This window comes from Taudactylus pleione, unplaced genomic scaffold, assembly GCF_031769625.1.
Source record: "Taudactylus pleione unplaced genomic scaffold, aTauple2 ptg000539l, whole genome shotgun sequence".
Lineage (NCBI taxonomy): Eukaryota > Metazoa > Chordata > Amphibia > Anura > Myobatrachidae > Taudactylus > Taudactylus pleione.
Window position 1 is genome coordinate 59635 of NW_028284941.1, and position 72089 is coordinate 131723.

At 43.0% G+C, this 72089-nt stretch overlaps 1 protein-coding gene across 1 annotated transcript; it reads right to left on the bottom strand.

Moving 5' to 3' along the window:
* Positions 1–12808: 12808 nt before the first annotated feature.
* Positions 12809–45449, bottom strand: LOC148500919 (lysosomal-associated transmembrane protein 5-like). Its single transcript, XM_088451173.1, has 8 exons — positions 45363–45449; positions 35958–36042; positions 32069–32145; positions 31464–31592; positions 31256–31384; positions 27765–27857; positions 16412–16510; positions 12809–14038 (listed from the first exon to the last, which is right to left on the bottom strand). The coding sequence occupies exons 1-8, from the start codon at positions 45447–45449 to the stop codon at positions 13964–13966; spliced, it is 774 nt and encodes a 257-aa protein (XP_088307299.1). The 3' UTR covers positions 12809–13963.
* Between the last annotated feature and the right edge of the window lie 26640 nt (positions 45450–72089).

Below are 72089 nucleotides of genomic sequence, written 5' to 3' on the forward strand. Positions count from 1 at the left end.
GAGAGATAGCAAAAACATTAGATGTGGCCAAATCAACTGTTTGGAACATTCTTAAAAAGAAAGAACGCACCGGAGAGCTCAGCGACACCAAAAGACCCGGAAGACCACGGAAAACAACTGTGGTGGATGACAAAAGGATTATTTCCCTGGTGAAGAAAAACCCCTTCACAACATTTGGCCAAATCAAGAACACTCTCCAGGAGGTAGATGTATATGTGTCAAAGTCAACAATCAAGAGAAGACTTCACAAGAGTGAATATAGAGGGTTCACCACAAGATGCAAACCATTGGTGAGCCACAAAAACAGGAAGACCAGATTAGAGTTTGCCAAACAACATCTAAAAAAGCCATTACAGTTCTGGAACAACATCCTATGGACAGATGAGACAAAGATCAACTTGTACCAGAGTGATGGGAAGAGAAGAGAAGGAAAGGAACTGCTCATGATCCAAAACATACCACCTCATCAGTGAAGCATAGTGGTGGTAGTGTCATGGTGTGAGCATGTATGGCTGCCAATGGAACAGGTTCCCTTGTATTTATTGATGATGTGACTGCTGACAAAAGCAGCAGAATGAATTCTGAAGTGTTTCGGGCAATATTATATGCTCATATTCAGTCAAATGCTTCAGAACTCATTGGACGGCGCTTCACAGTGCAGATGGACGATGACCCGAAGCAAACTGCAAAAGCAACCAAAGAGCTTTTTAAGGCTAAAAAGTGGAATGTTATGCAATGGCCAAGTCAAACCCTGATTTGAATCCGATTGAGCATGCATTTCACTTGATGAAGACAAAACTGAAGGGAAAATGCCCCAAGAACAAGCAGGAACTGAAGACATTTGCAGTAGAGGCCTGGCAGAGCATCACCAGGGATGAAACCCAGCGTCTGGTGATGTCTATGCATTCCAGACTTCAGTCTGTAATTGCCTGCAAAGGATTTGCAACAAAGTTTTAAAAAGTGAAAGTTAGATTTAGGATTGTTTAGTTTGTACCATTACTTTTGGCCCCTTAAAAAGGTACATATAGAAACCGTTGTAATTCCTACACCGTTCACCTGATTTGGATGTAATTACCCTAAAAATAAATCTGAAAGTCTTCAGTTAAATCACATCTTATTTGTATCATTTCAAAGCCATTGTGGTGGTGAATAGAGGCCAAAATAAGAAAATTCTGTCAATGTCCCAATATTTATGGACCTGACTGTATGTATATATATATATATATATATATATATATATATATATATATATATATATACAGTATATATAAATATATTTTTCTATATATATCTATATATATTTCTCTCTCTCTCTCTCTCTCTCTATATATATATACATGAGGCAAACGAAGGTGGCACTCAGGAGCACAAGCCACAACACCTGTGTAGACCACACCCCCACAACACTGGTCACACCGCTGCAACGACACACATTAGGCCCTTTATAAATTTCAGCTCCAGGCCCATGTGGACATTAATCTGGCACTGGCAGGAGGCAGGGAGGACCACTAAAGAGACTGGGTGACTTTGTGAAAGTCAGGCCAGGAGGCTGGCTCTATACCTGTAAGAGACAGGATTGAGACTTTTGAGAGACTGTGTTACATTTGCAGACTAGCTGCCCATTATAGTCATAACTCAAGAAGTGAGGTAGTGCCCTGAATGTGGCACTATGTATATATAATATGTTATGAATGTAGCTCAACTTTCAACAGGAACATCTTCTCAGCTCTGTCAGCTCCCATGGATCTCTTGTGCTCCCCAATGTTGCCACACTGTCTGCACATTGTCATTTTTGCGATGACAGCTTTTCAGGAAATAGATACTTGTCACTGCCTATACATACCTAATCGCAGCTCTAATCAGTGATGCGCATGCGCCATTCCGTTCACAAAAGCGGCGCATGCACAGCACTGATTACACCTGCGATAATTCTGTGTCCACCCCCCCTCTCCCCCCCTTCACTTACCTTGCTGGCGGTAGCCGCGGATCCCGACCTTCCTCCCGGCCCCCGTCTGCAGCAGACAGCACGGACAGGCAGAGGGGGCTGAAGATTTATTTATTTTTTTAAACTTTATTTTGTTCTCACAGCCGCAATGCTGTGAGAACACAGAGCAGCAGCCAGAGCCTAGGAAGGGACTAAAGCGACGGAGGGAGCTGGCGTAGGACTTGCCCAGCTGACAACAGGTATGTGTAACCCGCTGTATGCCACCTGAGAGTGGCGTATTGTAACATCATTAAATTCCGAAAATACATAATTTTCGGAATTTGATGAATAGCATAATTCCATATCCCCATACTAATGTATTGGGCGGGTGGAAATTAACGCTGGCAGACTTAACCAGGAGATATCAGTGATATCTCCTGTGTTAAGTGTCTTCATGAATACTAAAATAACGGTAATTAAGGAAAATGTCCTTAAAAACGTTATTTTAGTGTTGATGAATAGGCCCCTAAGGTTCAGTACATCTGCTCCTTATTTACATAAGGAAAATATTGTCTGACGTTTCTTCAAGAAGAACAAATTCACTTTATCTCTCTCCAAGGCTTAGTACATACACCCTTTGGAGAGAGAGAGTGGAGAGTGATAAAGTACCAACCAATCAGCAACTATCTGCCATTTTATAGACTGTGTTTGAAAATTGACAGTTAAGAGCTGATTGGTTGGTCTTCACTGTATCTCTCTCTAAGGCTTAGTACATCTACCCCTTATTCACTTAAGGAAAATATTGTCCGATGCTTCTTCAACAAGAACAAGTTGCAGTCATTCACTTGGTAAAAACATTGGAACATCTTGTAGATGACAAAATATGAACTGGCCCCCTCACAACAGAGGGTGTCCTTAGGAGCCCGATTGAATGTGAAAAATGCTGTAGTTTTCCTTCCCAAAATGAAGGTGAATAAATTAGTTCTTAAAATAAAGATGACATCTCAGAAGGGAATACTAAGGATAATCGGATAAATGATGTGTAAGGCCTCAATGGTTTAATGATGCGACCTGGAATTTGAGAAACTTTCAGAAAAACTCTATGAACCAGTGGAACAGATAGGAAGAGAAAATAGAATACTGACATTCCAGAAATCATGAGGCAGAGCTTAATATAGTGATTACAAATATACAACCTGAGTTGAAGGTGAAGTTCTGTATTTTAAAATATTTCAGACACCGTCTTCCTTGGTTAAAAAAATCAGGGATTACTTATAATATCAATTCTGACATTTTGATTTTGGTCGTATTTCTTTTGGCAGCTGAGACTCTGTTAGTCCAATAAGAACACTTTCATTGGCAGACGTACTTGTTGGACACTGTGTCCATGGTAGCAGTAAGTGGTGTCTCTGTTACCAGTTGTAAACAACTTTTTTTTCTGTAATAATCCTTACTGTCATATGTCAAAATACAGATCCAAACAAAATGGTTAATTTTTTTAAGCATGTCGAGATTTTTTTTTATGTTATAATTTTCTCATTGCAAATTTTTGCAATCCATGGGCCAAATGTAATAGAATGAGAGTTTAGAAAATATGAGAGTTTAGCAGTAAGCTCTCACATTGGTTGTTTTATCTTCAAAATGGGAAAACATCTGAATGAGAGTTTAAGTCATTAAAGTTTTCTTAATCTAAAAACATGCGAGTTTGCATGTTCTCGGACTCTATTACATTGGGCAGGTTTAAATATTGTGAGAGTTACTGCTAAACTCTCCCATTTTCTAAACTCTCACTCTATTACATTTGGCCCCAAGTTCTTTCTCAGATTCTAACATGACTTGATAATAGAGATGTGTACTCACTGCTGACCCCAGTGTTCTGATATTGGTTTTGGCTCTGAAACCATTTTCGTGTTTGGCTTTGGTTTTCGCTTGTCCAAAATGCCTTGTGTATCTTGGTTTTGCTATTGATTTTGGATTTCATTAAAAATTGTCAAAAACAGGTAAAATCATGCAATGTGTAGTTTGTTTTAATTCGGAAATTACTATTAATATCATTAGTGTTCATTTATAGTCATTTACAGTCAATTTTATAAATGAACACCTTTCAATATTTAAATTTTTCACCAATATTGTCGATTAGAGCTGCAGGGAGATGGCTATTTAAACTATATGACCCTCCATACCACACCGTCAAGCTCCTTGGTTTGACAACAGTGCTAGTGAGATCAACAAAAGGGGTCATAGACTTGAAATACGATGGAGGAAGACTAATCTGACAGAGTATAAGCTAAAATTAATCAAGCATATTGAAGAATATCAATCCACAATCACCTATTAGAAAACAGAATTCCTGTGAAGTGAGGTCATGGCAGTAAACAATAGGCCAGTTCAGCGTATCTGTACAGTGGAGATGCTTTGCAAACCAGCATGCCCGCAGTCTAATTAATTCCTCTCCCAGTAAAGATGCAATGTGCAACCGTGCTGGAGTCCACACCATGTCATTAAATGAGTGCCAAGTTTAAAAAATTACAAATGTAAGCCACATGTCTTCTTGGACCAGCTTTGACCCAATTGATGTAAACGACAATGTTGAAATTAACCAAATGTTATGTCTGACCACCTGTAATCTGGACCCTGACTAAACAAAGCTTCCAATAGAGTGTATGGAAAGAGTTTGCCCTGTATTTGAAAATATTGTACAATGCTTTTTGCAGACAGGCATTTTCCCTGAACCACTAAATAAAGCAATTGTTAAACCTGTTCTTAAAAACCTACAGTAATTTAAATCCCGACTGCATGACCAACTACAGACTGGTATCAAACTTTCCTTTTCTAGGAAAGGCTTTTAAGAAAGTGGTTGCAATTCATCTGTCAACCCAAGATATTTATGATCCATTCCAGTCAGGATTCAGGAGAAGACATAGCACTGAAACAGTCCTGGTACAGTATGTGTCTTTAATGGTCTTCTGATGGCAAGAGACAGAGGTGATTGTTCAATCTTAATCCTTATGGAACTCTCTGCAACATTTGACACTGTGGACCATAGGATTCTAATTGAGCCTGAAAAATTTCTGTGACGGGATGGCACAGTCCTTAGCTGGTTCAATTACTTCTCACAGGCAGGTCACAGAGAGTTTCATCTGGACTATGCTCATCATCATCAGTGCCACTGACATATGGTGTTCCTCAAAGTACCATACTATCTCCTATGCATTATGCAACATACATTCTACCACTGGTTGAAACAATCAGGTGTCATGGCCTGGTCTACTATTGCTATGCAGATGATACACAACTGTACCTTTCCCAATAACAACCCTAAACGGCTGTCTAACTGAATCCTGATAAAACAAAGGTCTTTATAATAGAAGCTCACCATCAAAGGACAAGACTGCAGCTTAGCCAACCAACTGGACTTAAACTAGGGGGTTCATATTTTACAAAACACTGAACACGTGTGGAATCTTTGTGATGTCTTGGATGGTGGTTTGACACGTAAACATCAGGTATTAGCCACAATCAAAACCTCATTCTTTCAACTGAGGAACATAGCCAGATTCAAGCACTTTATTCCCATCAGAAGATCAGCCTAAAGTCATACATGCATTTGTATCATCACACTTTCCCTCTACTTGGGTCTCCCAGCAAGAGAATTGCACCACATGCAGCTGGTACAAAATGCAGTTGCCAGATTGTTAAGTAGCCATCTTAGTTCCAGCCACATAATATTCATTATTTACACATCATTTTTTTTTTTATTACACATTCATTTTTTAAAACAATGCATCATTGGATCTCACTGATACGTCCATGCATCTGTGTCTTAGTGATTTGATTTTCTCAGATGCATGCCTAGCACCAGTGAGTCCCTCTGTGGCCCGCTGATGCTTCTGTGCATGCCACTGCTCCATACCCCCGCTGCTGCCACTGCCCCATACACTTGAAGACTGCCCCCATAGCCATCTCTCCCTCTGCACCCTTAAAACACCTCCTGTGTGCTGTCTGCTCCTCCACCTGTGTTAGTGTATCTATATATTGACCTTCTGCCCTGAAGGTGGCCAGGTTTGCTCATCAAAACCATGATGGTTAATAAAGTTTAAAAAGCTATGAAATTCCATAGCCAAAAAAACCTTACGGTTTCACATGTCCCATTAAGACTGCTTAGACAAGATCTGAAAATTCACAAAACCTATTGAATTTCTGTCACTCAAACTCGAGAAACCTATGAAATTACGATCATTAAGGCTGACGCCTTAATGGACATGTTTCTTGCATAATACAGATATGACACCATGTGGTTAACTGCAGCTTCAGCACTCTCACAGAGTGAGATTGCTGTCACTCACAAAATGGTGGAGCTGCTTTATCACAGAATTGTGTGCTCATTGGAATACACACATGCAGTCTATGCAACTGAGGTCTGAGCAGAACATAGAGCTGTGCAGATGAGATCAGAGTATGGTGGATGGGGGTAGAAGGCAGAGCGGTGTGGATGGGGCAGACAGGAAGGCGTGCTGAGGGGAAGATTAAGCAGTACAGACAGGGGTGAGCGAAAGTGATGCAGATGGGTTGAAAACAGTGGTGCACATGGGGGGGAGACAGAGTGGCACGGTTTGGGGGAACAGAGCAACATGAATGGGGAATACAGAGTGGCATGAATGCAGAAACATAGAGCAGCTCAGATGGGTAAAAACAGATTGGTGTGGATGAGGAATACAGACTAGCACAATGGTAGAACACACAAAAATATGGATTGGGGAAGACAGAGTGGTGCAGGTGGAAGGGGAAAGACAGAGTGGCATGGTTGGGGGGACAGAGTGGTGCAGAAGGAGGAAGAAAGAGTGGCAGAGATGAGGTGAAAGACAGAGTGGCATGGTTGAGGGGGACAGAGTGGTGCAGATGGAGGAAGAAAGAGTGGCAGAGATGAGGGGAAGACAGAGTGGTGCGGGTGGAAGGGGAAAGAAAGAGTGGCACAGTTGGGGGGACAGAGTGGTGCAGATGGAGGAAGAAAGAGTGGCCGAGATGAGGGGAAGACAGAGTGGTGCGGGTGGGAGGTGAAAGACAGAGTGGCATGGTTGGGGGGAGACAGACTAGTAAAGATGGAGGAAGAAAGAGTGGCAGAGATAAGGGGAAGATAGAGTGACGTGGCTGGGAACAAGGCAGTGGTGCAGATGGAAGGAAACATAGAGGCACGGATGCAGGAAGACAGGGTGATGCACATGGGGAAAGACAAATTGGTGTGGATCAGGGCATGCAGACTAGTACAGTTGTGAAAATACACAGCTGTAGGCATTGGGGAAGTTATAGCAGCATGGAAGCGAAGTTAGTGTACATGCATAGACAGAGTATGATAGTTTTGGCAATTAGGAAGCTGAAAGTGTATAATAAATTATATAGATGTATTGAGTTAGAAGGATGTTGGAACCCAGTGGGATTATTGTGGTGACTGAATGAGATGTGTGTGCCACATATCTGCTCAGACCTCAGTTGCATAGACTGCATGTGTGTATTTCAATGTGCACACAATTCTGTGAATTAGCAGCTCCACCATTTTATGAGTGACAGCAATCTCACTCTGTGAGAATTCTGAATCTGCAGTTAACCACATGGTGTCCTGGCATACCATATCTGCATTACGCAAGGAACACATCCATTAAGGCGTCAGCCTTAATGATTGTAATTTCATGGCTTTTTGGAGTTTGAGTGGCAGAAATTCAATAGGTTTTGTGAATTTTCAGATTATGTCTAAGCAGCCTTGATGGGACATGTGAAGCATAAGGTAAATGTCTATGGAATATAACTATATATATATATATATATATATATATAGTTATAGAAGCACTGGTAAAGAGGTCAATGGCAGGTACGTTTGTCCTAGGTTTTTGGCCTATGTGTTCTAAAAAACCCCAGGAGAAGTCTGTTTTGTAAACAGACCAGAGTTTTGGAAAAGCCGGTTTGTGTCCTGGGGGTGTGGATGTGAGGAGTGGGAGGGCTCCATCCACAGGCCACTCCAGGTTTTGGGCCTTTCAGCCTGGTAGCAGGCTCATTAGGGCTTACACCTGGAACTGGCTGATTTAAGCTGTGTTCAGTTATAGCTGAACGTCTCATACCTGGGAGAGCAGGCCGTAAGTTACCTTGCTCTGAGACACTCTTGGCTGTAAACCAGAAGGTACTGTGGATGGGGATTTTGTTTAGTGTTCTGATAGTGAGGGAACTTACTGTCTAGTTAGAACCCAGACGAGTTAGGATCTTGTTTATGTATTGTTTTATTTATGTACCTGGCACAATAAAGACTGGCTCCGACCAGCTTGTATGAGAACCCCAGAAATGTGTCCTGTTTTTCCGGCTGCGGTGTGTGTAAAGAGGGAGTCCGTCTACCCCAGGAGGGGGACCCCTATCCCGACTGTGTACCTACTTACAGTAGACTGGTGTATTTGGTATTGTTAGAAGCACACATGAATTTTACCAGTGTCTAGTCATTTGTTTCTACATTTCCCACATGCCATGTTATTACTCATTATAGTTTCCAACTTCCCGCTTCCACAAGAAAGGACTGTTACAGGACTGTTACATGACTGTCACATGAAGATCCTACCTTACTTCTACTTTCCCCTTGTTTGGACCTCAAGTTGTGGTCAGTACATTCCTGCTGAGTCATATCAATTTCATACATTACACTTAATCTACTAAATCTATGATATGAGCGATATCTCTTGGTGGTAGTCTGTCTTGCCTCATTTCGGGTCTCATTATCTGAGTTATATCCAAAATACGTACAAATGAGTCATTGTGCAGTATATTCTCTGATGAGCTTACTGGAATATCTTGTCTTAATCAGCATGAATCACTACAGTATGTTGCATAACCTTTCATTAAATATATTATAGTGATGATTTATGTATTGATGTTCAGACCTAGCTGGACTAATGTTCTTAAGTGAAATATCCATCTGCTTTTTGCCTTATCTATTTTACCCAGGAAATGCTCTCCTCTACTGCTGGATTCAATGTTGTCATTCCTGATGACTCTCACCTCTACTGGATTGCTATCATGTGTTATTTTAAAATGCTCACACAGGGTGTTAAAACCCTTCCTAACATTCCATATATGTTCCCCTATCCTGATTTTTAGCTTACTTTTTCTGTATTGCTAGTTGTGGGTAGTACTTTTATGTTATACTTTTTTCTTTGAATTGTTATTATAGAGTTTCCTCTCGAAATATTGTTACATTTCTGTGAAATTCTTGGTCTAGTAGTACACTAGTGGAAATAATTCTGGACACTTTTAGGAAATGTAAAACATTTTGCGTTTATTCATTATTTTTACATTATAATCACATATAATTTATATCCCAGTCAAAGTATATGTGAGTATAATCATTACTATTTATTTTTAAGTTGTCATTTGTCAAATTTCCAGTGAAAAATTTTACATGTATGCTTTTATTATGGAAAAAAAATATGCAATTTCAGCAATACACAAAATTAATATTTCATTGGATATACTGTGTTTTTAAGAACAGCTTTGATTAATTAAGACATCGAGTGATCCAGATGTCCCAGATCTAAAGGTGAAATTATGTGGTACCAGGCTTGGATTATGGCTTTGATCAGCTTTCTCTTGTTACTTGGATTTTTTCGTGATACCATCACTTTAAGCCTTGACCAAAAATTTTCCATCGGATTTAAATCTGGACTATTTCCTGGCCAAGGCAAGACAGTGATTTGGTGATCACCAAACCACTTCATGGAACTGTTGGCGGTGTGGCATGGTGCTCCATCCTGCTGAAAGATACATTTGAATTTCGAATAAATCCTCAATTGTTGGCAACAGTTTTGCCTCCAGCACTGCTTCTTGATACTTTTTGGCATTGATATTGCCGTCAACAACAGCCAAACATCCTACACCATGGCTGGCCATGCTGCCCCACACCATCACACTCAATGGGTGCTTCTTAGTTGCCATGGTGCACTTGATCTTCCCCAGGCCGAAAACCGAACAAATTTCACTCCATCACTCCTGAAGAGGCTGATTTTGGTCTCCAAATATTCTTGTCCCAGTCTTTTTCTGTCCACTCCTTGTGTGCCAGAGCCCAATCTATACAATTCTGCCTCTGTTTCTGGTTTAGATATGGCTTCTTTCTCCTAGCTCGCAAACCATTGTCACAAAGTTATTTTTGTATTGTTCGGTCACAAACTTGGACACCAGGTGTTTTCATTATGTTGTTGATGGTCCTGCAGAGCCAGACGATAGATTCTGTGCTCATCTTGTTTTGTAAGCATGGGCTTTCTCCCAGTTCTTGCGGCTGATTTAGTCGATCCACTGCTCGAAACCCTTATGCAGAGTTTCCTTACACCTGACTTTGTTGCCTCACCGCCCAACTTATTCGCAATTTCTTTGTAGGTATACCCTTCCTCACGAAGCGTCATGGCTTTGCTTCTCTTCCCAGGCAACCAGTCAACATGTTTTGAGGTAGTCAGAGCCATTTTAGTCATTATTCACACTTTGACCAGAGCTGCAACTAGCTTTGAGAATTGATTGTAAAGGCTGCCACAGTCTGGATGAATTGAGTGCTGAACAAAGCACATGAGCCTGCATGGATGCTGTGTGGGACCTGCTCCCAGATCCTGTCAGCATGCTGCCTGCTGTGACTGGTGACAGCCTGCATCTTCACCACTGACAGTGGCTGGTAAGTGTATTTCAAAACCTTCTCTCTCTCGCTTTTCTTTCTCCCACTCTATCTCTCCATCCCCTTCACTCTGTTTCCTCTCTCTCTCTGACAAATCATGTTAAAAAATAAAGTAGAAACATCATAGATTAAAATAAAAACATTAAAGTATTGATTTGGTATAGCAGAATATGGTTTTTCTGCATAAATATCAAATAAAACATGTTTTTATTAAAAGTGTCCAGAATTAATTCCACTACTGTATACTTGATAACTAATTGGAATGGTGTAGCTTCTGGCAAGGATATAATTACATCCACCTTCTTATTCTAGATTTTTTATATAGATGTCCACATTGAGGAATTCTACTTGAGTTTCAGTGTCTTTTGTAGTGAAATGTAAATTTAGATTGCCTGCTTTAAGTTATTTTAGGAATTGGCATAGTGATGCGTTTTCTCCCTTCCAGATGAAGAGCGCATCATTGTTATACTGTACCTCTTCCAGAGAATCAAGTAATTGTTTTTCCAGATGTTACAATCCTCCCAATCACTCATAAAGATATTGGCATAACTTAAGACAAACTTGGTTCCCATTGCTATCCCTTGTCTCTGCAAATAAAATGTTCATCAAACCACACATTTATTGTTATTCAGTGTAAATTTAATTCCTTTCAGGATAAATGTTGCCTGTGTCAAGTCCAGTATGGTGCCTTTGCCCAAAAAATCCCCCCTTCCCTGTGTCAAGTTTATTCAGATCTCTTAGTACAGTTTGTTAAAATATCTGTATAACGTTATATTTACGGTGACTTGGGTTAAATTTATGCATTTTGTGGCATTGGTATTTCTCCTTGTACTCATGTTGTCTCTCCAATTGTAAGTTTTAGTTTTTGTACTGCACTGTACACAAGTCTAATTAAAAAAAATCTCCTTCCCCCCTACACTCAGCATTTTAGCTGTTTCTTTTTGTATGCTGTAGGCTAGTGATTATTTTCCAGGTATGGTCTCTCTCTGCTCTATGAGTGCTTGTGTTGTTTGAAAGTTTCTCCCATTAGATCTATGCCATTTTTCAAATGATTCTCTCATGTCACTTGTATAATGGTCCCTAGCCTTTTTTGTATATTGTATACAGAGAATGTGTAAAAAGTGGGAGGCACATATAGAAACCGTTTTTTTTCCTACACTGTTCACCTGATTTGAATGTAATTACCCTCAAATTAAATCTGAAAGTCTGCAGTTAAAGCAATGTCCCAATATTTATGCACCTGACATATATATATATATATATATATATATATATATATAAAAATGCTGAGTTTGAGGTGTGAGGTCAATATGAGGAGTAGGAGATGGGAGAACATAAACAGTGGAATTCTTCTCAATAAAATAGATTATTGTCAATTGGAATAACTCTTCAAGTATAATATTGGGATCTATTATGAAGCCAAATTTCAACCACAATGGAATATTTGTTTCAACTCTTTTTTGAACTTCAGATTTTGTTTTTATTTTCTGTTTTTTTTTAATGGTTCCTGTTTGTTTGCTTTTGATTTAATTAAAAAAAATGTATTTTCCTTTATTTTATTTAATATATTTTCTCTGTGATTTTTTATTTGTGTATTTTTTTTCTGTTTTGTGATTACCTACCTTCATTTAGCCATATCCTCTATATGTGATTTGAGTGGTTTGGTTCACTGATGCCACAAAGATTATTATATATTTGTCTATAAAATCACGTATAATACCACTTTGGGCAGAATGAATTAGCCTGAGAATTATGGCCTGCAAATCACTAGGAATATTGCCCTCCATATCACCAGACATAATATGAAAGCTGCTGGCAATATTCACTGGGTTTCAATCCCACACATTGCGTGCTTATAAAACAAAAAAAAAACTGTGTTGCCCACCCTTCTCTAGTAGGCTGATGCTATTCAGTATCAGGTCCAGTCTTGTATACAAATGTGTGCCTTCCCCCATCTTAGAGTTAATTGGCCCAACATTGAATGGATTTCATGGTAATAATGTTACCAAGGCCCACTTATCAAATTAGTTTGTATCCTTATAATATTATTAATAATCAACAAATACTCTTTAAATATAAATATGAGTAGTGCCCCCTTTTAAAATTATTAATAACATGTTGCCACCTTATAATAACATAAAATATAAAACAAATTGCTTCCTTCTCCTTATTGATAATAATAATTTTATTGGTCCAAAAAAAAAACATGTTGCCACCATAAAGAAAAAGAAAAAAAATCTCATTCTTAATACTTCCACCTGATCCCATATAGTTCAATGAGATTTAAAAATTAGAAATAATGATCATCTGCTGGTGTGTACATGTGACCCACCGATTGCCCATACACATGCTGTGGGACCCGGCAGTGATTGACAGCTCAACTGGACAGGCAAATTTAAATGAGGCACATTATGGTCTTCAGTGTTGGCTGTATTTTATTTTGAAGATAAGAATGTCTCACTGCACTGTTGTGTTTCTTTACAGAAAGTCACATTTAGGCTATGTGGGTTTGTTTTTTGTTTAAAAAAATCTTATTGTACTACATTGCATCAATAACATGGTAACAAGCATGATTTATTATAGGGAATTTTTTTTTTTTCAATGACAGCAATTTTATTTAATTTTATTTTTTTTGGGGTGGTGGACCCCAAAAAAGAGGGCACTACTTTTTTACATTATCAATATAGTGGCAGTGATATTTAAATTTTATTATAAGAGGGGAATGTTTTATTTTAATTTTTTTTAAATGGAGCATAATTTAGTTTTTTATTTTATGGAGAAATACTTTATTATTTATAATTTAAAAGGGCACTAGTTGATTAATATTATAAGGCCTCAATAAAAATAAATTAATTTTATAAGAGGGCAAAATGAACATTATTTTTACCCTGGTACCCAGGATTTGCCCAAAGCTATTCACTTTGTTATCTATATTTCTGGGTTGGAGGGTCTGCACGGTCATATTGTATGACCCACTGCCAGAGGTCCAGACCTAACGGTGAATATTATGGCTGGAATAATTAGAAAAGATGTGAGGGTGGGGCTACTTTTTTCTATAATTGTTTTTTTCACAGCTGCTACAACGAAATTTATTGTTTTCCAACAGTTTTGCCTCTATTGCATTTAACAGTTTTCAAATCAATGGAAATCACCAGAAACCTTCCGCTTTCCAGAATTTTAGGCTCATACATTTCTCCCATTGTCTTCACATTATTTAGATCTATAGATGGATATATACCACTTTGCACAACTATTTTTGTCTGTATCAATTAAATGATAAAGAGATGTCATTATACCTAAAATGTTTGTTCTGGCCAGAAGGTCTAACTTTTGCAGCTTAGTATTGTAGGTTAAACAGTAGAATAGGGAGGTGGGCAATCTTTGGATTCTATTTTAACAGCCTCTTCATATGACGGCAGTGTTACCTGTAACACAAAAAATATCAACAAACAGGATGGTAAGAGCCAATAATATGTGGAATTATTACAGAAGAATCAACAAGCAATGTTGTCATGTTTCACATGAAATTAAGTGTTCACTGCTACTCAATGTTTTTGGCAATTTTTATTTTATCATGCAGAATGTTTGTTTTTAATAAATCTTCACTGTAGCTTTTACAAAGCAACATAACCAGAAATCATAAGGCTGTCCCTGCTCTAAAGAACTTGAAATATTTTTAGTTATAAGTCAAGTGAAACAAATATAGATAAGAATATTGGGGTATACTGACTAAAATAATTGATCAACATTAGAGAGTTAAATGCTGTTTGAAAGGTATTGTGAGAGAAGTGGGGAGAAGTGATACAGTGGGTTCAATCCCATTAGTCATGAGTTCACTCACAATGTAAGTAAGTGAAGCTGTGACTCGTACATTTTTAAGGTTTTGAACAAACATCTGCGGGTCTTGGATGAGATTGGGCAACAAAGGGGTCGACTTTTGGTACCCATAGTGTTTGGGGCATACTTTTCTGAGATGAAAACTGCTAATAAGTGTCATTCATCACACCTCTAATAACATTCCAACTCTATAATGTGCCTGTGGTGAATACATCATGATCCAGCATTCAGCATTCTGATTGCCCATCCCCCTGTTAAAACACTGTGTGTCCAAATCTGTACTGTGTCTCTGTACCTATACCATCGGGTCACATGCACAGCATGTGTCAGGTGCATGCACATATGAAAAACATTGATTCAATTCGTGCTGCATCTGAATCAGAACCAAAATGTGTACAATCTCTTTTTGACAAATATTACAGCTTTAATAGCTGCCTAGGTGAATAAAGGCTAATACATTTTTAGGGGGTCTATTAATGAAAAGGTAGATGAAGACAGGTGTTTTCTTTTTTTGCAAGATTTAAGGATTCTCTCTATTTGTCAAGCCTCACAGGATGGTATGGCCAATGCTGGGTATTGCCGCTGGTGGCCATTGCAATGGCTGTCATGCAATAGCTTCCCCAATGAAAGCATGGAATGCTAATTAGTGTAAATTTAGGAAGGTCAGCTGTGGTATCAGTTCCACGAAATGTTATTCTATTCTATATCTCCCCCTCAGAATGGCCAAAGCAGGTTAAAAAAATATATCTGCTTTTTTTAATAAAAATAAAGCATATTTCATGATTGCATTATATTAGGATAATTTCCTTTTTTCCTATTTTTTATTAATGTTTTTTTCTTATTATTATTTTGAACAAATCTGCAAATGGAAGCTGAGAGTGTGCTTCCTGGTGCAGTGCTTTTGTGGCAATACCAGGTAGCTCATGAGCAGTAGGAACCCCTGTAAGTCTATGTATTGTCAGGGAGATGAGCATCGCTCAGCTGCTTTGGGAATTTTATTTTGATAAATAGCCGTGAAACAGATTTAGACAGTTTTAACATTGCTGCCAAACTTTGCATATATCAGAATACCATACTCTGGGACAGTGTTTCCCAAACTCATTTCTGCTGGTGTATCATGTGGAGAAATCACAGTCAATACACATCCAATATGGGCCAGGAGATTAGGAAAGTGTGCTGTGTCCTTCCTCTCTGCACTGATTTCAGCAGCAATGGTGAGTGTTGCTGATCATCATATATAAAGGGCATGGGGAAATCTGATGATATTTTAGAAGAGGTCAGATGGCATATAGAGGGCATGTGGGAGGATATTATAGACAGGTAAAGGGCATGCAGAAGAGTCTAATAGCATATAAAGGGCATGTGGGGGAATCTGTTGGCATATAACGGGCATATGGGAGATGTGTGATGGCATGTAAATGGCAAGTGGGGAATAGGAAGCCAAGGATGGTGGGGCCCAGAAATTACCCTGACCTAGGCCTGTCTGGGGGCCCGGGAGTGCAGAAGAAAAGTCCCCATGATGTCATGACCATTTCCCCCTCTGTGCGTGGCACAGCATTGTCAAATGCTTCATGACAGGAGTTAGCCATACCCTCTTTGGTGGCAAAGATCCCCAGTACCTGGGTCCACAGCAGATGTCGCAGCAGCTTTGAGTTGGCATATAAGGGACCTGTGTGATGGCATGTAGAGGGCAAGGTGGTGTGTATGTAAAAGTCATATGTGAGATACTGTATGTGATTGCTTGTACAGTAAGGGGCATTTGGGGGATGTGTAATGACATGTAAGGGGAAGGGAATGTGTGGCATGTAAGGAGCATTTGGGAAATGTGTGATGGTATATATAAGGGGCATGTGGGGGATGTGTGATGCAGCAGGTCAGAGGCTCTGTTATGGTGCTAATGATGTAATCCTGACCCCCCAGCAAGTGTTTCCTTGATGTGCCATGTTAAAGTCTTTTATCACCTTTGAGAAGTCCTTCAACTGAGGTGCACCTTTTGATTTATTCTCTTTTGATGCATTTAATGACTTGAAGACTCTCCACATGCAGCAGATCATAAGTACCTATAGACAATGAATGAAGTGGTTTATTTATTTACATAAATTGCATACACTCTGCACAAAATAAACAAAATATCCACTTGAACATGTAAATTAAGATAAAGATAAAAATAAAAACAAATGTTTCTTTAAAACTATAAATATTTCCCTTTCAAAGACTGTTATCAACACAATCTATTTCCCAATCAGTGTCCTAGGGACCTATTTGGTATCAATTGCGACCATATAAACGATCATTTCTTATTGCCACATATCGCAGATGTAAGAAATTATATTTAGTGCCAATTTATCAAAATCCTCCTGCTGGGACAGTGGCTCCAATAAGAGCTCATCCCGGCAAAGAGTGAAAAGCAGTATACAGTAGCAAGATCCATCTCAGGTGAGAAGTTAGTCTATAGGCTACAAAGTCATTAGCTATCAGGCAAAGCTTTTAAAGGCTATGGTGTCTCTCAAAGGGAGATGTTTTGGATATACTCCTTAAATACTATGTGTCCATACGGACTGAACGAATCATATGAAATTACACCCTTTTTATAATTATTACTTTGTTTTCCCTTTGTCTCGGATCTTGATCTCTAGATTAATTTTTTAATTTTTAAATTGATATTTTATATAGCTTCTATTTAAATGAATTTTATGCATTGTGTTGGACTTATTAATTATAAGTCTTTTTTATATTGTGCATTTTATTTAGGTTTTATTATGTAATCTATCTGGTCTTTATCTCTATTTATTGTAAATGAAGAACTTACATGGATTATTTACCAACTGCACTGCTATTAATGTCATTATCGGAATAATACATGAATTTCAGTATGTATTTATCTAGAAGAAAATGGCGCTGCCCATATAGGTTGCTGGGCTACAAGAAAATAGCCGCCGACATTAGGTGTATCTTAATACAGTGTTGGAATACACAACAACCGCCTTTGTGTTTCGATGGCATAATTAGCCCGTTTGGACATAGGAATGGAAGCGCTTGCTCACTGTGTCCACTGGTTACACAGGAGTTCAGCGCATAACTAGTTCCAAGTGTCCCCTTGGTTATTGCGAGATTTGCAGATCTCGCGCATGCGCAGTGACATCCAAGATGGCGCTGCCCGGCGTTTGTTGCCGGAAACACCATAGATGCTCCTGTCATTAAGTTCCACACTATAAAAGGGGCTCATAGTGAGCATTCTGACGAAGTCTAACCCAGTGAGCTGGGTTTAAGTGATGAAATGCGTTGAGGTGCTGTGCGGTTATCTCATGCTTATTGTCTCTCCAGAGACCCACCTACCTTTAATGTAAGAATTTTGTTGTCTTCTTGTTTGTTTCTTGTGTCACATTAAAATCTCAAAAAATTCTGCATTTTGAGAGCGCAATTCCTTCTGTATACCTACATGTTCCACTATTGAATATACGGGGAGGAGCAAGCGGGGACCAAGCGATTGTTCAGAATTCTAAGGCGTACCTTGATAAAGTTATCTGCTGATATTGGAATTCATATTGAGAACGAATAACACGTTGGCTCCCTAAAAAGACCCCCCTGATGTGCCTTTTTTAAAAATTGATGAAGGTACACTTAACACTTATCTTCTACATTCAAATATTTCTAAAATACTACACCAGAGAGTGCCTTTTCTCACCTCCCTTTTAGATATATATATATGTATAATATATATAAATGTATAATATATATATATTAGGGATGAGCGGGTTCGGTTCCCTGAGAACCGAACCCACCCGAACTTCGGGGATCCGGGGCGATCCGAGCCCAAGCTCGGATCTCCCTGTCTGCCCCGGATCCCTCTCCCGAGGCAAAACCTCGAGATCTGCTGTCGGATCTCGAGGTTTTGCCTCGAGCGGCCATTTTAAAAAAAATGCCTTTGCCTTTAATGGGCAAAGTGCTGATTGGCTGACAGAGCCGTCTGTCACGGCTCTCAGCCAATCAGCATTATGGTGCTCATTTGCATGTAGCACGGACTCGTGAGATCCGTGCTACATGCATCTGTGTGATTGACAGTGACACAGAGCACAGATGGGTCAGTGAGACCCGTCTGTGCTGCTGTGTATTTCAATGACACAGATGCACGCACGGACCAGGAGATCCGTGCTACTTGCATCTGTGTCATTGACACAGAGCACTAACGGGTCCGTGAGACCCGTCTGTGCTGCTGTGGTAAAAAAAAAAAAAAAAACCTGTGTAAAAAGAGAAAAAAATGGCGTGCCCCCCCCAAAAAAAAGAGCAACCAGCCCCGGGCATTAGTGACCCAGTGCTGGGTGTGCTTAAATACAGGGGACAAACGACATAGGGGTCCCCTGTACTTAAACACAACCGGCACCGGGCTAGTCAGAACCAGAGCTGGTTGCCAAAATACGGGGGACAAACGACGTAGGGGTCCCCCGTATTCTGCGCAACCAGCTCTGGGCTCTGATCCGGTCCTGGTTCTGGAAATACAGGGGAAAAAAATGAGTAGGGTTCCCCTGTATGTTCCAGAACCAGCACTGGACTTTTTCTAGCGGGGGGCTGATGCCACAGCCAGGGGAGCCCTTTCACCGGGCCCCCCAGCCGCAGCATCAGCCCTGACCGCTAGTCAGCCCAGGCCGGGGATCCCTGGAGAGCTGGGGACCCCCCCAATAAAGGGGTCACCCTCTCCAGGGCTCCCCAGGCCCATGCTGATAGCCCGGGGCTATCCCCGCCACCCCTGGTGGCGGTGGGTGGCGGGTTGATTGTGTGGTGTGGTGTAAATAAAGAATATCAAACATTGTCTTTACAAGTAGAACTGCAAGTCCCAGCAAGCCTGCCCCGCATGCTGGTACTTGGAGAACCACAAGTACCAGCATGCAGGGCATTAAGGGCCCACTAGTACCTGTAGTTCACCTGTAAAAAAATGTTTAAAAAAAACACAGGACACACACACCGTGACAGTATAAGTTTATTAAACATACATACACACACACACATGTACACATACTCACCTATGTAACCCTGTAGCATCGGTCCACTTGTCCGGTAAAGTATCCATAGGGGACCTGTGAAAAAAAACATACTCACCATCTCCTATGCGAGGTTCTGTCCTCTTCGTTCCAAAGTAGGCATCCCCGGACTTGGCAAAAAAAAAAAAACGAAAACGCGATCCACGAACTTAGTATCGTTCTATAGAACGGTACTTCCCGAATGAGAGCTTAGCGGCGGGGTATCACCATGGAAACCCCGCTGCTAAGCGTTCATTGGCTGAGAGAGGTCATCTCCCGTCTCTCAGCCAATGAACGGCTCCCTCCATTGTAGTCAATGGTGGGAACCGCAGGGTAAACTTTAATAACCTTGCGGCTCCCAGCATTGACTACAATGGAGGGAGCCGTTCATTGGCTGAGAGAGACGGGAGATGGCCTCTCTCAGCCAATGAACGCTTAGCAGCGGGGTTTCCATGGTGATACCCCGCCGCTAAGCTCTCATTCGGGAAGTACCGTTCTATAGAAAGATACTAAGTTCGTGGATCGCGTTTTCGTTTTTTTTTTTTTGCCAAGTCCGGGGATGCCTACTTTGGAACGAAGAGGACAGAACCTCGCATAGGAGATGGTGAGTATGTTTTTTTTCACAGGTCCCCTATGGATACTTTACCGGACAAGTGGACCGATGCTACAGGTTACATAGGTGAGTATGTGTACATGTGTGTGTGTGTGTGTGTATGTTTAATAAACTTATACTGTCACGGTGTGTGTGTCCTGTGTTTTTTTAAACATTTTTTTTACAGGTGAACTACAGGTACTAGTGGGCCCTTAATGCCCTGCATGCTGGTACTTGTGGTTCTCCAAGTACCAGCATGCGGGGCAGGCTAGCTGGGACTTGCAGTTCTACTTGTAAAGACAATGTTTGATATTCTTTATTTACACCACACCACACAATCAACCCGCCACCCACCGCCACCAGGGGTGGCGGGGATAGCCCCGGGCTATCAGCCTGGGCCTGGGGTGCCCTGGAGAGGGTGACCCCTTTATTGGGGGGGTCCCCAGCTCTCCAGGGATCCCCGGCCTGGGCTGACTAGCGGTCAGGGTTGATGCTGCGGCTGGGGGGCCCGGTGAAAGGGCTCCCCTGGCTGTGGCATCAGCCCCCCGCTAGAAAAAGTCCAGTGCTGGTTCTGGAACATACAGGGGAACCCTACTCATTTTTTGTCCCCTATATTTCCAGAACCAGGACCGGATCAGAGCCCAGAGCTGGTTGCGCAGAATACAGGGGACCCCTACGTCGTTTGTCCCCCGTATTTTGGCAACCAGCGCTGGTTCTGACTAGCCCGGTGCTGGTTGTGCTTAAGTACAGGGGACCCCTACGTCGTTTGTCCCCTGTATTTAAGCACACCCAGCACTGGGTTACTAATGCCCGGGGCTGGTTGCTCTTTTTTGGGGGGGTGCACGCCATTTTTTTCTTTTTTTACACAGGTTTTTTTTTTTTTTTTACCACAGCAGCACAGACGGGTCTCACGGACCTGTCATTGCTCTGTGCCAATCACACAGATGCATGTAGCACGGATCTCCCGGGTTCGTGCTACATGCAAATGGGCACCATAACGCTGATTGGCTTCCTGTCTGCCACTGCAGTGCCACTCCTAGATGGGCCACGTGTTTGTGCCGCCCCCTTGTGTCGCTTAGCATAGTCATCCAGCTTCCTCGGTACAACCTTTTGGCCTAAAAACAATATTGTGAGGTGTTCAGAATAGAGTGGAAATGAGTGGAAATTAATGTTATTGGGGTTATTAATAGCGTAGGAACAAAAAAAGGCCCATTTATGTGATTTTAGCGTTTTTTTTTTATTTTTTAAGAAAAAATCCAGATCCAAAACACAAAACCCAGAACCCAAAACACGGAAGGGTGGTTTTGGCAAAACCAATCCAGATCCAAAACACGAAGAAAGATCCAGATCCAAAACCAAAACACAAAACACGAAAAGTGTCCGGTGCACACCCCTAATATATATATATATATATATATATATGTATAATATATATGTATAATATATATATATATATATATATATATATATATATATATATATATATTAGCAGCAAGGATAATCACTGGCGGCACTCAGCGTCTCAAGAAATAGAGTGATCTTTAATCCAACGTTTCGAGTGTAATACTCGTCACCAGGGATGTGTATTACACTTGAAACGTTGGATTAAAGATCACTGCATTTCTTGAGATGCTGAGTGCCGCCTGTGATTATCCTTGCTGCTCTATAGGGGTTCATACCCCAAGGAGGACATCTGCGCAAGTACACCTTTATCTAAGAGGAGTGCCGAAGATTTGGATTCATTATATATATATATATATAAAATTAACCACATTGACTCACAGGAACGTATGCCCAGATGCCCTCCACACAACTAACTTGTGAAAATATAAACCAGGACTGTCAGCTCTCTTAGGACTTATACAAATCAATAAATAATGCTATAAGCGGCTCCTTTGTTCTGACATTTCGGTTTTAAACCAAAGCTTTATCCATATCATTGGAGCAAAGGAGCCGATTATAGCATGATTTATTGATGTGTATAAGTCCTAAGAGAGCCTACAGTCCTGATATATATATATATATATATCTCTATATCTATTGACAGAATTAACCACCCTCGGTTACCAGGTGGGTGGCGAGTATTACACTCTGACCTGAAGCAGGTTCAATGAAGCAGGTTTAATGAGAGAGTACCACTTCTCTTCCATAGATACCATCTCCATTAGGACTGCTTCCAGAAATTTCCCGGGCTGGGTGCGGGGGCCCTGCCTATTTTTTCAGTCCCGAGCCCCACAATTTGTGATGGCGGCCCTGGCTCTGACTACCAACATCACTGCCGGAATCATACCCAATCGCACATGAATAGTCTCAGGATGCTTTACTGTTGGCATGACACAGGACTGATGGTAGCATTCATCTTTCGTTGTCCGGACAAGCGTTTTTACAGATGCCCCAAACAATCTGAAAGAGGATTCATCAATAATAATAACTTTTCCCTAGTCCTCGGCAGTCCAATCCCTGTACCTTTTGCAGAATATAAGTCTGTCCCTGGTGTTTTTCCTGGAGAGAAGTGGCTTCTTTGTTGCCCTTCTTGACACCAGGCCATTCCCCCAGAAGTCTTTGTCCTGTGTCATGCCAACAGTAAGCATCCTGAGACCATTCATGTGTGATTCATGTGTGGGGTTGCTTCACAGCCAAGGGAGTGGGATCACTCACAATTTTGCCTAAGAACACAGCCATGAATAAAGAATGGTACCAAAACATCCTTCAAGAGCAACTTTTCCCAACCATCCAAGAACAGTTTGGTGATGAACAATCCCTTTTCCAGCATGATGGAGCACCTTGCCATAAGGCAAAAGTGATAACTAAGTGGCTCGGGGAACAAAACATCAAAATTTTGAGTCCATGGCCAGGAAACTCCCCAGACCTTAATCCCATTGTGAACTTTTGGTCAATCCTCAAGAGGCGGATGGACAAACAAAAACCCATAGATTCTGGCAAACTCCAAGCATTGATTAGGCAAGAATGGACGGTCATCAGTCAGTGGCCCAGAAGTTGATTGACAGCATGCCAAGGTGAATTGCAGAGGTCTTGAAAAGAAGGGTCAACACTGCAAATATTGACTCTTTGCATAAACTTAATGTAATTGTCAATAAAAGCCTTTGACACATATGAAATGCTTGTAATTTTACTTCAGTATACCATAATAACACTGCCATTGCATTCATTTTAACAGTGTCCCGAGCAGTGTGCGTCAAACAGCAATGGCGCAATAGAGCTTGTCTTCCACCGATTCCTTGCCACTGCGAAAGCGTGCAAACCAATCATACACACTACTCACAGCATCCTGCCCGTACACTTTCACCAACATTTTCTGTGTCTCCGTCACTGATTTACCCAATTTGAAGGAGAACTTAAAATTGTGTCGTTGCTCCATTTTTGTTCGACGCGCACTGGTCGGGACAAACTGTTTAAATAAATGCAATGGCAGTGCATGGTGGTCTCGAGCAAACCATGACTGGGGGCATGTCCAGACATGTCCATGCATGTCAGCGTGCATGAGCGACCTTGTTGCGAGCTTTGCATACAGATATATCAGACCATTTACCAAACTTTTTAGACAGACCACACGTGTGTGTGTATGTATATACATATATATATATATATATATTTATATAACAGTTTGATGAGGGTAAGGTGCAATCAGGGAGATTGCTAGACTGTTCAGAGAGTCAGGGATATTGCGACCATTTCAGGAAGTCTCCCTGATAATCAGATAGAGTTGCAATACAAAATAGTGATTGCTCAGATCAACAATGGTTTTTTACAGGTGTTTGCAAAGGGAGGGGTTTACTGTATACTAGAAAAAAAATTCCCTCCAACACACTGCAAGAAAAAAACAGCAAAAAGACTTAAATAATACATGATAATAGAAATGTAGAGATCTTTGTTGCATATATTTGCAAATAAATTAGGTTAAGCAACGGGCTGTGTCAAGGCTTTTATGTACTGAGGGCCTGATTCAGATCCGGACGCTCTGACAGAACGCCCGCTCTGAATCAGGGCCAGCCCTCTGGTTTTTCAGAACGGCCTCCTGGCCGCTCGCATAGCTGTGGGTGACCACCCACAGCTACAGCGAGCGGCCATGATGATGGTCGCAATGGTCAAGACCATCGCGACCATCAGGCTTGTGACGAGACCCTTGTGGTAGGGTCTCGTTGCCGCAAGCCCAAGAGTGCTTTCGGCTCTAACAGAGCGGAAAGCACTCCCACTGACATCACTTGTGATGTCAGTGGGGCCGGCCCCACGGGAACGCCTACCGTTTGGGCAGCCACACCCCCTGCCTGCCCACCAAAGGGGGCGTGCTGCCGATAATGAGTGACAGCACGCCCCCTTTGGTGGGCAGGCAGGGGGTGTGGCTGCCCAAACGGTAGGCGTTCCCGTGGGAACGCCTCCGTCTGGGCAGCCACACCCCCTGCCTGCCCACCAAAGGGGGCGTGCTGTCACTCATTATCGGCAGCACGCCCACTTTGGTACAAGACCCGGAGCGACGGTTTGCCCGTCGCTATCCAGGACCCGCGCATGTGCACGACGGAGATTCAGGGCCACCATCGACCCACTTGCGAGCGCATAGCGCTTGCGAGTGGGTCTGAATCAGGCCCTGAATCTCTAATGCTACATGATAATAGCACCCATTCTGGTTCATATAATTGCATACTGTTGTGCCACATGATAACAGCACATACATAGATACAGATGAGAGTCAACTCATCTGTCGGTACCCCAGAGACCTCCAAATAGCACTACAAGAACTAGCACACCATCCCAATGCTGGCCCCATCCATGCCTATCAGAATACCAATACAAAATAGTGGTTGCTCAGATCGGTATGCAGTCGGGAAGCCAGCGGACCTAATCCCGACAGCTGGCTTCCTGACTTTCATATCCTGGCAAAGGTCTAAAGTCAGGCATCGATATGCCGACGCCTGTCATTAGACATACACCAGGAGCCCGACGCCCGGCATCCCGATTGAAGGGACTCCGGGCGCGGATAGCCGCGGGGAGAGGAAGGGTTAGGTTTAGGGATCCTGGGGGGGGACTTAGGGTTAGGCACCCCCCGGGAGGTTAGGTTTAGGCTATGGGAAGGGGGGGTTAGCGTAAGGCACCCCCAGGGGGCACTTAGTGTTAGGCACGCCCCCCGTGATCTTAGATTTAGGCGGTGGGGAAGAGGGGTTAGGTTTAGGCACTTAGAGGGGGGATTAGGGTTAGGCACTGGGACGGGAAGGTTAGGGTTAGGCACCCCTAAGGGAGGGTTAGGGGGTAGAAATAGGTTAGAGAATACTTACCTTTGATGATCGGGATTTCCTCCTCTGCCAGGATGCCACAGCCGGGATTCCAACCGCCGGGCATGGGTCCGGCGGTAAATCATACCGATTCCCTCAGATCAACTTAATAGTTTATCACAGGTGCTTGTAAATGGAGGGGTTTATTCTATACTAGAAAAAAAAAATTTTCTCCAGCACATTGTGAAAAAAAAAAACAGCAAAAAGACTTGAATACTACATGATACTAGAAATTCAGAGATCTCTGTTGCATATATCTTTGTTGCACACTGCTAATAAAAACATTGTAGCAGGCACCCGGCAAATGGACATTGGCCCTCATTCAGAGCCGTACGCTCTGAGCAGAGCGCACGCTCTGAGCAGAGCGCACGCTCTGAATGAGGGCCGCCCTCCATAAAAATGGAGCATCCTCCTGGACGCTCGTATAGCTGTGGGTCACCACCCACAGCCTATACGAGCGTGCAGTTTGATGGCCGCGATGGTCGTGACCATCGCGACCATCGAAACTGCGAGCCGGAGCCTGCGGTTGAGGTTTTCAACCGCAAGCCCCGGAGTGATTTTGGCTCTAACAGAGCCAAAATCACTCCCACTGACATCACTAGGGATGTCAGTGGGCCGGCTTCTGACGGGAGGCGATCCCGTGGGAATGCCCCCGTCAGGGAGGCACGCCCCCGGCACGGCCACCAAAGGGGGCGTGCTGTCAATCAACATCGACAGCACGCCCCCTTTGATCAGACACAACGAGCGAAGGACTTTCCTTCGCTCGTCGCGTCTGGCGCATGCGCACGACGGAGCTCCCTCCGTCGTGCGCATGCTCAGTGCAGACCATCGACCCACTTACGAGCGGACAGCCGCTTGCGAGTGGGTCTGAATCAGGGCCATTGTCTTTTGAGGACAGGAACTGGGGACCGATACAGGCCTTTAATCCACATTTTAAGAGCCCGCAAAGCTTACAGAGCCTGTCAGTATCCACAGCAATTGTGAGTAGGCACTACTGAACATACTGTTCAAACCCATAATGGAGGTAATTATTAGCAGGGGCGTAAGATGGGCTGGTATAGATTCTCTGTAGTGACCTAAGAGTACAGGGGAGGTGTAACTATGTCCCCTAATTCATACTAAATGAGGGGTGAAGCCATATCCCTTCTGTGGCCATACCCTTCATGCACCCAGACCTGCAGAAAGTCTCAGCATCCCTGATTTTATGTACTACAGCTTACCTGAGCTATAGGTCTGACTTTCAAGTGCCTAACACTGCCAGGAGTTTCCGGGCAATATCTTCTGGTTGGCCAAGTGGCACAGTCAACCAGAAGATATTGTGTGCGATGCTGTGCTGCCAAATGTAGCATGGCATCCTACATCGCTCTGTCCTCCCCTACATTGTGTATGCACTTACCAAAGCAATGATATAAACATTTTTTCAAGAGCATACTTATTTACCCCCAAAATAACAAAGGTAAAAAGAACATGCACAACTTTCTTTTGTAGTCTGAGAACTTAAGATATCTGCATGGTCCATTCCATTTGCAATGAACTCAGGAGCAACATTGCCAATGCAAGGATAACCGGCAGACATTTAAATAGTGCACCATGGGCCTAATTCAGCAGAGGGCACTAGTGCACTGCTGAACGCAGATTCCCGATGGTTGGGAATTTGCGCATGCTCCAGACCCATACTGCACATGTGCAGTACGAGACAGCGATGTTGGACGGAGTTCGGCAGCAGATTTTCAGTGATTGACAGTCTCCTACCGTTTCGGGGTGGGGAGGGGACGGCAGCGACGGTCTCTATTTCCCAAAGCAGAGGTGTGTCGCTGCCGTTGGGGGTAGTGTAGAGGCCAGCTTCTCCTTTGGCTGACAGATATTTCCTGGCCTCTTTTAAGCATCTGCGATCGCCGGGTTCAGTGACCCCATGGTCACTCAGCTGGCCGATGGACACGCAGATGATCCGATGCTGCATTACCTTGAGCTGCCTCCTGTTGCATTACCATATTACAGCTTTCGCAGTTGATAACATGTTAGCATCTGCGATAGCAACTCTATCTGAGGCTGAAATCACCCCCCATATTACATAATGCTCATATGCTATTTACACTACAAGTCAGTATGCATGTGGTGAATACCAAATGTGCTTTGCAGTTGAAAAATTTTACAGATATTGGGAATGAGTTTTCTGAGATTTTATTGTGTTCAAATAACTTTATGCAACTGCTATTGGCCTTTTAATAATAGAATACTAGGCATCATGCATTGTTTATTCCCACCAGTCCTCTGTGCTGAAATGGAGCTAAGTATGGGGTTTATGAAGCAGGCATGGTATATATTGCTCTTGCTAATTACATTGCAGTGATTTGCTGACTCATCTTTCTCTCACTAACTCAATCTGATTAAACAGCTCACTGTAACAAGACTGAAATCTTACCTTATATAGGAACACAGCAGTGTGAAGCAAGGTGAGAATTACGAGCCCAGCAACGTATTTCTGAGAAGGCAACTTGTTCACTTGAAAATAATTCTAAAATAAGGAGCATAATTAATTACTATTTCACACACATAGATAAACTGTAATGGTTTTTTATAATCCAACAGATTTAGCATGAAGAGTAAAGGTAATAAGAGAAGTCCTAATCAGACCAAGTAACTAGCATATGGCACATTGTTGTACTGGGGCATAAAGGGGCCACCATGGGAATGCAATGATAGAGGCCCAAACTTAAAGGGTGTGGAAAGCCACTCAAGGGGTGTGGCCAGCCACCACAGAGGCTTGGCTAACTATTAGTGAGTGGGCCCCTTTATAATATATAGTAAATACTAATGCTTGAATGATAATGTACCAAACTGATAAAAGCAATAACTGTGGATACACTCAGGGCCATATGAAGCCTGTGGGGGGCCTGGGGCACTTAAGACACGGGCCTTCCTCCTCCTTTCTGCACTGCCCCCCTGGCTGTGACCTTTGTGTGCACCTTCTTCCCCCACACCTCCATGAGGCAGCAGAACCTTCCTGCACCCCTGGGGCAGACTCCATAGCAGATGGATTCCAGGCAAAGTACCAGTTTTAGCACCCCTCCCCCACTCCAATCCATCCATACTTACCCTTTACATGCCAGCATGTTTATGTCATTCTGTTGATTAAAGCTGGGTACACACTGATAGATATATCGCCCACTCCACTGAACGGGCGATATATCTGTAGTGCATCGGCGGGTATGTATACCCGATATGTCTGTGAACTAGGTCAGCCTTGCAGCACAGCCGATGACGATATATCTGAAAGATATATTGGAGCATCTGCATGTGTGTACTGGAGATCCGCCGATCATCTGTACACTTGCTGCAGTGACCCGCCGACAGTGGCATCTCAACTTGACCGGCAAATGTAAATGCCCACCCAGCTGTGATGTCAGCCCAGACAGCGCAGACACATCTGGCAGACGACTGGTAAGTGTACATGCACCCGTCAACCAGGTACTGTATGTAGTCAGCTTAATGTTTTGCTACACATACACACATTATACGCAACCTTATAGGGAAACACATGTAATTGTTCTCTTATTTTCCAGGAGGGGAAGAACATTGAAAACTGGAACTGAGGACCCATGGGGTACACTTTGCAGCAGCGTATATGCTTTGTCACTTAGTACATCTACTCCTGCAGTTATGCCCAGACGCAGGAGACCTTCACAGAAAAGTACGGAACAGCTGTTCCAAACAAATCCCTTATCAAATTGCTATATGACAAGTTTCAGGAGACAGGCAATGTCGCAGACGCAGCGAGAAGCGATCGTCTGAAGGTGTTAAAAGAGGAAAAGTTGACTGAAGTATGAGCTACATATGTTGTGAGTCCCTGGAAGTCCGTGCGATACCTTTCAAGTCAGTCAGGGCTCTCCAGAATTGCAAGCGAACATTCAGAACTGTGTCGATGCAATTTCACGGGAAACATTGCAAAGGGTGTTGGGACCCTGACAATTAACATAATAAATAGAGGACCTGATTCAGCAATGAATGCACAGGAGAGAACGCACGCACTCGGCCGATGTTTTTGGACTGCGCATGCGTATGCATCGCAGTGCGCGTGCGCGAACTAGCCAGTGCGATCGTGTTAGGGTACGCAGACCACATGCAGTGTGTACGCAGACCCCTCCGATATAGATTGACAGTAGTGCCGTTTGTGGGTGGTGATGGGGGGTGGTCAAGCGAAAGCAGGCATTATAACACCGTTTTAGCGGCGTGCATAGTTAAGGCAATGTGGCGGCATACGCAGCCATACCATACACAGGAAGCAGCCAAAATCCTGCGGCAGGTCAGGTCAACAACTGTTATGCTAATGGGACCGATGGTTTTCGATGTTACTGATGTTTACGCTATCTTGCGTGCTGATCAGGCTGTGAGTAAAGGGAGATGGGCGGCATAGTATGGGGCTGGGCGTCTGCATCTTGTGCTGCGGTCTCTGTGTGTCTGCATTGATTAGCATATTCTCACAGCGGACGGGTGCGTGCGTCTGAATCTGTGCGTCTGCATCCGTGCGCTCCTTGCTGGAGCAGGCCCAAAGCCCTAACTGTGCTGGTTACAAACACTGCTTTGTTGTATAGCCACATTCTGCTTCAAAACTAAGGGGTCTATTTATCAAGTCCCGAAAAACCCTGTCGCAGGAGAAAACTGATCTTTTTTCACCCGAGATAGGGCTCTTAGCTATTTATCAAAGGTGGTGGCTATTGTTGACTATTACCAGTGTTTGGCATCTTTGGCAATAGCTTTCCCTTGCTTTTGCCACTCAACAATTAACCACTGTCATCCAATCACTAACGCCATTTCTGGATGGCGATATTGGGGCCGGTAAGGTAAAAAATATTTCATAACATAAATAAAGCATTTTTTCCTTTTTTAAATAAATCAAAAAATAAATTTAATTATATATTCTGCATATACACACCCAAAAAGACCACTCATAAGAATTTATTAAACCACAGGTTCTCAAACTCGGTCCTTAGGACCCAAAACAGTGCATGTTTTACAGGTCTCCTCATAGAATCACAAGTGAAATACTTAGCTCCTGTGGACCTTTTAAACTGTGTCAGTGAGAATGACTACAACTGTGCACCTGCTAGGAGACTTGGAAAACATGACCTGTGTGGGGTCCTGAGGACCGAGTTTGAGAACCACTGCATTAAACTTTAGAAGTACTGGACTCCGCAACAGTGAAGCTTCGTATTTGTTTGGACCGATTTTCTCAAGCTTGTTGCTGGTAGCATATTTCATTTTAGTATTGCTACATCTTACTAATATGCCACTAGTATTTAACATCACTCACTGATCCAGAGGGTTCCCCCTCCACAGTGCTGTGATGCATATCAGTGCCGGCGATGGCTTACTGATTAATGTGCATAAGCGACAGCCTTCTGTGCATGCACAGAGAACCGTAACCCTGCTGTTTGTTAAATATTGAACTGATGTTTTAATCCCTTTTAGAATAAAAAGGGGTTTTGACATGTTCTTAAATGGAGCCCTAAATGTCTTTAGATACCCAAACTCAGTCCTCCAGGCACTCTAACGGTCCAGGTTTTAAGGATATCCATGCTTAAGCACAGGTGATTTAATTAGTACCTCAGTCAGTTTGATTATACCATCTGTGCACTAGAATGGATATCCTTAAAACCTGGACTGTTAGGGTGCCATGAGGACCAAATTTGGGAAACCCTGCTTTAAACTATATCCGATTTTCAAGACAATAACTGCTCATCAGTTTCATAGAAAAAAGCAACAGTGTCAAACAATCATTCTATTAATGTTATCTCGTACAAAGCTTTACTAGTGTCAACATATCTTGGCAAAAGAATATTTTCAAATAAAAGATTTGACATTCATTCACATCCACCTTTCTAGGATTGATAAATATAATTGGCCATAACTTACCATGTAGTTTATAGACTTGAGATTTAAGTAGGTTGGAAATTCAACGTAGCAACTACAAAATGTCATTAATCCGAGGCTCATTTCAAAACAACCCCAAGCTGATAACTGTGATGGAATCTTGGACATTGCCTGGGAGAAATTGACATTGTTTATACGGATGCATGTAATAGAGGTACACAAGAGCTGATTGAAGCAAGTGCTCACGTACCATATTGTTTTCTGAGATCATTTGTTTGGTGGAAGGCATCTCACGGAAAATGCTACAGAACGTCAGAAAACTCAGGATGAAATCCATTATCTGTAAAGCCATAAATGGTATAACCATATATCCACGATTCTAAAACATGGGATAAAAAAAATCTATAGTAAAGAAAAGAATGAGAAACTGGTTCTAAAAAGAAAGGAAACAATAGTTATTTGACTGGTAGATGATCACAATCTCAACTGTGCGCAGTTCTCCTTTATATGCACGCTCCAAGACTTGTCAGTCCCATAAGACTCATATCTTGATATTTTTATACATGATGTTGACATGTAATGTACTGTAAAAATAATATTTAGACTGGATAATCCCCAAATATCCTGACTTTCAATGAACATACTGTAGTACAATAGAAGTAATTATATACTTACTGACCGTTTTACTCTCGATTTTCTGGAACTAACTGATAGATTGCTACACATTTAGGTCTGGCCTGATAAGCCTTATCCAGTCATATTTTAAATCCAATATAAATTCAGCCTCAGTCATAGCACTCACTCTAGCACATGGAATGTTGTAATTACTTAAATTAAAGAATGTAATTCACATACCAGTACAACACCACAGAACAATAAGATGCTGATCAGAAACAGGCCCACAAGAAGGAGGTAGCCTGAGCTTACATATGCTGAAAACAAGAGGACAAAAATCAGAAATACAGTACATGGTGAAGTGTATCTTGAAGTATTAGATTTCAACTTTAAAAATTCTACCATTTCTTTAAAGTATACATTTGTATCAATTATTCCGGGAAACCTATTTACATTTCATTAATCAGGTTTTACTACAATGTATCGTTCATTAGACAACCAGATGGGTTAAAGATAAATAGGAAAAATCTGGTAACTCCTCCCAGATTGCTGAATGCCCTGCATTCTAAACCTACTAATCTGTATATATTCATGAAATGGTAAAGAGACATTTAATCTGAGTAAACACTGGCAAAAGGCTCTTTCATGTCTTCTCTCCATCTCACGAAGGGTTAACACTACAGAAATCAGAGATTTATCCTGCCTAGAGATGGACAATGGTTATTAACCGTCGATGGTTAACCACTGATGGTCGATGGTTTTGCCAACGATGGCAGAAATCCCATGGTTCTCCACCATCAATGGCACAGAGCACCAACATTTTTTTTACAGCCTGGTGCCAGGACACTGAATTTAGCTGCACACCCTGATGCGACCTGTGAAGCCCCACCTCCACCTCTGAATGGCCCATTGCCCAGTGACTAATAGAGCAGGGATGACAGGGACGTTTTAAGAGAGGTGGGGGCCTGTGTGCAGACTCAATGCGGGGCCCCCTCCTCCCTCCGGGGGTGCCATGGTGCACCGGGTGCAGTAGATTGTGGCTTAGTGCCAGAATCTACAGCGCATGCATCCGGGTAAATGCCGTCCGCGCCGAGTCACCATACACCCTGCATCCATTATAGATATGCCACTGAGGGATGACCATTGGTGGGGTGAAACCATCGATGGTTAACCGCCGATGGTTTCATGTCATCAAGGTTAACCACCCATAGTACCATCAATGGTGATCATTGATGGTTAACTCACTGATGGCCATCCCTACTCAGGTCTTTCCCTACTTTGCACTTAAACCAACGTTTTTCAACCACTGTGTCATGGTACACAAGTGTGCTGTCAGTAGTCCTCAAGTGTGCCACCAGAGATGCAGAGCCATTCCCCCCAATCACAGCCGCTGCCAGATTCCTGGGGCATTCAAGACTGGTGGTGTGGCACCGCCAGTTCTAACTTTGGGCCATGGTAGCGCTCGGCCCTTCCGGCTTACTCACATGCAGCTCGGACCATGACCTATGCAGGCGCAGTGATTTGAACTCATAGGTTCACACAGCCGCACAGTCTGTGGCGTATCTATAATGGGTGGAGTGTGTGCGGGGCACATGGGCCCCCTGGTCCAGGGGGGCACCGCACACCCTGCACCCATATTGTTTTAAACTTACCTGTCCGTGGTCCCACGTTGGGTGTCAGCGCTGCTCAGAACACCGGAAAATGGCCGCCGCGGGCTATTTTCCTGGTGTTTTGCGCATGCGAAATAGACTCCGGGCACACTCTAGTGCCCGGAGTCTATTAATGCTCTGGTGGCTGGCCAGTCGCATCAGTCGGCTGCCATCCACCGGGGAGAGAGGAGGGGGCCCAGCACGGGGAGTGCACATGGCCCCCCCCCTCTCTTAAGACGCCCCTGCGCACAGTGCTCCTTGCTCTGCCTCACTGTTGTGACTGAGGGCCTGATTCAGAGATATACGCTAACCCGATGGTTAGCATACATCTCCGATGGTGAGTGGTCTGCGAATGCGCAGGACCCGCTCTGCGGATGTGAAGAATGGGTCCTGCAATCTTGCCCACAGACCCTACCAAGCTGCAGCATGATTGACCTCAGCTGCTATGCTGGGATCACAGATGCATGCAGCAAGGAGGTGTCTGTTTCCTACAGACATCTCCTTCTGCATTAGCATTTTAGATGGACTGAATTGTACAGCTGCATGTGTGTGGCTCTGCAATTCCATCCATCTCTGTGGATTTTTTTCTATGGGGGCTAATGTCTTTACTTTTGTTCTGCGGGGCCAACGTGTTTGTTTGTGTGTCTGTTTGTTTTTTTCCTGTGGTGGCCAAAATCATTTATTTATTTTCTGTGGGGGCCAATATCTTTTTTTGTGTGGGGGCCAATGTGTTTGATTTTTGTTCCTGCGGGGACCAAAATCTGGAAATAATAACAAATACCTGTATTAACATATATTATATATATGTTGATATTTGTTATTATATATTATAGTTTAAAACCAAACACTAATTTAAAAGCATAAACCCTGCCATTAATATAGGCGAAATAGCCTTATATCATTCAGTTTAATGGCTAGTGAAAGTGCTTAATGTCTAAAGTGCATAAGTGAAAATAAATATATATACCAATATATAAATAAGAGATAATTTATTCTAAACACAAAAAGTTCATGACAGATGGTTCCCCCATGCACATTGGGGTAAACCTGATAGCATAAATACAATAAAAACAAATACAATAAATTAGTAAAAGATGAGGAGAAAACTGCTTATCTGATTAAAAGATATAGAGATTCTGCATAAGTCCTTAGGGAAAGAGCTAGGTCCCAACGCATTTCGTCCGCTGACTTCTTCCTGGGGATCCCCAGGAAGAAGTCAGCGGACGAAATGCGTTGGGACCTAGCTCTTTCCCTAAGGACTTATGCAGAATCTCTATATCTTTTAATCAGATAAGCAGTTTTCTCCTCATCTTTTACTAATTTATTGTATTTGTTTTTATTGTATTTATGCTATCAGGTTTACCCCAATGTGCATGGGGGAACCATCTGTCATGAACTTTTTGTGTTTAGAATAAATTATCTCTTATTTATATATTGGTATATATATTTATTTTCACTTATGCACTTTAGACATTAAGCACTTTCACTAGCCATTAAACTGAATGATATAAGGCTATTTCGCCTATATTAATGGCAGGGTTTATGCTTTTAAATTAGTGTTTGGTTTTAAACTGGAGTTATTTAATATTTTACATGTGAATGTGTCAATAATATGCACTTTATTTAGACTATAAGTTGGTTTTCAATATATGTTAATAGCGGTATTGTCGCCCTAAGTCAATCTCCCCTTTTTCTCTAAAAATTTTTAGTAGTATTTTCACCAATACTACATTTTATTGATATGGAGCTGACACCCTTTTAGATATATCTATTTGGGCTTATCCGCATTATTTATACGAACATTTTAAATTGTTCACACTTGTCACTAATATTCACTGGCGCCGAATCCACCCCCCCTTTTTATATATTATAGTTGATTAAAAAAACTGATAGTGTGCCTTGGCAATTTAAAAATTTGATCAGTGTGCCGTGAGTTAAAAAAGATGCGAATTGCAGCTTAACTATGGTTACCAATCAGCGAACAGTTTTGCTTTTTGCCACTAGGTAAGGCCATCTTCAAATGGTGTTATCTATTATTATTATCTTTTATTTATATGACACCACCTGTATATCTTGCTTCTAGCCATCAGTTGGGACTAGTCAAGCCTCTGGATCCCCACCAGGTTAAACAGGTATGCGTATATAGACACGGCTGCCACACATGTACATTTCACATTCACCATGTTGAATTTAAGCAATAGGCTGCTTGCAAGCCATAAGAGGATGCCACCAAGGAGGGAGAAACTGCTGTGCATGGTTGGATGTTGCTGGACAGTTGAGAATTGATGAATGTTTGCAACGCTTAAGCATTCTAGAAGATGTGCAAAATTAAAGGTATAGCCGTTTTATCAAAGATAATATACCCCTTATTATTATCCTGTATATCTCTGGTAGACTATTTGTGATTGTTAAAGACAACTCATTGTTTGAAACCACAATTGCTACTAAGAAATATTATTACATAACAGTCATGTGCTCACCAATCTGGTTATAGTCACTCATCTCAATGCAGCAATTCTTCCTTATTTCAACTGAATATGCAATAAAGAGAAATGCGCTTATTATCTGTAAAAAAAAAAAAGGACAGGTTTAGTAGTGGGTATCAGTGGCATAAGGTCTACAGTCTGTTATGTCCACAACGTGACTTGTGACAGAAATAGGTATGTGAAGCCAACCCATGATATGGGCTTGGTATATTATTTAGACAGTCATAATGTTGACATGTGAATGTCGACATTGAACATGCTGACATATCCATGATGTCAACATTGACCATGCAGACACATATGTTATTTTGACTTTGTTATGATGCCGACATGCAGGTTTTCTTCTATTGTGTTTAACGGCAAGCCTAACCCTACCTCTAAACCTCCTGGAAATGTCAACATTTCCAATGCCGACATTCTGTCAATGAAGATGTTTGGTTTCTGTTACTGTCAACATTTTGCAGATGTCGTCAGTAATAATGTCGACATTTTCACAATTTCAACATCATCATTATTGACCTGCTGTTGACACTGTGAATGTCGACATCTTAACAACTAACATAGTGATTGCATACCATTTAATATATGTAATGTGAGATGTATTTTCCGCTCTGACTCATGTCAAATGCATTTAAAAGTAAGTGTGCAGATATTACATTAGGAATGAACATCATTGAAACATCATTAAAAGTAAACAGACTTAGCTCCGCTCACTTGTCTAGGGATGCCACCTGTTCTGATACTAGACACATTTTTTTCTAAAGCATGTAAATGGTAAGAAGTACTGTAATATATTTACTATGTTACCACCGCAGTAACAAATGTGTTTGTGGCTGCTCTGCCAAATATTTCCACCATTTATTGTTCCAACTCACTTAAATTCCTAAATTTGTACAAAAAACAGACAGCAGCAGGAGTTTTAACCTGTAACAACGATTTCATCCACTTTTTAGTGTGCATCTATAATTGATGATATTGGAAAAAATGGATCTAATCACACCAACCATTATTAAGAAAAATCTGTTTATTTCACCTCCAAGCACATAAATTTCGGTGCAGTTCTAAAAGCACACTATTCTAATAGCGGCCAAACAGATGTAAGTATATGCACAACTCTGTACACCTCCCAAACAGCTGACCAGAAGGAGAGCACTGGTGGGCTGGAGCAAAGGCAAGTCAGCGGCGAGTGTCCGTAATATAAATATATATATATATATATATATATATATAAATACTGACACAGTCTGCCGGCACTCTATCAAAAACAGAACAACTTGCTCCGGTGCACATAAGTCGTGGTAATCCAGCATCCAGAAAAAACGGCACTCAGGAGACAACAGCAATGGCAAAAAAATCAACATGCCTTGGTACTCATACTTGCTGTGACCTTGACAAAAAGTGTTTTACCCACCTATGGTAGGTGCATAGACAAAATATGATATTTCCACCATACTTATTTAGTTGCAAATCAAGGTAGAATGATCAGTCCGTCGTACAATTCCTTTAATGCAGTGGGTGCTTACTGTAGGTGCACACAAAAGTTATTGCAAAGTTTTAATAGGTATTAAGTCTAAATTCAGCCAAAAATATCTGTCATTTTTGCACTATACTGTACCCAGCCTATCAAATATATACTGCTGTATATTTCACACTCTAATGCTCACTACTCACCATCACCACTGACTGGAAATGTTTTCACCTTCAGTTTCAGTGGTAAGGTAGCAGTTTCCATTATCAGTTAAACTTAGACTCCCCTGAGAAATACATACGTAATCTTTGGGACAGGATGATCGTAGTATGGTTGCACCTGCTTAAATTACTGTAACCATAGGATCCAGCTGTATTTATTACATGACTAGTAATGTCTACACTTACAGCATTACATTACAAGCATAACACACCTCCAAATTACACAGCATTTTTAGCGTTATATTTTATGCATTTTGAAACACACAGGGGAAAAAGTCCCATAGCTGGCGATCACACCCAATACTGCATAGTCATATACAGTACATCAACAATAGCCTTATAGCAGACTCCCACAGTGACAGGACTTGTTGGTTTTAAGTCAGAGAGCCTACAAAGAAAAATCAGCCTAATCACCACATAATATATCGTACTATACAGTATATAGTATATTTTGTCGACATGATCATAATGATGACATGCTCACAATTACGACATTGGCCATGTCAACATTCATCATGTCAACACTGATGAAATGTTGACATAATTGGAATGTCGACAAAACGTCCCTGGTGGTCTAGTGGTGACTTACCAGGATCTTACCAGGTCCGACTCCAGCAATGTCTTCTGGCTCTGGCGATCAGCTGATGAGGATTTCTGGTGGATCCAGTGGCGCTTCCGTCGGTGAGTCTTGATAACCCTAGGCTTCTATTAAGCAACATCATCTACAGATCCCGTTGCCTATTGGGTACAAGCTCTGGAAAGTTCTGCTTTCTTGAGCTTTATACATACGGGAAATGCAGTTAAACCTTTGGAAACGGCATCTTGCTTCTAAGGTTTCCTCCTAAGTCTACCTCCAGATACTGTACATGAGTTTTAGTATGTTTTGTTTTTTCGCTGTTGTCTTTTGGATCAATTGATTCCGTTATTCTGACATCCATTTGTAAAGTGCCTTTTATTCACTATTTTTAACATCAAACATCAAATTCAGCTCAATGTATTGCAACTGGAAAATAAATAAGTGAAGAAAATCAGTTTCAGAAGATTCACACTATGTGGAAATACCTTATGTTGGCAGAGCCTGATTCAGACTATGGGGCCTATTTGCTAAGCCTTACATGGTGATAAAGTGAATGGAGACAAAGTAACAGCAAATCAGCTCCTAACTGCCATGTCACAGGCTGTGTTTTAAAAATGACAGTTAGGAGCTGCTTGGTTGGTACTTTATCTCTGTTCACTTTATCTCCATCCAAGGCTTAGTAAATAGACCCCTATCACAGTAAAGGCACAGCCGCTGAGTCTTAATATGCAGCGGCTGTGCTAAAATATGGAAATGCCGCAGGAGGTGTCTAGCATTAAAAGACTCCCACTGCCTGCATCACAGATCCGAGTGCTGCGTCCAAAGACGCAGCATCAGATCAACTTCGCGGCCATCGGTTTGAACATTGGCCATCTGAGTGAGCCTAAAGCTGGCCACACATCTAAAGATTATCTGTCCAACCAGCCAACTGGTTTATTGGTTGGAATGAAAATCTGGTAAGGAATGAAAGCAAATGACAATCAGCAATTTGCTCCCAAATGCTGGAAAATGGACAATACTGTTGTTTGAACAAATTGTTTAGCTCAAACATTTAACAAACTTGTCTGAACGACCATTTTCATCTGTTTTCTGGCATTTAGGAGCAAATTGCTGATCATAAGTTACTCCCATACGTTACCAGATTTTCATTCCAACCAATCAACTAGTTGGCTGGTTGGACAGATAAATCTTTAGATGTGCGGCCAGCTTAAGGCTATTCACAATACCCGCCTCATCTCCACTGCATAGGAAAGAAAATGCAGCCACTAACCTTGGCACTCCTACAAAACGGAGGTGAGATGTCTCTGTTTTAGGAAACAGTCCCCGGCTCCACCCCAGTAAGCCTGCAGCCTGTCAATCAGGCTTACGGCATCCAGAGTACTGTGAAGGGGTACCAGTAGCATCGAAGCACATGCTCACTGCAGCTCCAGTGCATGCGCAGTGCCCCAACCATCAGATGCTTGCGTCTGAATCAGGGCTGCGTGAATCAGGCCCACCGTTCAGTGTTATGGATGGTGGGGTGATTTTATCCTATATATCACTCCATTCAAACTCAGTAGGCTCCTAAACCACTTGCCTGGTGTGGTCGCATCTGATGCGACTGTGTCAGAGGAGCCTGACTGTGGCTGCAGGAAGGTAATCTTCTGGCAACCATCAGACTCAGCTCACCCCAAGCCTCCTCCTGCCGGCCGTGTTGTGTACAGAAGGGAGAATGATCCGGGTGGGCAGCTGTAATAGACGATCCTGATAGGATCACCTACCAGCGTGGGCTGTCTGAATTGCAGCAGCCCTACCACCCCCTGCTCTCTTTCCCTCCCAGTCAGCAGTGAGTCATGGATGATCCCTATGATTGCCCCCTGCTGCAGGCTGCTCTTCTTGCAGGACTGTGAAGTCCTGCAAGAAGTGTAGTAAAATGTTTTAATTACTGTATAATTATTTATTTTCTAAACATGTCCCCAAAATTGCAATTTTTTTAAACTATGTAAATAAGATCTATTTAACCCTGATTCAGCAAACTTTTATTACGAAATCTGCATATCTGTTAATAAAATTATACTGACTAGGGTTTAAATAGCTATTATTTACATGACAATAAAAAAATCAACAACTTTTGGAACATGTTTGGAAAATAAATAATAGCCAGTTATGTATTTAAAAAATCCTCCCTTTCAGGTAAGAAATGTGTAATACAATTCCAGCTGTTACTGCAGGGTTTCTCAAACACAGATCCACATTAACTCTGCAGAAGTTCCTGTTCTCTGGGCCTGATTCAGAAAGGATTGCTAATGCGTTCGCCTCTGCGACTACAGTGTGCTCAAAGTTCAACTGCATTAGTATGCTAATTAATTGTGATCGCTATGCCACCACAGCACCACATGAGAATGCCCACTTTATCTTACACACATCCGTAATGTTTAGCAAGACTGTGAAACCATCGGTAACATCGAGTACCATCACAGCCTCACGCACACTTGCACAAGGTCTGACCTTACTCAAAATTGCTAACCTCAGCGCATGCTATCAGGCAATATGTATATACAGGGCAGGGGCGCTGTTCAGGCCTGTCACTTTTCTGTTTATTATCATTCTCACTTGTAGCTTCCTCTTCTATCATCCCCAGCATCTCCTGGCCTCCACTATCTCTTCCCCATGAGACCATGGTCCTTTCTCAGGTGCAGTATCTTATGTCCCTATTTATAAAATGGGGGGCAGGCGCCAATGCTCTCTCTGGCACAGGGCACCAAAAAGTCTAGTTACGGCTCTGGTTCTGCTAATAGTTTATGGGCCCAGGAGTTTTAAGTTAACAGGCTCTAGATCGCTATACACCTACCAATTCGCTGCTAAGAATATTAAAAGCGATCATTAACTGTCACCTAACATATTTACATTACTCTTTCACCTGGCACTGTTCAGAGGCAGACTCTTCTGTCTGCCTCTCTTGTTTTCTGGGATTGTGCACATATCCTGTCATTTGGTATCCGCACTGCTTAAGATAAATGTCAGCTGGCAATGGCAAGGGAGGAACGAACTTGTAAGATTTGGGCAGCATGATTGCGCAATGACTAAATGCCAATGACTAACTGCCTGTCTCACAACACTGCGAGTTTGAGTTCAATTTCAACAAAGGCCCTATCTGTGTGAAGTTGGTATGTTCTCCCTGTGTTTGCATGTTTCCTCAGGGTATTCAAGTTTCCTCTGACAATCCAAAAACATACAGGTGTGGCTACACTGGGGCATGGACTGGGGAGAATGACTAAAGCAATGCGGAATATGTGTGCGCTATATAAACTGTTAATAAATATGCTCCAACATGCATTAAAAATGCTGATGCTCCTCCCACTGCTTCTCAGACTTTCCTATCTTGAGTCACCTGGACATTCCATGCACATTGAGCTTTGACACAAGATGGCATTACCCAGCTACAGTTCAAAGAGCAGAGCTTTTCTTTGTTAGCAAAATTGTAGCAAGCCTCAGTCCTCAAGCAGCTCTATTTATTAAGGTGAAAAAGTCCATCAGAGAAAGAGCTTTAGTTACTCTCCCTTGATTTATATATAAAAAAAGTTAACCTATTTAGGGCCACTTACCACTATCCCCATAGACTTGGGATGGTATGTTAACCCAAAGCTTTTTGTCTCTGGGTAACGCATCTTCAGATGCATTACCATAAACCTGGCAATGGGAGACCTGTGAAGCTGCAAAGGCTTTGCTTATTCCCCGCTGGGTCAAACTATTGTGACCCTTCTCTGGCAGCATTAGGCCAGCGGTGAAGTAAAGAAAACCGTTGTTGTGGTTGTATTTTTGTTTGCACAGGATCCAAAAGAAGCAGAGTTTCACTGATCCTCCAAATGGAGCCCTGGGTTAATAAATTGCAGCACTACTAAAATCTGTATTGCTGTAATAAGTAGTGATACAGATTGTATATTAGCGACTGCTCTACATAAATGGACAACTTATTAAATCATCCTATTTATGATATGCAACAAATAGTTTTTATAGCCAGACCATGTTTTAACAGGCACATTGCTAATAGTGCATACTTTCTATACTATATTAATGTTAATTTTTTGTTGTGGCTATTTCTTATAACAGTGATGCATGAGATTTCATATTATTCATTATTATTATTTAGGGGTCTATTTATCAAGCAGTGAAAAGTGTGGAGAAGTGAACCAGTGGAGAAGTTGCCCATAGCAACCAATCAGCATTCAATTAGCATTTATCAAGTACAGACTATAAAATAATAGGTAGGAGCTGATTGGTTGCTATTGGCAACTTCTCCACTGATTCACTTCTCCACACTTTTCACTGCTTGATAAATAGACCCCTTAATGTTTTATTAACTGCTAAGTGGTATGCGTGGTATGTTAGGCAGAGATGCGCCAGAGAGCCAAAGTGTCCCAGAGGCAGAGAAGTGCCATGCTGCTCCGGGCCAAATTTCTCCGCTGTCCCATCGTTATGCTGCACTGTGCATGCACCAGACCAGATGGGATGGGGAGGAAGGAGCACTGGTGAGTCTAAGTCACGATGCATGACATAGGAGTACATAAGAAGACGGCCAATGCATTGTTATGGGTAGCGGTATCCACGCCCAACTACGGAGTGACTGGTTGCGGTGTTCCACTGGAGTCTCTGAATGAAGTCAGATGGCAGACAGATTGTTTATGCTTCAGACCCCCTCGGCTAGCAGCAACCATGGAACATTACCAATATAAATCATGTATAAGTCATGCAATATACAGTTTTGTTGGGTTTCCTACCCAAAAATACAGATTCAATGTGAGAAGGGCTAAATGGTTGTAGCTCAAATATACTTTTATGAAAAGCTGGGAGATAGTGTATTACACTAATAACTTAATAGATGGAAATAGTTGAATAAGTTTGAGGAAAGATAAGCACCCTGTATAGTGATGGAATATAACTAGTTCACGAGGGGTTAAGGGAGAAGAGGGGGCGTAGCCAGGATTGTGTCCATCGAAATAATAGCCTATGGCAGTAATAAGGGGTAGGGCCCCTACTAGTCTTATAAATAGTCTAGAAGAGGAGCCATCTTCCTCTTTTGCAGGTTTGGAACCCCACCTACCTACCTGACTAAGCTGTATTGTATTTAATGCTTATTTATTTTAGTTGGGCCATGCAATTTCCATGTTTTCTTTCCAACAAGTAGAGGTGCAGCCTGGTGGGAAGCAGTGCTCCTAGGCTGCCTATTATAGCATAAGAGTGTCTGGGTAGCATTTGCCTTTTGATAGCGGTAAGTTGGTCACTCTCCTTAGGGGAGGACCTGGCCATCATCTTAGGGAGGGGTCAAGGCTGTGCCAATTAAGGGAGAATGGTTCTGCCTCAGGCCAGTTTGCGCCAGGCGGGGATCCGCCTCTTCTTATTTAGTCACATGTATTTGTTGGGCTGTGGCCTTGGAGTACTGCTTGCTTACTGCCACCATCTTTCTAACTACAAGTTGATTAATACATTTCGTCTGTGTCCTCTTTTAATTCCACATAGGTGTCCGTGTGGTTATTTCTAGTGAGTAGTTAAGCTAGTTGATTAGCGTAATGTAAGATTCAAACAATGGGTGACTTATTGTCTAGCAACATTCAAATTGCAACAGTAGCTCTTAATAGTCCATAAACACTCTCTTCGTGGTGCAAGTTGCTGCTATCCTTGGGTAGCCTGTTTGTATAGGTTTAAAAAATGGTTTGTACATTGTAATACATAGCTGACAAAAGTGATACAATGTCTTGGAAACCAATTATCTGTTACTGCACAAATAAGAAATCATTTTTAATTTGGTAAATTAACTGAACATTTAAGTGGAGTATTTATGTTTGCACAAAGTGTACTTGTATGCATATTATACATGTTGTTGTCAATGCTGGAACATGTGTACATGTTGTACCTGACTACCTGCACAGGCAGCATTGTGTATAACATGCAGACATGTACTTGCATAAACAGTAAGTGTAACAACAACACATATGCCTGCATAGACAATAAAGTATATAACTTGCACACATTTAAAGTGTATAACTTACACACAGTAACATGCAAAACTGTTTCATGCATGTAATACATGTTGCTGTCTGTGTAGGTACATGCATGTATGTTATACACATTGCTGCCTATAGTCTATATGTACTTGCAACGCTAAGAGAAAGTGTTAGTAATGTTCTTAGGGCAATGTTAATAGGAGAAGGATTGTTATTATTTAACATGTGGCTCATCTGAATGTGACTCAGTGTTTGTTGTTTAACAGTTTTTTAATTTATATCTTAAATGTTATTTATATTAAATGTAAAGATTATTTGAAGAATTGAACAGTATGAATAAATGTTAAATAATGAAAGAGGAAGGCACAAGTTTATATTTTGTGGGGGGCACTAGCTCTGGTTACGTGTACAACTATAATTCACAAAAGCAAACAGCTGCCTTTGATCATCATTAGCAATCTGTCATTGTAACACAGTTGTAATCCCACCCATTAATAACGGACACAGTCATATCTCTACTGCATTGTGTATGTACAGCCTTTTTAATCTTGTAATCAGAGCCGGAGCAGGGCTCCCTGGCGCCCCGTGATACCTCGGCCCCAGACACGTGATGTCACACGAGGGGGCAGGCCATCAACAGGAGAAGCTGTACAGCTGCCCGGCTCTACACACTGCAGGGTGCCTATCTAGAGTGTCCTTTGGACGTTCTGGGCAGCACTGAAGCTGTGCTACTGGCCGCAGGGTGCCATTCCAGGCACCCTGCTAGCCAGATACAGGTGCCATGAAGCGGTGACGTGACGCCCTCAGAGCCCTGGGCAGTGGCACTGCTTGCACACCCCTCCCTTCAGCCCTGCCTGTATTAAATAAGGTGCTTAGTATATTTATATTATAATGTTACCCTCTATCTCATTTTCACCTAGACAGTGAGGTGTTCTGACCTGTTTTCAGATAGACCCATGAACTTGAAAATCAGACACAGGCAAATAATGGCATGTAAGTGCACACAGCCAATAGTCTCACTGCTTAAACCCCTGGACTTCAGTATAACAGTTGGGTGACACTGCAATGCTGTAGCAATTTGCTCTTCAGAACTGTACTAGGGCAATAAGAGTTTTGAACACTCTGCACAGACAATACACATATATGACTCACCCCATGGTGTATGGCCAAGATACGTGCCACAGCTAGAACCTTGAGGCTAACAGGCTTGAGGACTTCTTTAGATGGTTCTGGTGTCATGTTCGATGCTTATGTTTCTCTCTGCTAGGTCAATGTCTATGAGACAGAAAACTGTCTGATGTGCAAACTCTGCCCAGCTTCCTTCCTGTGCTCAATCTCCTTTACAGAAGTGAGTAGGCTAAAACCAACAAGATTGCATCTGCCTGAGACAAAGATAGAACCAGTTTAGGAAATGATAAAAACAAACTATGCATCAATCACTATACAGCTTTGGACTAAACAGATCAATTGATCGGCCAATGTATCTGCTGCCCGTCAGCTAGTGTGTACCCGCAATATGTCGGTGAATGTCGCCATTCACCGACATATCACACTGGCTGTGCTGCACAGCCGATTGACAGATATGTCTGCAGACCGCCCATACACACACAGCGGCAGCCGCGAGGAGGGGGGGCGGGACATACCCCCGACACACCCACCGTCCGCTGGGACCTGAAGGCACAAGCAGATGATGGCTGTTCAGTGTGTATGGACGACCATCATCTGCAGATATACAGTATCTGTCAGGTGTGTACCCACCTTCATACTTTAAGAGACATAAAATGTTTGGCAGTGCTCTGTGTCTCTTTTTGCACTCTTGCAACCAGTTGTTTGCTCAGTTACTAAGGCCATACATGGGATGGCTTTAATTACACCTGCATTGCATGCACAGAGAAAAATGGAAATATTTGTCCGTATGCTGAGTTGTCTGACCGTACTGCCTCAATCCATATGCTTGGTTTCATAGCTGTCATCTTATCAGTGTGCACTTGCACCAGCCCTACAGTGAACTCTGCGTAACTCATAATTCCATCCACACACCCTAGGACATCCCATTTCCCCCAAGTAATGCCTCTTCATTTTAGATGCAACCGAGTTGTGTACAACTATAGATATGTGCACTTGGCTATGGAGCACGCATAGGGGTCTTTGTACTAAGGGCCTGATTCAGACCTGGTCGCTATTTGTGGCCGCTCGCTATCAAAAAAGGGGCCGTCTATGCAAATCATGCGCTCGCTCTTTGCGGTGTAAGGACGCCTCTATGTCTAAGAGAGCGACGGCATATTGCGCTTGCAAGTGTTTAAAGATGCCCCCTTTCCACTCGCAACACACGTCATCTCCGGTATTTGAAGGATTAATCGGTAACATCGAGAGCCATCGGAGCTGCTCGCAGTGCTTGAGGTAGACCTTACCCTTCCGCAAGCACTGCGAGCAGTTCAGGGTAAAAAGCAACCAAGTGACGTGTTCAATGACGCTACTTTGCTAATTCTGCACACCCATTAAACTCCGTTCTGATGATCAGACATGCCTGCGTTCGCCAGCACCACTCCCCCGTTCACAAACAACTTTCTCTGTTACCACCCACAAATGGTGCTATCTGTCACTCATTCTACTGGGCAGTCTCTTCAGGGCAAAAGAGCAAAATCTGATCGCTCGTACTAGTTTGCGCACGCGCACTGCGACTTATACGCATGCGCAGATGGACGACCATCGCTCAGAGCGAGTGAGCGCAACTTAGCGTCTGGGTCTGAATCAGGCCCTAAGCCTTGGATAGAGATAAAGTAGATGGAGATAAGATACCAACGAATCAGCTCCTAACTTTCACTTTACAGGCTGTGTTTGAAAAATGACAGGGGCTGATTGATTGGTACGTTATAACCATCCACTTTATCTCTCCCCAAGGCTTAGTACATAGACCCCATAGTAAGATAACACCTCTGTGAGATCCATCTGTAAATTGGATTGGCATGCAACTCTGCATCAGCCCCTCTGTGTCTGAAATGTGGTTGTAACTTGTAAGCCACCTGCAAGCGCTACTTGTGTTTCGAGTTTGCACTTTAAAGGTGCAAAGTGATGTTTATGCACAACGGTCCGTTCAAAGGATGTAGTAACTATCCCAGCTGTCAGGATGCCGGTGCTCAGGATGCCGCTGCCGGAATCCTGACACGAGTCAGAATCCCGGCGACAGCATCCCGACCACCGGCATTCCGGCGATAATTAGTGAGATTAAGGCAGTGGCGTCCCTCCCCACGGTGACACTCGGAGTGGTTAAGGATGGTATGCGTGCTTAGCAGCTGCGCGCCGCTGAATAGGGACCTCGGGAAGGGGCATGGCCTCACGTCCCGAACCCCGGCCCGTGGTTATCAATGGTGTGGTGGGAGGTGCCGGAGGTGCGGGCGGCAGTGCCGGCTTCCTCACTGTGACAGGGGATGCAGTCGAAATGCCAACTGCCGGCTTTCCGACTGTCTAATCCCGGCTGTCTAATGACAGGTGTTGAACTCCCGACGCCTGTAATTTTACCTATGCCGGGAGCTCGATGCCCGGCATACCGATCGAAGGTAAGCCGGGCGGTGGGAGTGGACAGACAGCCACGGGGGGAAGGGTTAGGGGCTCACTGGGGGGACTTAGGGTTAGGCACCGCCTCTGGCGGGTTACGCTAGGGGAAGGGGTATTAGGGTTAAGATGGCCACACATCTAAAGATTATCTGTCCAACCAGCCAACTAGTTGATTGGTTGGAATGAAAATCTGGTAAGGTAAGAAAGCAAATGACAATCAGCAATTTGCTCCCAAACGCTGGAAAATGGACCAAAACTGTTGTTTAAACGAATAGTTTAGATCAAACATTTAACAAACTTGTCTGAACGACCATTTTCATTTGTTTTCTGGCATTTAGGAGCAGATTGCTGATCATCAGTTACTCCCATACATTACCAGATTTTCATTCCAACCAATCAACTAGTTGGCTGGTTGGATGCAAGTTGGTCTAGTGTGTGGCCAGCTTTAAGCACCCCGGGGAAGGTTAGGGTTAGGCACCCCCCCGGGAGACTTAGGTTTAGGCAGCGGGAAGGGGGGGTTAGGTTTAGGCACTTACAGGGGGGGTTAGGGTTTGGCACTTGGGAGGGAGGTTAGGGTTAGGTACCCCTAAGGGAGGGTTAGGGTTACGGGGGGATTAGGTTAGTAAATAGTTAAAATACTTACCTGTCGGGATCTTCACTGCCGGTCTTCCAGCGTCGGGCAGTATTCCATACCAATCCCTGTGACAGGAGCCAAGTGCTACACTTAATGCTACAGTGCAGCACACGGCTCCTGTCACTGAGGGGGAGCCTGCACCTTAGTGTCACCCCTCAGTAGATGACACCTGTGTACGGCCCACACCCCCCTTGTAACACCACTGGATTAGAGGGAGGGTTAGGGATTAGGCACTGGGGGGAGGGTTAGGGTTAAGCACTGGGGGAAAGAGTTAGGTTTAGGCAAAATGGGGGGGAGGGTTAGGTTTAGGGTGCGAGGGAAGTGTTAGTTTAGGCTGTGGGGAGGGCAGGTTAGGTTTAGCAGTAGGGGTAGGATAGTGTCGGGATGCCAGTGTTGGGATTCTGCGCAGGATCCCGAGCGCCAGCATCCTGTACCCTACTCCCCTTGTATCATGCCCATCATTTTAATACCTTTCTCAATTTACTATTGTTTAAAACTCTTTTTCTCACTGATATTATTAGTGAACTCAGATAAGTAAAGGTCTGTGGGCTCTACTCATCATTACTTCATTTCTACAAAAGCAGGGGAAAATTAACATTTTCACCTGCAATTGTAGAAATTAAGTTTTCGGGCCATTCATCAAAAAGGTAATGCAGGAGATATCACAGATACAGATATCTCCTGCTTACCTCTCTCTCTCTCCCAGAATGGCCCGCTGTCCCCATACACTAGTATGGGGACAGGAATTCATCAAGCTCCGAAAATACAATATTTTCGGAGCTTGACTGCGGGGGCATTCGCCATCTTCAGATGGCGAGTGCTCCCGCAACCCGCTCCTACCCTATTGTAAGGAGTACAGGCTCGCAAAGACAAATCCTTTCAGATCCCTCCACCCGTCTGGCTCCTTTTGCCAGACGCCACGGCTCTTGTATGCATGCGTGACCTGTAGGTCATGCAGGGGCACTAGTTACACTGCTCCGAAAGGCGAAAAGTTCTGGGGAGACAGCTGATTTTCGGATCAGCTGTCTCCGCAACAGATCAATGATGAATTGTTCTGGCTCTCGTCGCAAGTTCAAATGTTCATTATCGGGGCCCGTTCAGACCCTGATAATTAAACTGATGAATAGAGCCCTTAGTCTCAAAACTAATGCAGACCAAGCATTTGTCAACTGTTGTGCATGCAGTGTTCCTGAAACTTAGGATCAGCCATAACAATAAACCTGTTAATGTTTTTATAGTGCGATATGGTTGAAAATTGCACTTACTTAGTCAAGTCCAACTTTCCAGTGCAACTTGTTCATGATCCATCTAACTCATACTTGCCTACTTTTGGAAAAGGATTATGAGGAGATTGTGAAAGCAACACTTTTGAGCGCGGTGTGTAAGATCTGCTTGTTGATGAAAATACACTGATACTATTAAGGGCTTGCTCATCTATTGTGTTTACGAAGTGGTTCCATATAAGTGGGCACAAGAAACCTTATATGAAAGAATGTAGCCATGGGGATCACTGGGAGAAATGTATTAACCGGCTATATGGGGGAGGAGTACTATCAGTGTACATTATGTGCCTTGATACCGCTTCTCCCCCATGTATTAAAGTGGGGATAGGTGGTAAATGACAGGGGCGCTGCAAGATAGCAGCGCTTATGTGCTGGGCAATTTATGAATGGTCAGTAGTACTGACCGTTCCGACAGCTGCAGCTGTTGTTGCTGTATCACCACAGCAGGGACAGCATTGTCCCTGCTGCAGTGGCTGCCAGCTCCAGGAGCTGTTCATACATCTCATCAGTAGTGTTTCCTGCTTTTCCGTGCCGCTATAATACATCCTCCCCATTGTGCCTTATAACCAATGCAGAGAAATGGCACTGATTATTCTATTGAATGTGTATATCTCTGATTTTAGGGTACAGGGAGATTGCTGGACTCTTCAGGGAGTCAGGGAGATTGCTTCTATTTCAGGGAGTCTCCTTAATAATGAGGGAGAGCTGGCAAGTATGATCCAACTTTATTCTTGAAAAATGCTCATAGTAGGTGCAATGATGTAATAAATGCTTTAATTCAGATTTTATACTGGAAGTGTAAATAATCCCCAATTAAATCTATAGTACACAGAAAATTTGCTGCACAGTATACAGCCTGTTAGTCTTAATTATAGTGTCTTCTTCTAGCACATAGCTGGTGTATATATACTCTGCTGTTAGAGAGCACAGAAGTTGCATACTATACACAAGAAATTATTACAAAATCCAAATGATTGCTGCCTACACTTTTAACTTCACGTTTCCTTCTACTACAGTAAATCAGCTAAGTACAGATCTTATTGAGAATAAAGTTTTGGTAATTCTAATTGGTTATTTCTTTAAAACTTTCAAGAACTGGCTACTCTGCGGTTTACACAATAAAAAGAACATTATTTCTGTATCCCCTCTTAGATCAATTGCAAATTAACTTAACCATATCTATGTTCGATAAACTAAAAATGCCAGTCTTCATTTCTATCATTTATGTGCGCATTTGTCTCTGAATTTTTCTTTTACAATTTTATGCTTATTTTAATTTTATCCATGTTTTGCAATTTATTTCTGTGTCACTGCATGATGTCATTGTAACTCTGACCTGCTTTTAGTATAAGTTACAGTCCTATCAGATTGCCGGACACTTGTCATTAGAAAGGAATGATTATTTTCTGGGTTATTTTCTATTAAGTTCATATTTATGTATTTATGTAAGTATTGGTAACACACTTGTGAGTATGGATTGGCGATGTGCCACAAGGTTGATCAGTTGTGCACATTCTTCAGAATTCCTAACTTCGAAAATTATCCTACATACCTGTATGAGGCGTGAGGGGACAATGGCGATGTAGGTGGCTAGACGTTCCAATGGCATTCAGATGGCACAGCGCAGACATCGCTGAGAATTGAACTTTCCCTATCTTCAGATGGCGTTGGTAATATTGATTTGGTATATTAGAACTGTCACACCTCAGCTTAATTATCAGAGGCCAATCAATAATAAATAGAACCCCATATGGTTAGAAGAACATCTATTACAATATATTCAGACCCAGATACAATGATTCAGACATTAAGAATTAATACCACCATTTACAGTTGTAATTGTAATGAGCTGATTTGGAATCAGCAGATTGCGATAGATTAGACTTTCACTTAAAAAGTATAATAAGTAACATATTTGACGTGCAAGGAAATAGTCATCCCATACACAGTCAGGGCCGATGTTACCAGGGTTTAGAGGGCACCTTAAACATTCAATGAGTGAGAAAATTTGACACATTCTGTGCTTTTATTTACTCCACAGCGCCCCCTCACCAGATGCTGACATAGAGGGCCAGCAGCTGGCGGGATCTAGCGCCATCCATGTTAGTAATGTACTGGCAGGGCTGTGATGTCACAGGCTGATGCCAGACTCTCAACAGGATTATATGCTGCCTGCTACAAACAAGGTAATAACTGGTGGTACTCGATAAGAAAGAATTGGCACCACCTAGGGTGCCAAGGGAGCACACTTCAGTCCTTCCTATACTGATAATAATCCAGGTGGCCAGTGCACTTTTACTGGTTCTCTTGTATTTACTGCATATAATAATGACATTATTAAGTCCAGACTATAAATAAGTGGTTGCTGCTAGATCCTAGTTGGAGAAGGGACCTCTCTAACGTCGCAACCACGTGACCACTACAGAAGGGCCGGACTGCTCCAGTGTTACCATCCACGTGGGCATAAAGGAGGAATATATTTTTGCAGCGAGCCACCGTGCTCGAAGCATGGCGAGCGAAGCGCGCCCGCGAGGGGTCACTTTTGGCTCCCCGTTCTGATCCTTACCCCTCCCCCTTTGGTCACGGGTCACGTGGGTGTGGAGTCAGAGGTCCCTTGCAGCACCCAAGTCTAGATCTAACCATAAAGAGGTAATAAACAAATAGCACTAAATTATGATAGGCCGGACTGCCAGCCATCGTTAGTAACAGGGGTCTCCCCTCAACCTCCTGCGACATGCGCCTTGATTTTGAGACAGTCCCCTGAAATCGGTACTGTCCTGAATAATTCGGGACATTTGGGAGGTACAGTATGCAGGAGTACTATGACAAACACTTAGAAATCGTGTCATTGATAACAGAATTAGCTCAACATAGCAACCATGTTTGTGATGCAAATTTATAAGTAATATATGTGAATACAATTAGATCAATAAATTGTAGCACAGAGACAATAAAATAGGTTGATTTATGCATCAACAATCAGTAAAAAGAACTGTGAAATAATGATGACTGTGTGCACTTTGCTAAAAAATTATCACTGTATGTCTGATACAAAATTCTTCTCCTATATCATGACATTCCAAGTGGGCACCTCTCTCTCTGTCCCAGCTGTGCATAGAAGCTTCTTGTGTTCAGGCCACATAGCTCAGGCTGTAGTATGACTTGTTCAGATGAGTGAGCTCTCTGTGTCAACGGAATCTGCACATTCCTCTGCCCCTGAGGTGGGTAAAAGCTGATCAGTGCGGTAGGAAATAGCTAGACCCAGGAGACCTGCACAGTTGTTTGTTTAGGAAAAAGCATCCATCAGGTCTTGGATGACTTTCTCAATCAATGGTTTGTCCTCCAAATCTGAATGAGAGTCATATCCCCTTGCTGTGGCTGGTTTACAGGTAACATACCTACCTCTCTGAGCAGGCAAGATCATGAGAACATCTTGGGTGTGACAGACTGAGCTCAGTACATCTGCACATCCGAGAGCCTACGCAGCTCAGCAGCATTCATAGACAGAATCCCCTTGTTTCTTCTTTATGATATTTCTCCTTACTGAATTGATCTACATGGGCCAAAACATCTGAATCACTGCACCTTTGTAAACGGAGGATATTCAGCAAAATGGAGGCATAGGCAATTTAATATAAGTGGAAAAGGTGAAACTATTCAGTAATTCTATTTGCAGGAGCAATAAATTAATAATTTAGCAGTGTTCTTGCTGCTGAGTGTCATAAATAAAATAAATGTCCTGCAAGCTCAGTTTCAGAATCTTGAAAACCCATTTTTCAATGACCTTTCTTGACTAGACTTTTCAGCATCTTTATCTGCTGTGAAACAACAAGTCCCATCATGCCTGCTAACCTCTGTGAGCCACAGCTTCTATACTTCTGCTTTTCAGTTAAAAATTAACAGTTGATGAAATCATGAAACATACCCCCACCCTGATTTTATCTAATCTTCCCTACCAGCTCGATTTTTACCACAGCCTAATTCCTGTAAGCACTGCACAGAGCTCCTTCCACGTGCTACATGATTAATGTGTTAAATTATTGGGTGTAAATTATAGCTAGTACAATCATATACTTGTGTCCAGCTCCTACAGCCCCAAAGTACTAACACCCATTATACAGTATAGTCTAAAATGCCACCATGGAGTCTCATGTGTATGCCCAGCCCCTGGCCAGGCCCCCACTCACTGTTGCTACAGTGACTGGAGGAATTGTAGATTACTTTAGCACTGTGATTGTAACAAAATCCCTCTACGTCAGAGGTTCCCAAACTTTTCTGAACCACAGCACCTTAGAGTAACAGCATTGTTTTCATGGCACCTCTAAGCCAAAAGTTTGTTATTGAGAGATTCAGAAAAATACTTAGTAAAGTATTAAAGTGAAGTAAATTGTGCTACCTGTCATCCTTAGGGTCAGTTATGTGGTGGGTGACAGGTTTCAGCTTCTGTTTGTCCACATGTTTACATTACACTGACCATAAATAATTTGATTTGGTGCTGGACGACCAACCTGAGGCACCTTTGCAAGTGTCCCGAGGCACCCCAGGGTGCCACGGCACACAGTTTGGGAACCACTGCTCTATGTAATTAGTAGAGAGAAGAGAGATATATGGGGTACTAGTATAACATCAGGCCTCATATATATACTCTTTCCTGCATGAAATCACTCTGCACATGCCAAGGAAACCACACACACATGCACATCTGTAGACCTGTGGAAATACAATACTTTCCACTCCATGCAACTGGAGAGGCAGAAGAGGACAGGGAAGGGGTGATCCCTTGTAGGCCAAGGGGTATTAATGCAAATTAAAACACATGCAGAAGAGCAGTTATGGCATATTCCCCTGTTTGGAGTCATATATTTTGTACCTGCTATAGGGCATGATGATGATAATGACGCCCAGGAACACATGCTGTGAATGCAGGGAAGGACACATCTCAAGATTTGTATAGCTCTCCATATAGGCAAAACTATACTTTTCTATTCACTTCTGGCTGCCTGTTTGAGATGATTACCATTCAATTTTAAAGGGTTAAACTATGGATGTGCAGGTGTTCAATAGATTGTTTTTCTATATATATGGTCAAGTGGTATTTTCGCCTTTATTAATAAGATATTGTTCTATCCTGTGTATCTGACCACATTACCCGATTTGTGCATAAAATAATAATGTATTTAAACATTAATTACCTTTTTAGGGTGTGTCAACTCTGACACTTACAGCTGTGTTTTCATATGCTTTGCCTCTTTACTCCATATGGCGCAACATACTTTTTCTTTAGCATTGTATCTTAGTTGCATTGTAGCCCATACAAAGCCGCTCGGAGTATACCACGGACACTAGGTTGTGACTTTTCTGGAAAGGAATTTGTAAAACATATGTAACAAAGTTGCAGACTAAACATAGTGAAGCATGGCGGGAGGAACAGACGCAGCCTCTCATATTGAACCATTTATACACAGATTTGCAGCTAAGTCGCACACAGAAGTACAAGTACTGCCAGCCCCAGTGACCAGTGTACACTTGCAATGTACTGTAGTTTTGTTGCTTCTTGTGGTATTAGTGGTGTGAAAAATGCAAATTTTAAGAAAAATAGATGCTTGGCATGACTAAGTTGCATGGTCCGTGGCGCACCAAGCGGGTCTGTTTGGCATGACTACATCAAAGGTGTATGAGGACTAGGGATGTGCGTTGACCCCCTTGTTTTGGTTTTGGATCTGGATCTCCCCTGGTTTTGGATCTGGACTGTTTTTGCCAAAACCTCACCTCCGTGTTTTGTTTTCGGGTTTTGGTTTTGGATCTGGATTTTTTTCTTAAATAATCAAAAAAACAGCTAAAATCACATAAAATGGGCCTTTCTTTGTTCCTACAGTATAATTAACCTAAATAACATTTATTTCCAGTCATTTCCAATCAATTTTGACCACCTCACAATATTATTTTTTTCATCTAGTTAAGGCCAAAAGGTTGCATCTAGTTAGCTGGCTGACTAAGCTAAGTGACACAGTGGGTGGCACTAACATGAGGCAGTTCATCTTCCAATTTCCAACACAGATACAGTGTGTTATACAGTGTGGGTTGGATATACCAATAGTGCACTTACTGTGACAGCAGTGTCGGCAGAGTGGAATTGCTGACGGTGTCCTCAGTACATGGAATGGCAGTGCTGCGGTGCTGGCAGTGTCCTCAGTGCAGGGTATCGGCATGTCAGCAGAGCAGGGGTGCCAGTGGAGTCTTCAGTGCAGATTTGCTGGCTGTGTTGGCAGTGCAGGGGTTGTTGATGGTGTCCTCAGTACATGGAATGGCAGTGCTGCGGTGCTGGCAGTGTCCTCAGTAAAGGGTACCTGGCGATGTCGGCAGTGCCAGTGGTGTCTTTAGTACAGGTTTGCTGACTGTGTCAGCAGTGCAGGGGTGTTTCTCAATGCAGGGTGCCAGCAGTGTCCTCAGTGCAGGTTTGCTGACTGTGTTGGCAGTGCAGGGCTGTTCTCAATGCAGGGTGCCGGCGGTGTCGGCAGAGCGGGGGTGCCAACGGTGTCCTCAGTGCATGTGTGCTGATAGTGTCGGCAGTGCAGGAGTGCTGGTGGTGTCCTCAGTGTGGGAGTGGTGCCGGCAGTGTGGGGGTCGCTGACGGTGTCCGCCGCACGTGGGGCAGCAGTGCAGGGATGTTGGCAGCGGTGGTGTCGGCGGCGGTGGATGCTGCCAGTGGGGGTGCTGGCGGTGTCGGCAGCGGGGGATGCTGGCGGTGTCAGGCAGTGGGGGATGGCGGGTGCCATCTTCTTGTGCCTCCTGACTGTGTGCAACTGTGCATATTAAATGGGCTTAACGCTGGTTGGCTGAGAGCCGTGACAGACGTCTCTCTCAGCCAATCAGCGTTAAGCCCGCTCAATACAAAACCTTGCAACCCGACAGTGGGATTGCAAGGTTTTGCCTCGGGTGAGGGATCCGGGGCAGGCAGGGAGATCCGAGCTTGGCTCGGATTGCCCCGGATCAAAGAAAATCTCTGAGATCCGAACCCGCTCATGTCTAATGAGGACATATCTTCTGTCTGGTATACAATCGGGAAGCCAGCTACCTTAATACCGGCAGCCGGCTTCCCGACTGTCATATCCCGGCGAGGGATGAAATGCTTGGCGTCTAAATATAGATGCCTGACATTTCCCCAACGCCGGAAGACCGGCACCCGGCCTCCCAATCAAAGGGATGCCGGGCGCCGCGAGCGGACAGCCGCGGTGGGGAGGGTTAGGTTTAGGGCACCCAGGGGGGACTTATGGTTAGGCACCCCCCGAGAGGGTTAGGGTTAGGCTAGGGGAAGGGGGGGTTAGGGTTAGGCACCCCCAAGGAGAGGTTAGGGTTAGGCACCCCCCCGGGGACTTAGGTTTAGACAGCGGGGAAGGGGGGTTAGGTTTAGGCACTTAGAGGGGGATTAGGTTAGGCACTTGGGGGGGAGGATAGGGTTAGGCACCCCTAAGGAGGGTTAGGGTTAGGGAGTTAGGTTAGGTTAGTTAGTACTTACCTATCCATGATCGGGATTTCCAGCGTTGTCGGGCTTCCGCTGCTGGGAACTCTGCTGTTGTCGGCCAGGCGCTGCCAGGAATCGAACCGCCGGCCATGCAGCCGGTGGTATTTCATACCGATTCCCTTCTGTCTCGTGTACATACACACATTGGCACACCTAGTGTAACCAGTGGCGTATCTGTAATGGGTGCAATGTGTTGCGGGGCACATGGGCCCACCCCGCACCGCACACACTGCACCCATATTATTTTAAACTTACCTGTCCATGGTCTCACATCGGGTGTCTGCGCTGCTCAGAACACCGAAAAATGCCCGACACGGCCATTTTTCCCGTGTTCTGTGCATGCGCAGTAGACTCCGGGCACTTGAGTGTGCCCGGACTCTACTGCGCATGCACAGAACGTCGGAAAAATGACCACCATGGCCATCTTCTGGCATTCTGTGCATGCGCAGTAGACTCCGGGCACACTCTAGTGCCCGGAGTCTACTAAGGCTCCGTTGGCTGGCTAGCCGCATCAGTCGGCTGCTGGCCACTGGGGAGAGAGGAGAGGGCCCTGCACAGGGAGTGCACACGGGCCCCCTCCTCTCTTAAGATGCTCCTGAGCGTAACTACATCTCTTTTTGAATTGTTAGCATAGCAAGAATGCTTTTACTTGTATGTGGCCATTCCTACAGGGGCCGAGGGCATCCGTGTGTCTACCTGTAAATGAGTCCCTGATTGTATTACATTTTCCTTTCTGTATGGTTGTTGCTAGATCCAAGTTGGAGAAAGGACCTCTGACATCACTGACCTCTGCAGCAGGGCCGGACTGCTACCAGTGCTACTATCCATGTGGGCATAGAAGAAGAATATAAACCTGTGGCAAGCAAAGCGAGCCACGGTGCCCGAAGTGTGGTGAGCAAAGCGAGCCCATGAGGGGACACTTTTTGGCCCCCGTTGCCCCTCCCCTTTTGCCATGGGTCACATGTTTGTGGCGTCAGAGGTCCTTTACATCACCTCGTTCTAGACCTAACCCTTTTTGTATTTTCGAGTTCTAAATGTTCAGCACTTTCTCTTTCAGTTTTGTGTTCCCTAGTGTTGAAGCTATGTTAAAAGGTTGATGGACTTGTCTCTCATTTTAATCTTACTGAGGGGTCTATTTATTAACATTGGCATTGCACCCCGATAATGAACATTCCATATTGCCATATATCGCAGTCATTCAGAATGTTTTTTTCACCCATTAATCACTAGATTGATGGTTTTCTCAGTCTCACCTGCTGTCTAATGTGACTGCACAATGGGCTTAGGTAGCAAATGGTGAAAAACGCAGGAGGTGCTCCCTCCATCTAAGCTTTACCATTGGGGAAACTGGCGAATGGCATTTAAAGCTTTTCACAGCTTGTGAAATTACAACATATTACAGTCTCCATTGTACTGAATAATGATTTTACAAACCCCTGATCCTTATTTTTGCCTTAGACATGTGTAAACATCAATTTTCACATGTTTTAAAGCTGGAAATCATTTCATAAGTAGCTAGTATGTCTAAAGGGGATGCAGTCAGGAAGCTTCCCGACTGTCAAATCCCGGCAAGGTACTAATTACAGGCTTCGAAATCCCAACGCCTGTCATTAGACCTACGCCGGGAGCCCGACGCTCGGCATACCGAATGAAGGTAAGCCGGGAGCGGACAGCCACTGGGCTGGGGTGGGGGGGAGTGTCGAAGCTGGATGATTGGCTGAGACCAGATCTTAAAATTAATATCGAGCGACGCCATTCTAGGTTGCCTCTGATGACGCCATCTTGCGTCGTCAGCATGAAACCATGGTGTGTGATGCTAATATGCTATTATTAGCATCGTGCGATCGCATTACCACTGCATACTGTTTAAAACCCTATCATACCCCATATGCACGGATACACATATAAATATATACAGTATTTAAAGACTTAATATATTCAATGATGACAGACTTGACTTGTAGATATGTCTGTGACAAATAATCAAGAATACACAAAGATACTGAGAGTGTTTATTTCAAATATATATACACAGTATGTCTGTGGCAATTGAAATATAACCCAGACACTGATATGCACAATTGAAGTGTCCTAAATGTAGATTAATAAACAATTGCCAGACGTGTAGCTATTGTTAACAAATATCCAATGCTGATATATTTAAGTTGTATTAGGGGAGCCTTTTTTTTTAATTATCAGATTGTTTGCCAAGGCTTGCTCCGTCCATGAACAGGACAAAACCCCATTGTCTGTAATTCCTTTAGTCCAGACAGAAGTAAAATAATTAATGACCAGTTTGAGGATATAGATATATATATATATATATATATCCTCAAACTGGTCATTATTTATATATATATATATATATATATATATGTGAGTGTATGTATGTATATATATATATGTGTGTATGTATATATATATATATATATACAGTATGTATGTGTATATGTACATGTATATGCACTTAAACGATCACATGGGTATCCACAATGCGTGCACACATAGATATACAGTTGCAATAATAAATAGAAACAAACAGCGCACCTTTTTCTGCTGCATGATAACATACAACGCATACTTACATATAATCATAAATATACACGCACTCATAAAAGGTTTCTGCACATTATGGTTTATATTAAAGTTATTAATTATGATATATAATGCATGTATTTAATAGTTATGGTATACAATATGATAAACATGGCATGTTTGGTACTAAATTGACACACTCTTTATTTCCAGATATCTGAACCTATCAGCAAGGGAGTCGCATCTTGCGTTCGATGTGTATGGAATATAGGAAATTATTTGTTAGAATGTGTACACTGTAATGTAGTGTCTCTATCTACTTTAAATCAATTAAAGAACGACAATGTAGAATTGGGACATACCCCTAGTAAACTGCCCTATGAACTACAGCGTACTACAAAGATCAAGAGCAAGAACCAATGGAATTATGTTTGTCTGTCTACATTGTTGTTATCATGATCTGTTAGGGTATATAGCCTGTGTCCTGGTCCCAGTTAGTAGCCATTCTCTGGGATGACCACAGTCCTCTGGATTGATGACTGTAACTGGGACCGGTGCGCTTGCGTATGTATCGACTATACCTTGTGATTGTATCAGTTGTTTGCGCTAATTGTATTTAGATCACAGCGTGTAACTATCTGCTTTTTGGTGAATAATATCTTTTTGTGCTTTGGAACCACAATCAAAGTCTGGAGAGCAATTATTTCATATGCGTATGCAGCGCTAAACTGTGACTTTATGGTATAGAGGTTAAATGGTAACGCTATTTAGCGACATTTAGAGTGTATAGATAGGTAGGAATCAATAGGAGGGTTAGGTTTTAGGGCTCCCGGGGGGACTTAGGGTTAGGCACCCCCCTGAGAGGGTTAGTTTTAGGCTAGGGGAAGGGGGGGTTAGGGTTAGGCACCCCCATCAAATGCACTCAGATTGCTCAGATTTTATTAGTAGTTCCCTGTATCCATCTTTACAAGTGCCCCAATTATAATTCAGATGAATGCATCTGACAATTTAAGTGCAGCACTGCTGCTGTTACATACTGGTGATGTAGGGAGATGAGTGTGACCAGTCTCACTAACTGTCCTGCACACCAGAAAGGATAGGAAAATTGTTTCGCCCTGCAACTCAGAGGAGTAGCGGCCCCTATGTAAACAATACATAGTGTACCACTTGTGATGGCGGTTTGAGGGGGGGTACAAAATACTCAAGTCTGTCAGGGGTCTGGGCTGTTAAAGAGGCACAGCCACACTCCCATATAAAGAAAGCAATGAGATTCACTACGGGGCATGGCTATGTCCCCACTGGCTTGTCCATACCCCCTAGTACTGTGACCTGATAGATCTCTGCTTGTGATGTCTGTACAACAGTCACTTATTATGTAATGTATAATCTCTCATGAGTAGTGCCCTCCCTCTGCTATCATGCCTGCATATATTTTGTCTACCATGTGTTTTCCTGTTTAGTATGTCCTGCTTTATTTGCTGTCCAGAGCTTCGGAGCTCTGTGGCACCTTACAAATCAATGATAATTATCCAACCATTGCCAGACAGACAATAGAGGAGAAACACTGGTGGGTATAAAATTATCTTTAAAGTAATACTTAAAGAAGATAGCAATACCCAATAACGGCTTAGGTTGCTTAGTGGATAATCTGCCATAACCACCTTAGCCCTTTGGGTCTTCATAGCTCCATGTCAGCAGATCAGAATCAAGTATAACACTTATCAAACCTTTGAAAGAGTGAATAAGTGGACAAGTTTCTCCTAGCAACCAGCAAGCTTCTAGCTTTCAGTTATCGGGTACAATCTTTAAAATGACAAGTAGAAGCTGATTGGTTGCCATTGGCAATAAGTAATCTCATGGTGCAGAGATCTGAGGAAGAGATGTAATCCACTCTAGCTATAATGTAATTTTATACTGATACATGGTTCAAGAAAATAAAAAAAACTAACGTATCATCATTTAGGAACATTGGCAAATATGTATTAGATACAGCAGAGATTGTGAAAATTTGCATATCTGTAATGTTTCCCTACTTTGCTTCGGTTATTTAGGGGCCTATTCATGATGTTAATTATCAGGGTCCGAACGGACCCCGATAATTAACATTCCTTCTCGCCGCGGCCACCGGAGCAATTCAGCATTGCTCAGGCGCGGTGGCAGCTGCCCCCGCGAGCGGCTTCACTGCTCCTTCCGAAAAGATCCCTTCTCGCAACCCGGACCTTCTTCCCATAGGGAAGAGCGGGTAGTGATCCGCAAGCGGGGGTATTCGCCATTTGAAGATGGTGAATGCTCCCGCAGTCAAGTTCCGAAAATATAATATTTTCGGATCTTGATGAATTCTGTCCCCATACTAGTGTATGGGGAGAGCGGGCCATTCTGCAAACAGAAGGTAAGTAGGAGATATCTGTGATATCTCCTGCTTTACCTTCTTAATGAATGGCCCGAATACTTAATTTTCACAATTGCAGGCAGTGCTCGAAGTGGGAATTTAGAGGTGGGGGTATGGCGAATTAATCTCTTCCCCTGCTTCCATATCACCCCATTGTAGGTCTCACCCCCCCCACTCTCCCTGCCTGCTCCACTCTCTCACACCCTGCCCTTCTCACTAATTCCCTCTCTGTCACCCCCTACAATACTAACTGCCTGCCTCCCTCTGTCTGCCCCTCTCTCTACTCCCTCTCACATCCTCCCCTCTCTCTATTCCCTCTCACTACTTACCTCTGTCCTGCGCTCAGTGCGCTGCTGGAACACAGCTGCCAGGACTCAGGAGCACCGGGTCCCATGTTGCTGGTGCAGTTGTGCGAGCCAATGAGAAGCTGCCACTTGGCAGCTTCTCATTGGCTGGCGGCCGCGAGCCTTGTGATTGGCTGGCTGCCGCGAGCCCTGTGATTGGCTGGCGGCTGCGAGCCCCATGATTGGCTTGCGGCCGCGAGCCTTGCGATTGGCTGGCGGCCAGTGTGTGCTGACTGTAGCCGGGACCAAATGCTTGGTCCCGGCTACATGCCAGCGTGTTCGCTGCCGCCGATCGAGATGTGTCCCCTGCGGGACACATCTCTACACATTTCCGCCGCTGTTCCAGCGCTGGGATGCCATACTGCATCCCAGCACTGGTGCATTATTTTCTGCGGCTAAAATGAAGTGGGGTCGGGAAGTGGCGGTATGTCATACCGCCGTATACCGCCCCACTTCGACCACTGATTGCAGGTGAAAATGTGCTTTTTCACCTGCTTTTGTGAAAATTAAGTGATGATGAATAGGCCCCTTAATATATTAACTACACCACCACTTCCTTGCTGTTTTTTTGTTCTTGACATTGTAAACATGTATGATCCTTACAATACCAGTGAATAGGAGAGAGAAAGTCCGGTATTACTATAATGTGCTGACGACTTCAGGTTATTTTCCCATGAGCTTGCCAGTAAGTAATTTCTCTTCTGGCTCATGCTGTTGTTTCTCTAGCTGTCAGAGAGATGTTGTCCAGGCGGCTTGTATAAATAAATTAGCCATTGAAAATGTAGCACAGAAGTCAGATAAAAAACAGACCCTGTTAACAATCTTAACTTATTCACAGTTTGTTAAAAAGGATGCAAGATATAAAAAACAACCGGAGAAGTTGTCAAAGTGATATGATAATTTAGAAAACTTTCTCTCCCCCTGAAACAATGTTGTTATGTAATTATGGCTAGTCTCTAGTGTGCAGAAGTGCTCTTTAATTCAGTACACAGTCTTTACATATCGCTGCAACTGTTTAGATAAGGACATAACTAGAACTTTAAGGGCCCTATTGGACAATGTATGGTGACATCAAGGTGTCTAGTGAATAATATCCATCTCCCATTCTTCTCTCACCTTAACAGCTGGCTGCTTCTTCTTCCATCACCACCACAGTTACCTTACCCGCTGAGCAGAATGATATTTTTGAGCCAGAGAATGCTGGCTTACACATAAAGCATTGGGCTTCAAATCACTTGTGGTATTGGCAGTCACACAGAAGGGAGCTCATTAAGCTCCCTGCCGACCACAGACACTGTGGAGTGAGCAGGATGCTGGCTCTGTACCAGTGGTAGCTACATAGGGCCCTTATATGCAAACTAAGTTGCTGAGTCCCATAGCAATTGTCTGCTGTATGTGGCTACCGGGAGATCTTTTGGGCACAGTACAAGGTGAGGCATACCATCCCTAGCATGTAGCTGCAAGCCCCTGGAAGCACCCCCACACGAGCCCCTGGAATGCCTAAATGCTTTGTAACGGCTCACCCTTCCTCTGAGCACCTCTGGTGCCTTGGAATCAATTTCTCATGAATATTGGACAGAAAGGGCCTCCTTTACATTTTTAACCATTTTGCATGGACTTAAGTGAGTATGCTGAGTCACACATACAGTATGTCAAGATGCAACAACTCAAAACACAGTAGTATTTCTATGTCAGGTGTATGTAAGCAGTAAAAATGTGTATCTGTACCCAACTATATCATAAAGGTGTAGTCACATTATCCCATTTGTAAACACTATGAAGTAATGATGTATCATATACATAATATATTAAGTTGAAGATATTAATAAATGTGAAAGTAACATTTTCCATACAAATTGTAAATACATTTAAACACTGTAACATCCATTGTTTACCGATTTATAAGTCCAATTGGAATCTTCAGTCCTGCAGTAGTATAATGGTTTGGACAAATGAGAATGCTGAATAGACAAATAATACAGTATAGTATTTTGAGCTGGAGGCCAAGTCTCTATAGGCTGGGAAATACAGTCTATTACTTGAGTCCTTACTATACTCAACTAACACTTGCCCATCTCTATTCCTTCTGTATTCTGCCTCTCCAGGGGCCTCGTGGGTAAGTTAGGCTCATATCTAAGTATGGGCACATTTTGGCACCGTATGCAGTTGGGATGCCGACGGTCTAAATGCTGACCATTGGCATCCCGACTGTCTAATCCTGTCAAGGGTCTAATAGCAGTCGTCGAAATTCCGACGCTTGTCATTTTACCTACGCCGGGAGCTGACGCCCGACATCCCAATCAAAGGTACTGTAAGCCGGGCGCAGACAGCCACAGGGGGGAGGGAGAGGGTTAGGTTAGGGGCTCCCGGGTGGGACTTAGGGTTAGGCACCCCCCTGGGAGGGTTAGAGTTAGGCTAGGGGAAGGGGGGGTTAGGGTTAGGCACCCCCCGGGAGACTTAGTTGAAGGCTGCGGGGAAGTGGGGGTTTGGTTTAGGCACTTACAGGGGGGGTTAGGGTTAGGCACTTGGGGGGAGGTTAGGTTTAGGCACCCCTAAGGGAGGGTTAGGGTGGGGGGTTAGGTTAGTGAATAGGAAAATACTTACCTCAGGATTAGAACCGCCGGTCTTCCAGTGTTGGGATTAGAACACATGCATCCGGCAGTATTTCATACCGATCCCTTTTGGCACATGTATAGTACAGAAATGCATATATTTGTATAATTGCTTATATTTACACCCCGCAAAAAGACTTAATGAAGTAAGAAACATAACGATAAAGCAAATTCTTTCTGACCATTTAATAATAAGTGTATTTAATATTTGGGGTATAATAAATAAATAACTATAAGTCGTACATTTTCAAACATTTTATGTAATTTCAAATAATATGGTACCATTTACTACAATACAGATATACTGTAAGAGGCATCTAAAAAATTCTGGTGGGAAATCAATTGTTTTTTTGTGCCCGCAGTTCCCGTCTATGCTAACGGGAGCTATTATATTGTTTGAGACTCTGGGCATGAGTGAAGAGGGTGCCCATTACTAATCGCGGATGTAGGGCCTGATTCACTATGGAATGCAATTCTGCTTATATGCACACACCACAGTTGCTAATATAAGCGGTGCTATTTAAATGTTTGCATTCACATTGCGAATGCAGCCTGACATAAGGACGCCCACTTCCCCTTACTCACATCCGTATACTAGGGGAACATAGCAAAATAATCAGTAATATCGAACCCATATGCACACTTGCACAAGCCCTGACCTTGCTAACAGCCACGCAAGCTATCAGTGCTATGGCTGCTTATGGCCACGCAGTGGATAATTTATGCAAGCCCCTGCAACGGTGTTGAAACGCACTTGGCCTGCGTTCGCCGGACCACCACTCACAAATGCCACTTCCTGTCAATCACTCTGCTCTGGATCTGCGTAGCCTCTGCAAACGCATTTCCCATCGCAATTGCTAGTTCGCGCACTGCGATGCATATGCATGCGCAGAACAACAATTGCGTGCATCTTTGCAACTGCGATCCGTGATGAATCAGACCCGTAGTCCCCAAAATGCAGGGTATTAGCCATATAAAGAAACCCAAAAGCCGGACGTGATAAGGTTAAAGCACCTAAAAGCCCTAATTTGGTCGGATTTCTGCTCGCACCTCACGAGGCTGCGAGCAGAGATCCGTGATAAGTATTGGGCTCACAGCGTCACAAACAATTGAATAGTTTCAGACTGCAGCTGTGAAAACAATATTGAATTTCCACCTGTGAGTTCTACCGAAGTAGAAGCTTATACCACCTACATATCACACATCTCTTAACACATCTGTCAAGTAACACAGCATTATCTGTCAATCATTTTGTATACATGTTAAGTGAAAAGATAAGAGAGTGCAGCAGCCCAAGGTGCAGGGTAAAATGTAACTTGTGATGGGATTAGGGTGCTGTACCCCATCCAATTTAGGATGGCGTACACTAACAAGTTCCAAAAACAAATGCTTTTTCAGAACTTGATTAATTTGTGGAAATTATCGGGAGAGGATTATCAGTGATATCTCCTGCATTACACTGTTAATGAATTGCCCTGAAACTTAATATCTACAAAAGTATGTAAACAATTTAATTTTCACCTACTTTTGTAGAAATTAAGGTATGAGTAGACCCCTAAATGTAGTAAAACAGATGAGTCTTCTAGATCAATTTAACAGATTTCAGACCAGGACTGTTACTTTTGCCTGCCAAGAGCAACTTGTCATTGATAAGAGGAGCAAACAATTATTTAATACTATGCAGTATTATTGTCCAATTTTGTGGAATTTGCAATCTTATTCTCAGTGTTTAAATTTGTCAAAGCTATATTTATTCATTTAATTTACTCATCTCACTTATTCATCAGTTATCATTTTTATAAGAACTATTTTCACTCTGTTACAATAAATATTATAATATATGACTTAGTCTGCCAAGAGAATCTTGTTTCTGTGCATATTTGCATTTTATTAGTAAGAGTGGGGGTTTCTAAAGCTATTCCTCTAGTGAGATATGATTAAAGAGATACAAATATAGTTTATACTATATTAATAATTATTACCATTTGCTATATGTTAATGCATGTCTGTTGCTGAGGATGTGCTGTACTATGAAAGTGTATACCTAAAGTGATGTCATGGCCAGTGTTTTATTTTACCCATTAGCACTTTCAGTGACCATCTACAGTGTGTATTTTAGGCATGCTCACGTACCTGCTGATGGACACTTTGGATGCATGCAATCACAATGGAGCATCTCTATTAACATAAAGGCTTAGCCTGTATCTAGGGAAGATAGCACAATTTTAAAAGTTTGACCTCATACCGAAAATCACTCACTTCGTAACACATTATTTCCTATGTACTATTCTACAGAAATGAATTTTAATCGCTCTGTAGTGTGATGACCTACTTCAATCATGCAATGCTGCAATTTAATCATCTCACATGAACAAAAGGTGTTGAATTTCCTCCATATAGTTTAATTGGATGAGCGATAAATATAATGTATTGATGCTAGTCAGAAAATGCTCATTGGAATTGAGAACACAGGATGAGTTTTCTTTTTTTACTTTATCTCATGAAATCACTTTATTCTATCTATTTATCTATCTATCTATCTATCTATCATCTATCTATCTATCTATCTATCTATCTATCTATCTATCTATCTATCTATCTATCTGTCTGTCTGTCTGTCTGTCTGTCTGTCTGTCTATCTATCTACTGTATCTATCTGTATGTCTGTCTGTCTATCATTATCTATGTTTCCTTCCACAGGATTAAAAACAACGCCTACCTACTGGTCATTGTTGGGATCAGTGTCTTGTAGAAGACAAGAAAGCAGAGAGGAACAGTTGGACACAGACAAGGCTTGAAACTTCTTTTGCCCACCTACCTAACCTCTCCCCAAGATTTGTCCCAGGAGATTGTAATCTTTTGTCCACCTACCTAACCTCGCTCCAAGATTTGTCCCAGTAATTTGGAATCTACCAGACAAGGTAGCACAGCAGAGGGTCCAGTGAGGATTGTGTGTTGTGCAAGAGGAAGAAGGTCTGAAAAGAAGGCTCAGAGATGGTCTATGGTGATGGCTTGTTGGAGAGAGGTTAGGTAGGTGGGCAAAAGAAGTTTCAAGCCCTGAAAAGTTGAAGATAGTTGACTGGTCACTGAGAGCAATTTGTGCAAGTCAAGATCAAGTAGAATATTCTCCTTGAGAGAGAGAGAGAGAGAAAGAGAAAGAGAGAGATACCTACCTACCCTGGAAGTGCTTCAAACGAAGCTAGATGTGAGATGGGGTAGTCATATTAATTTTTTGACCACTTTAGTGGCTGTAGTAGAGAGGCCTCTGAGGGTATTCATTCTGCATCCTGGTGGTCTGGATGCTGACGCTTACCTTACCAGCACCAGAATACCAACGCCGGTCAGAAGCCGGGCGGTGGCATCCTGACCACCGGGATGCTAAAGGTAAGTAGCGGGATGGGCGTGAGGGCTAGGTTTAGGGGGTTACGGTTAGGCACTAGGGGGAGGGTTAGGCACTAATGGAGGAGGGTTATGTTTAGGGTGCGGGGAGGGGGAGGTTAGGTTTAGGCACTATCAGGGGAGGGTTAGGGTAGGGAGATGGGGAGGGTTAGCATACTGACCACCAAATGTTGTTATGTTAAACCTGTCGGGATCCAGGCATTGGGATTCTGACCACCCGAATCCGTCTGTCGGTATTACATACCGATTCTGCCTCTGGGTATCTGGTGATATTATCTATAGCCAACAATTTGTACCCTTTTAGTATATATTCTGTTGAACACACCATGTCTACCCTATTTACAGAAAAAATAATTCTGACTATAGGAAATGATATGAGATGGCCTGAAAGCTGGTGCCTGGGACTTGATACCTGACATACAGGTCATAAAAGGCAATGCTGTACATCTAGCTGTAACATGTCAAAAACTACAGTCTTTCCATGGTTTTATTTCTCACCAAGGTCCTGATTCTGAGTAGCACACAATGGCGATATTCACCAAGTTGAGTGATCTCTTTGCACTGCACATGCACAAAAATCCCTAAATAACTTCTACGGCACTTGCATTCCACTGTGTGCATGCACAGAGTTGCTTTACCTCTGTGCAACCAATTAAGAAGCATGGTCTCAGAAATGTTTTAGGAATCTACTGGACGTTCTTGGGAGGTGGCTATTTAGGCGCACGGAGATGGTCTGTCTCATGGGCGTGTTATGGGATTATTGCAGCCATGTCTCTAAAGTGTTTGTGTACACAGACGGTTCATTTATACACATACTCCGATGGAAAAGCTGCCCCTGCCAAAGGGCTGGAGCAAGTTTTGATGGTGCGACTGATGGTGGTGTCTATAGACACACCAATTGGTATTACAGCGGCTATAGACACTCAAAGTGGGTATCTCAATACTTGCACAGTCATATGCATGGATGTAAACCAGGGAAGGGCTTTGTAGCTGCATTTGCATAAAGTCACAGATGTGCTGCTGCCAAAAAATGCAGCTGCGTCCAACTTAGAAACAGGTCCCAAGTGATCACCTCTAACACCTGTTTTCTCAAGGAGGCAAGAGTTATCAGTTACTGAAAGTCTTCCCTTGCTGTTTATTTTAGTCTTTCATATATAGATTTAGCAAAATAAAGCAAGTTTTCCTGGGCTCTTTCACACTCGGTAATGATTCACCACATTTTCAAATGTTTTCAACAAGCAGGATTCCAAATGAGTAACCCTGACATGAAAAATGAAGTGGTAACACATTTTCATTAATACAGTATTCAACAAACCCACTAGAACTTTTTGTGAGAGCCAGACCATGATATCTTTCATCTTCTGCTACTGGGTTTTTGGAGTTTCACCTAGTAGAGGAAGAGACAAATTAAATAGCTCTCCATTATATCCCTTTCGACTAGGGGTGTGCACCGGCCACTTTTCGTGTTTTGTGTTTTGGTTTTGGATCTGGATCTTTCTTCGTGTTTTGGATCTGGATTGGTTTTGCCAAAACCACCCTTCCGTGTTTTGGGTTCTGGGTTTTGTGTTTTGGATCTGTATTTTTTTTTAAAAAGAATAAAAACAGCTAAAATCACAGAATGTGTTGGTTTTTCTGCTCCTATGCTATTATTAACCTCCACTCATTTCCAGTCTATTCTGAACACCTCACACCTCACAATAGTGTTTTTATGTCCAAAAGGCTATGCTAAGCGACACGAGTGGGCGGCACAAACACGTGACCCATCTAGGAGTGGCACTGCAGTGGCAGACAGGATGGCAGTTTGAAAAACTAGGCCCCAAACAGTACATAATGCAAAGAAAAAAAAGAGGTGCAAGATGGAATTGTCCTTGTGCCCTCCCACCCACCCTTATGTTGTATAAACAGGACATGCACACTTTAACAAACCAATCATTTCAGCGCCAGGGTCTGCCACATGACTGTGGCTGAAATGATTGATTCGTTTGGGCCCCCACAAAACAAGCTGGCAATTAATCTGTCCCTGCACAAACTGGCTCTACGGAGGCAAGATGTCGTCCTCATCCACCGATTCCTCACCCTCTTCAGTGTTGTGTACATCCTCATCCTCACAGACTAGTAACTCGTCCCCGCTGGAATCCACCACCACAGGTCCCTCTGTACGTCCTGGAAGAGTTGGTAATTCATTTTTATGAACATCATCTTCTCCACATTTTGTGTAAGCAGCCTCCTACGCCTTTCGCTGACAAGGTTCCCGGCTGCACTAAACACTCTTTCGGAGTACACACTGGAGGGGGGGCAATTTAGGTAAAATAGAGCCAGTTTGTACAGGGGCCTCCAAATTGCCTCTTTTTCCTGCCAGTACAGGTACAGACTGTCTGACATGCCTACTTGGATGCTCTCACCGATGTAATCCTCCACCATTCTGTCAATGGTGACAATATCATATGCAGTGACAGTAGACATGTCAGAAATTGTTGGCAGGTCCTTCAATCTGGACCAGATGTCCAAACTTGGTCCTGCCTGCCCTGCATCACCGCCAGTGGGTTGCTTAGGATACCTAAGTTTTTTCCTGGCAGCCCCAGTTGCGGGAGAAAATGAAGAAGGAGCTGTTGACGTGTCACGTTCCGCTTCCGCTGACAGTGTTTTCACCAGCAGGTCTTTGCACCTCTGCAGGCTTGTGTCGGCCGGAAAGAGAGACACTACATAGGCTTTAAACCTAGGATCGAGCACGGTGGCCAAAATGTAGTGGTCTGATTTCAACAGATTGACCACCCTGGAATCCTGGCAAAGCGAATGAAGGGCTTCATCCACAAGTCCCAGATGCCGAGCGGAATCGCTCCGTCTTAGCTCCTCCTTCACTTTCTCCAGCTGCTTCTGCAAAAGCCTGATGAGGGGAATGACCTGACTCAAGCTGGCAGTGTCTGAACTGACTTCACGTGTGGCAAGTTCGAAGGGTTGGAGAACCTTGCACAACACGGAAATCATTCTCCACTGTGCTTGAGTCAGGTGCATACCCCCTCCTTTGCCTATGTCATAGGTGGACGTATAGGCTTGAATGGCCTTTTGCTGCTCCTCCATCCTCTGAAGCATATAGAGGGTTGAGTTCCACCGCGTCACAACCTCTTGCTTCAGGTGATGGCGGGGCAGGTTCAAGAGTGTTTGCTGGCGCTCCAGTCTTTGGCACACAGTCACTGAATGGCGAAAGTGGCCAGAAATTTTTCGGGCCACCCACAGCGTCTCCTGCACGCCCCTGTCGCTTTTCAGAAAATTCTGCACCACCAAGTTTATTGTATGAGCAAAACATGGGATGTGCTGGAATTTGCCCAGATGTAATGCCCGCACAATATTGGTGGCGTTGTCAGATATCACAAATCCCCAGGAGAGTCTAAGTGGGGTAAGCCACTGGGCGATGATTTCCCTAAGTTTCTCTAAGAGGTTGTCGGCGGTGTGCCTCTTACTGAAACCGGTGATACACAGCGTAGCCTGCCTTGGAACGAGCTGGCGTTTCTGAGATGCTGCTACTGGTGACGCTGCTGTTGTTGCTGCGTAAGGTGATACATCTACCCAGTGGGCTGTCACAGTCATATAGTCCTTAGTCTGCCCTGT

What these genes read in the sequence shown, in the direction of transcription:
- LOC148500919 (XM_088451173.1), bottom strand. Translation starts at nt 45,449, where the DNA reads ATGACACCAGAACCATCTAAAGAAGTCCTCAAGCCTGTTAGCCTCAAG. An exon ending in GAGTGACTATAACCAGATTG is followed by an intron (nt 32,146 to 35,957) that starts GTGAGCACATGA and finishes TCTTGTTTTCAG; the next exon opens with CATATGTAAGCTCAGGCTAC. An exon ending in AGTTGAAGGACTTCTCAAAG is followed by an intron (nt 14,039 to 16,411) that starts GTGATAAAAGAC and finishes TTTGTGTTACAG; the next exon opens with GTAACACTGCCGTCATATGA.